A 72,089-nucleotide genomic window follows, 5' to 3' on the forward strand; every position below is an offset into this window, starting at 1 on the left:
ATACCCGATTTTGTGGTAGTTTTTTTGAAACAATACATGGCAAGAATAATTCCAAATGGCAACATTATTACGTTTTATTCATTAGGTAATGTAATAGGTACTGGTTTTGATAGATCTCTCTATTGGTTGTTAGTTTTTAATACTGATATAAAATATTTTAGGTCGTTAAATGCGTTGTGTGAATATTTAACAGTCCTTACTCTGCTGTCAAAACAGACAGACCGTACAAAGTTTTACAGTACATATGGCCCTTAAAATTTTCTACAGACGCATGTATACTAGTGCTAGTTACCGCACTAGGGCGGTAAAGTAGCACCATATGTACTGTAAAAACATTTTACAGATTTTAAGTGTTGCCTGCTATAACCTAGTGGTTGGTAGTTTTATCTCCAGGGATACCATACGAAAACGAAAACTACCAAAATGGTAGAAATAAATACGGAATGCAATACACGTTACACTAAACAGTAAGATTTACATACTCTTAACACCTAATAAATTTACAATTAATAAGCCTACTTTAGCAACAAAATGGCAATAAATATTTTATATATTTTTATTTTACAAAAGAACTTCAGTCACAAACGGATATGAGTACATTTCTAATATTAACTATGACTACTTTATCATGGCTTATTATATCTTAACTTTGTGATACGAATACTTATTTAAAGCCTACGATAGGCCAAATAATGATTTTTAAGTAGAATATAAGAAAATTATGGCAATCTTCAAAGAGAGCTGGCAAGACTTAAGTTTTCGACTTGATATATTTCTGTTTTTAACTGATCCATGAATTAATTAAAGCTAAATATTATTAACTAACTTAAAACTATAGAATACTAATTAAACAACTTTAAAATAATAAATATTAATTATAATTACATTAAATGAACACATAATTAATTTCATTGCTATTTTTATTTACGAACAGTTTTTGCTGTATTAAAAATGGTGGATATACTATTCGTAGTAAAGTTTTAGTCTAGTGTGATAAAATACTGTCATGAATATTTTAAATCTACACGCGATCCTATTAAATATTTTATAAAAAGTGAGGTTATGTTCTTATTACAATATTGGTAATACCATCTATAAATTAGGAGATATCTTCATTCGGTGTATCAAATAAATATTCTGGATAATTTAAATGTTATGTGCCTTTAAATGGAAAACCGTGTAAATAACCAATAATCATCAACTTTTATTGTAAAATGTATTTCTATTTATCACCGCTTTTGCAGAGAAATGTCAGTTTTTTTGTTAAAATCTTTGTCCAAACAAATCAAGATATCAACTAATTTTAAAATGGTACCTCTAAAGATAATTCTAAATGTAATATATTTGAGAAACCTTTACATTTTACGTTTTTAGGCCGCCACTACGTTCGTACATGTACATTTGGTAAATTCGTTATTTCATCAAGTCTACCCGTGACCTATCGCTACAAACAAGTTTCACGCTCGAAATTTATTGTCAGTTGGCGCGTTGCTTCAGTCCTGTCAAGAATGTTGCCAGTTCAGAAAAAAACTACTATTCTGGGAGTTTTGGTTTTCTAATGAGATTTAAAAAGTCAATTTTATCATTAAAAGGGCAGTGTTGACAGTTAAAAATTAAAACGGAGTAATAACTTCAAATTTGTTAGTTTATACAAAAACTATTCAGTCATTATGTAAACTAACAAGTCTAAAATCAATTTTTGTTAGGCCCAATGTATATTATATTAACAGACAAATGGCATTTAATTTACTTTAGAAACGGAATAAAATAGTTTTTTTTTAGAGATATTCAATGGAAAAGTTGACGTTTTTATAGGTTAGGACAATTATTTCCAAAGTATTAGTATAAAGTGTCTGGTTTTGGTTTTCGAGGACCGTAATGACATTTAAATTTTCCTAAAAATAGGACATTGTGCCTAGTGAGGATAAAGTAGACGGACTAGCTAGCCTATTTAAATGCCATTGTCTGTGACATGCCCTGGGCCTAAGGTACAGTCTTTAGTGGAAAGGGGTGGTGCGCACGCACTTCTTCCCGCACGCGCACTTGCGCACGATCTCGATGTCCTTGCTCATGCGCGTGCCGTCGGGGCAGACCAGTCGGATCTGTGGAGGTAAGTTTGTTACGGTAAGGATATTCGAATAAATAAGGTGATGATGTTTGTTTACTTTTGATAAAAAAAAATAGCTGACAAATACTTTAAATAACCCTCGATGCTTAAAGCATAAATCTTTTACAAAAAAAACTATGACAGGAAACTGATGGTCCTTCGAACCGAATAGACCTGACTAGACTCATCACTGGAATAGTCGAATTTAAACTGTTGTGAGATATACTAACATTGAATCATTTTACGGTTTAGACTCACTTGTTTTAAGTCACTCGCGCGACATGTGTGTGTGTGTGTGTAACAAGTGAGTCTAAACCGTAAAATTATTCAAAACTGGAATAGTCTCTTGAATCAGATAGGTTAAGCACTAACCCGGGGTTAAGCGGTTAAACCGTTAAACCAGTGTCAAATTGTACTGGTATATATAACTCCAGGTTAAACCGATTAACCCTGGGTTAGTAGAATGGTGCAAGTGGCTCAAAAGTGATCTTTCCAGCCGAATTGGTTTAAGTGTAAGCGGTCCTTCGAACCGGATACGAACGCACACATATGAGACAGTGCGAAAAAGACAGACAGACACATACCTTCCTCTTCTTGGTCTTGCGCGGCGCGCAGCAGTGCTGCTTGCCGCAACCGTTCCTGATGTAGTACCGGCGCAGCTGTGACAGTTGGTTGCCCTCCACTATGTATTAGTGCGAGAGAGACAGCACACGCTAGAGCGAGACACATACCTTCCTCTTCTTGGTCTTGCGCGGCGCGCAGCAGTGCTGCTTGCCGCAACCGTTCCTGATGTAGTACCGGCGCAGCTGTGACAGTTGGTTGCCCTCCACTATGTATTAGTGCGAGAGAGACAGCACACGCTAGAGCGAGACACATACCTTCCTCTTCTTGGTCTTGCGCGGCGCGCAGCAGTGCTGCTTGCCGCAACCGTTCCTGATGTAGTACCGGCGCAGCTGTGACAGTTGGTTGCCCTCCACTATGTATTAGTGCGAGAGAGACAGCACACGCTAGAGCGAGACACATACCTTCCTCTTCTTGGTCTTGCGCGGCGCGCAGCAGTGCTGCTTGCCGCAACCGTTCCTGATGTAGTACCGGCGCAGCTGTGACAGTTGGTTGCCCTCCACTATGTATTAGTGCGAGAGAGACAGCACACGCTAGAGCGAGACACATACCTTCCTCTTCTTGGTCTTGCGCGGCGCGCAGCAGTGCTGCTTGCCGCAACCGTTCCTGATGTAGTACCGGCGCAGCTGTGACAGTTGGTTGCCCTCCACTATGTATTAGTGCGAGAGAGACAGCACACGCTAGAGCGAGACACATACCTTCCTCTTCTTGGTCTTGCGCGGCGCGCAGCAGTGCTGCTTGCCGCAACCGTTCCTGATGTAGTACCGGCGCAGCTGTGACAGTTGGTTGCCCTCCACTATGTATTAGTGCGAGAGAGACAGCACACGCTAGAGCGAGACACATACCTTCCTCTTCTTGGTCTTGCGCGGCGCGCAGCAGTGCTGCTTGCCGCAACCGTTCCTGATGTAGTACCGGCGCAGCTGTGACAGTTGGTTGCCCTCCACTATGTATTAGTGCGAGAGAGACAGCACACGCTAGAGCGAGACACATACCTTCCTCTTCTTGGTCTTGCGCGGCGCGCAGCAGTGCTGCTTGCCGCAACCGTTCCTGATGTAGTACCGGCGCAGCTGTGACAGTTGGTTGCCCTCCACTATGTATTAGTGCGAGAGAGACAGCACACGCTAGAGCGAGACACATACCTTCCTCTTCTTGGTCTTGCGCGGCGCGCAGCAGTGCTGCTTGCCGCAACCGTTCCTGATGTAGTACCGGCGCAGCTGTGACAGTTGGTTGCCCTCCACTATGTATTAGTGCGAGAGAGACAGCACACGCTAGAGCGAGACACATACCTTCCTCTTCTTGGTCTTGCGCGGCGCGCAGCAGTGCTGCTTGCCGCAACCGTTCCTGATGTAGTACCGGCGCAGCTGTGACAGTTGGTTGCCCTCCACTATGTATTAGTGCGAGAGAGACAGCACACGCTAGAGCGAGACACATACCTTCCTCTTCTTGGTCTTGCGCGGCGCGCAGCAGTGCTGCTTGCCGCAACCGTTCCTGATGTAGTACCGGCGCAGCTGTGACAGTTGGTTGCCCTCCACTATGTATTAGTGCGAGAGAGACAGCACACGCTAGAGCGAGACACATACCTTCCTCTTCTTGGTCTTGCGCGGCGCGCAGCAGTGCTGCTTGCCGCAACCGTTCCTGATGTAGTACCGGCGCAGCTGTGACAGTTGGTTGCCCTCCACTATGTATTAGTGCGAGAGAGACAGCACACGCTAGAGCGAGACACATACCTTCCTCTTCTTGGTCTTGCGCGGCGCGCAGCAGTGCTGCTTGCCGCAACCGTTCCTGATGTAGTACCGGCGCAGCTGTGACAGTTGGTTGCCCTCCACTATGTATTAGTGCGAGAGAGACAGCACACGCTAGAGCGAGACACATACCTTCCTCTTCTTGGTCTTGCGCGGCGCGCAGCAGTGCTGCTTGCCGCAACCGTTCCTGATGTAGTACCGGCGCAGCTGTGACAGTTGGTTGCCCTCCACTATGTATTAGTGCGAGAGAGACAGCACACGCTAGAGCGAGACACATACCTTCCTCTTCTTGGTCTTGCGCGGCGCGCAGCAGTGCTGCTTGCCGCAACCGCTGCGGGCGCCGGCGCAGCGCGCGGAGCGGACAGCGCGGCGGCTGCGGCAGCTGCCCTCCACTATGTATTCGCGGGTCGCTTCCTAGACAAGGAACATATAGTTTTTCAAAAGACTGTGTCATTTCAATCATAGACAGAGAATCATACTATCTTTGTCTTACACTAGTACTAGCACCCAAAAGAAAAGGATGAGTATAGTTTTCCTGGTTCTTACTGACTGACAAATTGGTTTCACTAACTATAATAATTATAATATTATTTTGCTAGAAGCTGTATGCGGATTCCTTATAAGTGTGTCCCTTGCCCCAGTGTTTATCTTACCTGATCTAACCTTAAATATCTAACCGCCTGGATCTGTCACTGAACGACCTGACTTTAACCCATGGTCTAATAAAACATGGTCTTCCATTCCCAGAGTGACACGCGATTACGTCACAATAACATTGCCACTTTATTTCAACATAACATGTTACATGGGTACATTATACCTATGGTTAATAAGTTAAAATATTTCTTTATAATTTTATAATTTTCATTTATATGTATTTTAGCTTAAATTTTACAATAACACGTCATTTTTAATTACTCGTTAGCAATATCTTCCGATTCACGAAAGAAATTTCAGACTTTCGGGTAATTCTGTTTATACTACTGGCAACACAGGATAGCGCTGTGGACATTTGACAATTCGGATCTAGATAACTTCATGCCCTGACCGTCATCCTTGTCGAACGCGTGTTAATTGTTATTTCCTTCTCGCTCAGTGTCAGCAGTCGCAGTGTTTTCCAAACTTTTCACGTCGTAAGCTTGGTAATTAATGTGTAACTGTGAATTAGTTTTTTAAACGTTTGTCTTGTATAGATAAATAAAGTTTAATTTAATACATTAGATTTGTTTTATTTTACTATGTTTCTACATGAATAACTTAAAATTAATGCCGTTAAAATAATTTTCACCGTTGGTTAAAATTCTCCCACATTTCAAAGTTTGAGAACCTGTAAACAGCATGATGACGTAGGCGCGTGTCAGTTAGGTCATACGCGAATCTCGGAATGGAGTACCAGGCGGAGTATATTATTATACCATGACTTTAACCTACATTATTTGATCATGTAATGTTTTCATCTACCCTCAACTAGCGTAAGGAGCAATTTGAGGGTAAATTTTGTTTACTTTTATTTAAATACCTAAAGATACAGAGTATAGTTACATATTATAATTTGTAAACTGGCAACATTGATGCGATTGACACTTGTTTAACCAATGATGAACAGTATTTTGGTCGGTGTTGCCGGTTTAGACTTGTATAATTTTAATTTGTAGATTCATAATATCGAGTTCTTTCAGAAGTTATTATTTTGACGACCGGTCTGGCCTAGTGGGTAGTGACCCTGCCTATGAAGCCGATGGTCCCGGGTTCGAATCCTGGTAAGGGCATTTATTTGTATGATGATACAGATATTTGTTCCTGAGTCATGGTTGTTTTCTATGTATTTAAGTATTTATATATTATATATATCGTTGTCTGAGTACCCACAACACAAGCCTTCTTGAGCTTACCGTGGGGCTTAGTCAATTTGTGTAAGAATGTCTATAATATTTATTTATTATTATTTATTTTCATAAGACACAGTACATAGGTGTTACATTGAAATAGGACTGCCAAACTGCGAAACAGTTTGATGGCAGTTGATATGTACATAGACTGTTTTACTATATAGATAAACGGAAGGTTCCGACAATTAGATTCTATAGCTATGGCATTGCCGAATAATGACCGGTCAAACTCCATATATTATAAAAGCTACCATTGTCGAAAGCGCCATCTATGTTTAGTTTTTACCGGCTTGCCATTATTTTTATTGGTTTTTGGCCTTGCATTTAGTGTAAGTATGTACTTTGGACAAGTTATACGTTAATGAGTTTCAATTCTACCTTTCGACATGCTCCATTGGGTGCGGCGGCGGGCGCGTGCTCGGCCTGCTGTTTGTGAGACGGGGCGGCTGGAACAGACGAACATACAAATGTTATCACTACAATAATGTCACATGTGCATTGTTCATGTGCAACATATTTATGTATACCTACTATATATATTAGGCTACCTAAATATGGCAAACGGTTATCTTCTTCTTCCTCGCGTTGTCCCGGCATTTTTGCCACGGCTCATGGGAGCCTGGGGTCCGCTTGACAACTAATCCCAAGAATTGACGTAGGCACTAGTTTTTACAAAAGTGACCGCCATCTGACCTTCCAACCCAGAGGGGAAACTAGGCCTTATTGGGATTAGTCCGGTTTCCTCACGATGTTTTCCTTCACCGAAAAGCGACTGGCAAATATCAAATGATATTTCCTACATAAGTTCAGAAACACTCATTGGTACGAGCCGGGGTTTGAACCCGCGACCTCCGGAATGAAAGTCGCACGCTCTTACCGCTAGGCCACCAGCGCTTTTATGACGAAAGGTTATATAAAACAATATTTAAGTAATAACATACCTGGTGAAGCTTGGACGTTGTTGATGGCCATCTTACGTTGCGGCATCTTCTGAGTGATCACAGGCGCGCCCCCTGGGGAGTAAAAAGTTAAAATAGAGCGCGCAATATACAGAGCCACAGAATAAATAATATTACTCTGTATCTTTAGGTATTTAAAATAGAGTAAACAAAATCTACCCTCAAATGGCTTCTTAAGCCAGTTGAGGTAGATGAAAACATTACACGATCAAGTAATGTAGGTTAAAGTCAGGTCGTTCAGTGGCAGATCCAGGTGGTTTTGTATTTGGTTGGTTAATCAATAAATTTTATAAATACCCGAAAATGTGTAAATTGTTTGTTTACTTTTATTTAATTACCTAAGATACAGAGTATAGGTACAGAAGATTCACTCTCTAACAAAACGCGTCTATTACGACAGATATGACCGCCAGGTGGCGCAAGCGCGAGCAGGCATCCGTTCCGTAGCGGTGCGCGGCAACTAGTACGGCTAGACACCAAAATTGGTGTGGGCCGCATGTACTTGTAGCGACGCGACGAAATCGCGGAGTGATCCACGCCTGACAGAGCGCAGTGTACAACTGTACAGTGTACACATATACATTGTGTATAAGGTGCTACGTGCTACCTTATTAGTTGCAGATATATATTTAAACAGAAGATACTTTACATTAAAACAATTAACTTTAAATAGAATAAAACAAAAAAGAACATTTAATTACTTTTTTGTTTTAATTTACCTAACAAAAAATTATATTTCATTATGGTTCGGCGGGAAAACTGCAAAAGGTTATTAGGATGAAGTGGCCAGACAGTTAGGTGTTAGCCTAACACTGTTAGGTAAGCCCCCATTCACACGACAGCTTTTTCAACGCGCGTTAAAAAAGCGTTTGAATGACACAAATGGATACGTGTGTATTTATTCACACGACAGCGGTGGCGCTTTTTATCAAGCGTTGTTGGATTTTCGACTTTAAGCCTTGGACGTTAAGTCGAAATTAGAGTGCGGACAGATTCAAGCGCTTTTTTAACGCGCGTTGAAAAAGCTGTCGTGCGAATGGGGGCTTAAAGAGGTACTAGAATCTGTTCAATGAGTTCACATTTTATAATCACATTAACAGGGTGTTTTTACGTAGCAAATTAGTTTTTCATTTTTCTCCAAAAAAACATCGTATAAGCTTAATGTTTCATACTTAAATATACTCCAGGAACCGAGTACTATCAGCTCTATAAATAGCTGCAACTAATAAGGTAAGGTTTACTCGGGTAATTCCGAATGTCGAAAACTGTCGGATAATTCCGAAAGAGACTTTTATTATGATGGAATTAAGGGTGATTTTCATCTGAATTTCGGAATTATCCGACATTCGGTAATACCCGAATACACCTTACCTTATATAAAGTAACTACTTAACTACCTGTAATATCTGTGGTATCAGTATCCGAAACAAATGTAACAGTATAGGACGTTTCCGAACGTAGTTTTAAAAAATTGATATGTAATGTCAAATGGGTGACCACACCCTCTTTGCCGGAAGCTTCCCTAACGATAAGTACTACTTGCTGTAAAATAACTCAATAACTAAAATAAAACATAAGTGTACCTACCAATAGATGTGCGCAGCTCGCACTGCGCACCGGCGGTGCCTGCGCGACAACGGCAAGAATAGTCTGAAGGCCCGTCCTCGCGCACGCAGCGCCCGCCGCGCGCGCAAGGATTCGGGACGCAAGGATCCTGTAACGAGATACCATATGTAATTTAAAACTAACTTTTTAAATAGTGATGCACCGACTATTGATTTGGCCGACTAACCGACCAATCGGCGCTCGGATGGCCGACCAGTCGGCTAGTCGGCCGAATCATTAATTTCGTCGAAGTTCGGTTAAGATGCACTTAAAAAATAATCGTTTCGCTCGTCCGTGCTATATTCCGTGCCGTGTATTCATCCTAATTAGGTATAAACTTGAAAACGTTACCAACTCTGAAAAATAAAATAGCCCTAAGGCTATATTTACACCACAACCGGACAATCAGACAAGAAAGCGATCACACGGCCAATAATTCGAAAAAAGTTTTTACGCACCCTAAATAGGAATTTGGGTAAAATGTGTGAAAACCGTATGGTAAATATTTGCTGTTTATGTCTTTTTGCCCTTGTTTTTATTATTTACCATAGACTAGGAATCCTCTAGACCGAGTTTAGAGCAATTATTTCATGCAACCGCTGATGCCAAAAATGCGGGGGTGCGCGGGACGAGGTGAGCGAAATCCCGTGCCGTGATTGGTCCGTTCAAAGACACGGACGTCACACAAAGACACTTTCGACTCGAACATGGAGTAAAATTACCGTATGCGTGGCAGAGGGGGTAGCGCGACTATGCTCAGTCTGGAGGATGTTTTGTCTATGTTATTTACTAACCGGGGAGTGGTGGGGGTCCTGCAGCACGGAGGGCGGGGCCGGCGGCGCGGGCTCGTCCTCGCCGCAGCCCGCCGCCGTGCGCGCCATGCGCGCCGCGTTCACGAAGTCCACCCGCTTGTGGTTGATCCATGCTTCTTTCACGCAACCTGGGGGGAAGATTGAGCGTTTATTTTATTTTTTGCCATTATTATATATTGCCACCTTTTTTGCCACTTTTGTTTTATTTCTAGTCAGGATCGCGAGCCCTTTTCATCTTTATAGGAGAAAAAAAAGTATTTTTTCAAACTTTCCTTTTTGTTACCGCCATACAAAGTATATGGGAAAACGGTAACACAATAGGAAAACTATTACGATCGAAAGAGTTCGTGATTCTGAGTAGAAATAACACAAAAGTGGCAAAAAAGGACACAATATATAAAAATGGCAAAAAATAAAAGAAACTCAATTTCTACGTCAATAACTTAGATTACATATTGGGCTAGGTCACCCCTGTTATGTTTTATTCATTTTTAGGTATTAGTTTTAGTTTTGTAGGTAGTTTAAATTTTAGGTTACTTTTTATTGTAAGTTTGATATTATTTATGTTTATGGTTTTGAATAAAAACCAGAACTTATATTACGTACTATTAATTAATATACTTACAGGGTGTTGGATAGGTAAATGCAAAGCATAGGTTTTTGAACATTTTAGCCATATACACCGTGTTTTTATTGAATTCCGTTAAATTCGGGGTATGGTTAAGTACGTTTAAGAGTACCAGTCTTCGGACCAGTGTACGGATACTGTGAGTGTTGCGTGTCGTGCCGTGGACAATAAACATTAAACTTTAACGGGTAGCTGCAATTTCTCTGTCTACCCCAAACATTTTTATAAACTAATTTCGGGTAGTTTAGTGGTGTTTTATTAATATCCCTGTTGACATTTGTTGGGACGTCAGTCTTTCCGTGACCACAGCTGGTGCAACTCAGCTGAAACGTCGGAATTAAAGGTAAAAACAATGAAATTATATCGCGGTAGACCCGTTTGTGTAATTAAATATGTGTACAAAACGCGAGAGTTTAAAGTGTTATACGTTTTAAAGAACTAAATGGCATAGTTTAATTAAAAAAAAAAATTTTTTTTGCTTTTGTTAATTATTTTTAAGTTTAAAAAGTAATTAATTGTAGCATATAGCGTTGTTGTATTACTGAATCGCGATTAGAAAGGGATTGAGATAGCTGTCAATCCATATTGATTTTGACGTAAGTGTATGGAAATCTGTTATTTCTAATCCCTTTCTGATCGCGGCATGATAATAACACGGGCATTACATTTAACTCAATCAAATAATTGAAATCTGTGACATATCAATGTCATTTCGAACATCGATCGACCGAGATTGTACTTAAGTTTAGTAGCAAATGTATGACCTCATTCTAAACACAATAATCAATATGTAAACCGGCCCTAAGGCAAGTGTACACGCTTGTAGAGGCCTTATAGGAAAATAATAAATTATTGATTATCTCCGAAATGGAGTTAATAGGGAATATTAGGCAAAGCTCTACGTAGGTGGCGTAACTAGTACACATACAGTAAACAAACATCAATGACACATCATACGTCACATGGCCTACCGTGAAACACGACAATCGAAAGTTCGGTTTCTGCCTCTCTATCACTCTTGCATATTCGAGCGATAAAGAGGCAGATAACTAAATTTCGGATTTCGCGTTTACCGGTAGGCCCTTGTTAACAAACCGCCTTGATGCATCATTGTCATATTTTATTGTCTATGAAAACTTGTCAAAAAAACAGTTTAAGGCACAGTATGTATAAGTTAGTCTATGAATTTACTAGAGTACTACTGCTGCACTCTGGCGGCAGAACATTGCAGTAATATCCCCTATTAGAATATCGGTGTCTTCGAGAAAGTTACTTGATTTAAGCTCAGGAATGCACCCTTGAAATTAACAGAAAAAAAAACACGGTGTATATCTAAGACAAATTTTGATATTATTTTAATTAATTTTTGTTAAGAAAAATGCATATACCTAGTTGAATAAATGTAACTAGTGTTAATATTCGTAGTAACCCCAGTAGGTTCGTATTATTTTGTATAAAAATCTTTGATTTCGGATAGGTTGATGTGTATTGGACCAATTGGAACCTATTTTCAGTATTCTTTGTTGTCACAGAAACCAAAAGGACTTGATTAAAGATATCTTGGGTTTCACACATCTTACAAATTTATTAAATTGTACAACGGGACTTAATCGCATAATTAAGTTTTAAGATTAACCTCCGACGTTTCGAGGACGGCGTTGTCCCCGTGGTCTCGGAGAAGACTGGCTCAAGTTGACATCAACATCTTCTAGCCGCGCGAATTTTTCGAACTACCCGCACTTGGTCTTGTTTATCAGTTTGAACGTTTTGCGCACTAGGGATGTTACTCTGTCGACACACAATACCCAACACAACACAACGTCGGAGGTAAATCTTAAAACTTAAATACGCAATTATGTCCCGTTGTACAATTAAATAATGTGTAAAAATCGTGAAAGATTAAATCAGTATCTTACAAAATCAATGAAACTTTAGATTACCTTTAAAGCTGGTGATGTTCCGGAGATGCCACTTGCTAAAGGCGTCCCTAGCGACATCTTCTGGCACACCGCCGATGTACATGGGCCGTTCAAGCCGGAGGTATTCCTTGTTGCCTGAAATATTAAACTAGTTAAACGATTAAAAAGTAAGGAAGACCGAGCATTTAATAACATTATAGAGTTATAGACATATATTAGGAATCCTCTAGACGGAGCTTAGAGCAATTATTTCATGAAACCGATGCTGCCAAAAATACAGGGGTGCGAGGGACGAGGTGAGCGAGTCCCGTGCCGTGATTGGTCCGTTCAAAGACACGGGCGTCACACAAAGACACTTGGACCCGAAAATGGAGTAAAACTACCGTATATTTGTGGCAGAGGGGGTAGCGCTATGCTCAGTCTGGAGGATGTCTTGTCTGTGGTTATAGACTACCCGCACTAACCCATACCCCACAGACCCCGCTTTAGATAAGATAAGATAAGATACATTTATTGATAAAATTGTAAAAATTTTACACGTCAGTTAATACGTATATAAATAATAATAAATAAATACTGTTTTTTATATAATATTATTCATTCGGGCTCATTCACATTTTATGGAGCGTTTAAGAATAGTGCGAGATTGCCAAACACTTGTATTGTGACTTACTGCAACTCATACCTAAACACACAACTTATAGGTATGACTTGCATACATCAAAATAGCAAGCAAATAGCAAAATCGTGTGTAGTGTTCTAAAGAACACTACACACGATTTTTATACTACAACAGTCCATGTTGTGAAAGGACACATAAGTACTTAGTGCCATTGTGTGTGGTACACACGATCACACACATAGTGTGGTAATATACAGTAGCGGTTCGGTTTTGCGAGGGTCGCAGTTCTAACCTAACCTACTTTTATGGCAGCAGTTCGTTTTGCGAGGGTCGCAGTTCTAACCTAACCAAACCTACTTTTCTGGTAGCGGTTTGTTTTTGCGAGGGTCGCAGTTCTAACCTAACCTAATCTACTTTTTTGGCAGATGCTACTTTGTACTTATGAACAATTAAACAAGTACATCGATCATTAAGAGTAGAAGTTCGAGTCGGGAGCGTTGTGTTTCAATTCGGAGTTTGCAGTAAAGTAAAGCTGATAAATGGGCATTCATCTCTCTCTAACACACTAGATAGAAAGAGACGCGTTACCTTCATTGATGATGGAGCGTGCCGGTCCGTCGTCGACCCGCAAAGTGAAGTTCTTCTTGACTGCGACTAGTTCCGCCTTGTGATACGCGCCGTCTGACACCATTATATCCCTCTCTAACACACTAGATAGAAAGAGACGCGTCACCTTCATTGATGATGGAGCGTGCCGGTCCGTCGTCGACCCGCAAAGTGAAGTTTTTCTTGACTGCGACTAATTCCGCCTTGTGATACGCGCCGTCTGACACCATTATATCCCTCTCTAACACACTAGATAGAAAGAGACGCGTCACCTTCATTGATGATGGAGCGTGCCGGTCCGTCGTCGACCCGCAAAGTGAAGTTTTTCTTGACTGCGACTAATTCCGCCTTGTGATACGCGCCGTCTGACACCATTATATCCCTCTCTAACACACTAGATAGAAAGAGACGCGTCACCTTCATTGATGATGGAGCGTGCCGGTCCGTCGTCGACCCGCAAAGTGAAGTTTTTCTTGACTGCGACTAATTCCGCCTTGTGATACGCGCCGTCTGACACCATTATATCCCTCTCTAACACACTAGATAGAAAGAGACGCGTCACCTTCATTGATGATGGAGCGTGCCGGTCCGTCGTCGACCCGCAAAGTGAAGTTTTTCTTGACTGCGACTAATTCCGCCTTGTGATACGCGCCGTCTGACACCATTATATCCCTCTCTAACACACTAGATAGAAAGAGACGCGTCACCTTCATTGATGATGGAGCGTGCCGGTCCGTCGTCGACCCGCAAAGTGAAGTTTTTCTTGACTGCGACTAATTCCGCCTTGTGATACGCGCCGTCTGACACCATTATATCCCTCTCTAACACACTAGATAGAAAGAGACGCGTCACCTTCATTGATGATGGAGCGTGCCGGTCCGTCGTCGACCCGCAAAGTGAAGTTTTTCTTGACTGCGACTAATTCCGCCTTGTGATACGCGCCGTCTGACACCATTATATCCCTCTCTAACACACTAGATAGAAAGAGACGCGTCACCTTCATTGATGATGGAGCGTGCCGGTCCGTCGTCGACCCGCAAAGTGAAGTTTTTCTTGACTGCGACTAATTCCGCCTTGTGATACGCGCCGTCTGACACCATTATATCCCTCTCTAACACACTAGATAGAAAGAGACGCGTCACCTTCATTGATGATGGAGCGTGCCGGTCCGTCGTCGACCCGCAAAGTGAAGTTTTTCTTGACTGCGACTAATTCCGCCTTGTGATACGCGCCGTCTGACACCATTATATCCCTCTCTAACACACTAGATAGAAAGAGACGCGTCACCTTCATTGATGATGGAGCGTGCCGGTCCGTCGTCGACCCGCAAAGTGAAGTTTTTCTTGACTGCGACTAATTCCGCCTTGTGATACGCGCCGTCTGACACCATTATATCCCTCTCTAACACACTAGATAGAAAGAGACGCGTCACCTTCATTGATGATGGAGCGTGCCGGTCCGTCGTCGACCCGCAAAGTGAAGTTTTTCTTGACTGCGACTAATTCCGCCTTGTGATACGCGCCGTCTGACACCATTATATCCCTCTCTAACACACTAGATAGAAAGAGACGCGTCACCTTCATTGATGATGGAGCGTGCCGGTCCGTCGTCGACCCGCAAAGTGAAGTTTTTCTTGACTGCGACTAATTCCGCCTTGTGATACGCGCCGTCTGACACCATTATATCCCTCTCTAACACACTAGATAGAAAGAGACGCGTCACCTTCATTGATGATGGAGCGTGCCGGTCCGTCGTCGACCCGCAAAGTGAAGTTTTTCTTGACTGCGACTAATTCCGCCTTGTGATACGCGCCGTCTGACACCATCTCAAAACTAAGAACAAAATGTTAAGGTAGGTAACTAAGCGCCACTTGCACCAACCCACTAACCCGGGGCTAACCGGTGAAACCGTTAACCCAGTGTCAAATTGTACTGGTAACCATGGTAACACCAGGTTTAACCGGTTAAGCCCGGGTTAATGAATGGTGCAAGTGGCCCTAACGTGAATAAAATCCGTGGCTGACTACTAAGGTCTATGTCAACTAAGGTGTATATAAAAGGCTTTTCAATTTCCAGAGATAAATTCGGAGGTAAATTTAAAACCGTAAAACGGGGTCAACAGAAATCGCGGGGTGAATAAAGAAATTTTGAACTTTTTCTTTCAAGTTGTTATATTTATAAACGTACATCTCTTAAATTAGATTTTTTAGAATGCGTATAATAGTAGACTATTTATTCTCTACATTCATTGATACCAAAAGAACTTAATCAAACTGCCTAAAACTTAGATTTTTTTGACTCTAAAGAAAGGTCTCGCCGAGGTAAGAAATGAAGCCTGTCTGAACTTTGTTCTAGCGGTAAATGTTTTGACATTAACTAAGTAAAAGTTAGCTAACCTGGTAATATAGTTAGTATCTGTAGTACCTAAATAATAAATAATATCACTAATTTTCTCTATAATAAAGCATTTTTTTGCAAAAAACCAATAACAAGCAATTTTACGTGTTAAAGGGGTCAGTGGACACGCATATGGGGTGAACAGTTACGCCATAGAGGGTGATTAGATACAACAAAGGGGTGTAAAGACACGCCTTGGGGGTTAAAAGACACGAAAAAATAATTTTGTGACAAATAGCTGTTTAACAGATATAAAATACCATTTGCCAATAGAGTATCAACATAATAATGACCAAATTCGATGCCTATGACAACTAAAACTTAATATTTCTATTCACCCCTTTCTTGTGTCTATCGACCCCGTTTTAAGGATATGGAGAAAACAGGTAATTTTCTTTGATTTTCTCTGAATTGGGTAGGTAAAAAATTTTTTCACAAATGCAAAATTGAAGAACTAACCAAGACTCAAAAAATGATATCAAAATTTTTACTTTTATCATTTGGATTATTGGCGAAAATCGTCCTTGAAGTTGAAAATCGTGTCTTTTCACCCCGTTTTACGGAACTTAATTTTACGCGATTAAGTAAAATTAAGTAAAAATCGTGAAAGTTTAAATCAGTGTTGTCCAGAGATAAGATACTCTCAGAACATGGTTGGCAACTGTCAAAGGTTTTCATAGATGGCGCCACCATAGGTTTATCCTGTCTCTAGTTTTGTTAAAGGGCTAGTATCCAGGTCATAAAAAAAAAATGCTAACCCCATTCCTTTTTTTTACGGAATACCAACAGTCTTGGAGTTATATTGTGTATCTTTAGGTATTTAAATAAAAGTAAACAAAATCTACCCTCAAATGGCTCCTTAAGCCAGATGAGGGTAGATGAAAACATTACATGATCAAATAATGTAGGTTAAAGTTAGGTCGTTCAGTGACAAATCCAGGTGGTTTTGTATTTGGTTGGTTAACCAATAAATATTATATCTACCCGAAAATGTACAAATGATTTGTTTACTTTTATTTAAATACTTACCTAAAGATACAGAGTATAGTACCTCTAAAGTGGGTTATAAACATAATGTTCGAATTCCTATAGGAAAGTAATACTTACCTATACATGGTAGAAGTGGGATGGTTGCCGACGTCGTAGCTGATGCGTATGCGACCGTTGAACAGCTCAACAGCGAGATGTTCATTGTCGCCGAAGTACATCAGCACGCCGTGGTGCTGAGTTGTGCTGAATACTGAAATAAATAGGTTTCTTACAATGTGACAGTCGACGCTAGATTCCATTTTACGCATTATTATATAATTACATGGTTTTATTTTAAGCATATTATATTTATAAAAAAACCTAATTGTTTAGAAGGAATTAAAAGAGGCAAGGGCGAAGAAACAACAAATTGTTTTTAATAGGAATACTTTTGTTACGGTGGTTTTTGTAAAGAGAATTTAGACTAGAGGAATATTGTCAAAGTCATTTATATGTAGGTAGTCAGTAATTTTACCATCAAATGATTAATACTTTTAGAACGCCATTTTACTTTGATCCTTATTTTACACTGTTATATGTTAAATGTCAAAAAGTATCGCCATCTACTCGAGAGTCGGCCAAAGGTATGGTGTCATATTTTCAAGAGATTTTGTTAATACACTAGATGGCGCTTGTACTAGTTAAGTGGCACTTACCGAGAGTGACATTAGCTTGGGGTGCCGTGCGCAGTGGCTCCAGTTCAACCAATGAGTCATTGTGGTTAAACGTGAGCGATGTGAGGTACTCGCAGAGGCGGCCTGTAAATAATACGTTAGTTATATAACACTTTAAACTTTCGCGTGTTGTACACATATTTAATTACACAAACGGGTCTACCGCGATATAATTTCATTGTTTTTACCTTTAATTCCGACGTTACAACAATGAAATTATATCGCGGTAGACCCGTTTGTGTAATTAATAAGTTAGTTGTTGAATTGTTGGCAGGAGAGCTTGGTAATTTTCTGTTTACTTATTTAATTGTAAGAGCGTTTTCACATTGTCCGATCCGATATCGGATGTCGGAAGGAAGTAAAATGTAAGATCTATGGGATTCTTTGTATTTATTTATGCATTTAATAAATCATCATTACTAAAAAACTATTTAAACGCAAAAAAGGCGGACTACATGCCAATGGCACTCTCCTGCAGATGTTTTTGTCATAGGCGCCTTCCAACATCCGATATCGGTGCGGTGCTTCTGATAAATTCAGCCATGTCGGAGCCCCCGTCAGCTCTCGGACCGATAATATTTGTTTGTGTGCGTATGTGTAGGCATAATGTTTATTGTAGTGTGCGTGACCGCTAAAGATGGCGCCCGGGTGCGCCCCCGCGACCTGACTACGCAGATGTAGGATCCTAGATCCGATATCGGTGAGGACAATATGAAAACTTTAGTTTTTTCGTAAAAAAGTGTACAAATTTAAACAAAATGTCTTTGGTACGTACCAGAGTAGCCGGGCGCGCACTTGCAGAGGTAGTCGCCCGGCGCGTTGTGCATGCGCTCCATCATAATGTCGTCCTGTAGAACAGCCACTGCGGTTTAATTATACTACCGTGTACACAGTTATCAATACACATAACAATATAAATACAAAGGGCCTCTACGTGTTGGATCTATATCCAAACGCAAGCCTATCAAAAGACTGGGATTTATAGGCCCGTTGTGTGGCTACACTACCTACAACACCAGCTTGGCTGTGGGCAGATAGCACACTCCATGTACACAATCATGATGGCCACAATTAGAAGTCCCTAGAGCTGTGGGGACCACGATGGTTGCAAACAAGCATACGGCCCATCTGATGTTAAGCAGTCACCGTAGCCTATGGACGCCTGCAACTCAACATCACTTTTCTTCTTTTTTCTTGCACTTACAACTTTTAACAATAAAATTTATAATTGACTACAGCGCCCTCTATCGTTGTGTGGCTACACTACCTGCAGCGCCAGCGCGGCAGTGGGCAGATAGCACACTCCGTGTACACAGTCATGATGGGCACAGGGAGAAGTTCCAAGTGCAGCGTGAGGCGCGGCTTCGCAGTAACGGCCGGCGTATCCAGCGGAGCAGACGCATTTGTACTCGTCGAGACCGTCCACGCAAGTGGCGCCATTCTGCAAAAATAAATTTCTCACTTTATAACAAATTCTGGATAAATAACATTTAAAAAAAGAAACCGGCTAAGTGCGAGTCGGACTCGCGCACGAATGGTTCCGTACCATTACGCAAAAAACAAAAAAAAATCACGTTTGTTGTATGGGAGCTCCACTTAAATATTTATTTTATTTTGTTTTCAGTATTTGTTGTTATAGCAGCAACAGAAATACATCATCTGTGAAACTTTCAACTGTCTAGCTATCACGGTTCTCGAGTTACAGCCTGGTGACAGACAGACGGACAGCGGAGTCCCTTTTTACCCTTTGGGTACGGAACCCTAAAAATGGTACAGACATGACGAGAACCTTGAAAAATAACACTGTGCCTCGCTCCAACCTATGGTTGCCGCCGCCGCCGTCGCCAGTCGCGCAATGTCGTGGCCGCGCCGCTAAGGCAAGAGTGACCAATGGTCATGCAATTATGGCTACTGCTGGTTATAGTACAGAAGCTACACTTAACCCCTTATTCATAAACGCACTACAAACCACAATTAGCTAATAATGGTTTGTCCGTATCTGTCATTTTGACTTATGTATGTGTAAGAAAGCGATAAAACATAATTTAACTAAATCAGGGCCGTAAGTTTTATTCATAAGGGGGTTAATATTTACCTGGCACATATGGTTGACGCAGTCGTCAGCGTTAGTGGTGCAGTTCTGTCCGGAGTACCCCCGAGGGCAGGTGCACGAATAATGGCTGCCGTGGTCGGTGCAGGTCGCCCCGTTGGCGCAAGGGTTGAACTCTGATGTGCAGAAGGGGATTTTCTTCTCGCAGAAGTCGCCTGAGAACGACAGAGCAATTGTAAAAATACATGCTATTTGTTTAAAATTAAATAAATGGGAGACTGAGTTTTGCTCGGAAAACATAATAATTTAAAAATACTCGTTCTCCAAAGATAAGACTTAGCTAGATGGATTTTTCGCCCTCGAAAACCCCCATATAGCAAATTTCATCGAAATCGTTAGAGCTGTTTCCGAGATCCCCGAAATATACAAGAATTTCTCGTTTAAAGGTATAAGATAACAATTTCGAGTCCATTCCAGTCCGTTCTATCTATAAATCGAGAATATATATGGCTGAAGCGATCGACATCAAAATCGAAGTGATTTGTTAAGATTTAGTTAGTGGAAACCATTTTCTCCCGAAATGGAGCTTCATAGAAAAAGTACCGTTATTTCGTTAGGATCGCAAAGCTATTCTTCCCTCTTAAAAAGCAATATTTAAGAATTTCTCACCCATATATCCGGGCGCACATTGGCAAGAGTATCCCTCCAATTGATCGATACAAGTGGCATTGTTCTGGCAGCGGTGCGCTGCGCAGTCGTCGATGTTAACTTCACAACGCACACCGGTGTAGCCGGGCTGGCAGGAGCAGCTGAAAAAAAGAAGGTGAAAGCTGATAGAAAAATACTCATTATGGGACATACCATTCCGTTTGGTCTAGTAGCACAGAATAAATAAAATTACTAGGTACAGAAGATTCACTCTCTAACAAAACGCGTCTGTTACGATTAGGACAGATATGACCGCTAGGTGGCGCAAGCGCCACGCGCGGCCTATGGCTAGCCACCAAAATTGGTGTGGGACGGATTGTACTTGTAGCTACTTGTTGCGACGCGACGAAATCGCGGAGTGAGCCACGCCTGGTAGTAGGTAATTACGAGCGATATTATACACACATTGAAAGTTCAATACAGCGTCATCTAGCGGAAAGCTCGTATTCACTGTAACTACCCAACTTCAAGCAATTAACACACGCTATTTGCACACGACTCGCCATAACAAGCATTTATAGCCTACTGACTTAATACTACTCTACTGCTGCATTTGAAGCCACACGGACGCCGCCAACAAGTAAGATTGCTATTACACAAAGTTGAGTACAACGCCATCTAGCGGGTAAATAGTCATAACTTTTAAAATAAGCTACTCAAATAAGCTACTCACTGGAACCGTCCTTCTTCAAGCAGTTGACACACTCCATTCGCACACGGCTCGCCATAACACGCATCTATCTGCGCATCACACGTCGCTCCGTGGAAGCCTCTTGCGCACAAGCACTTGAAGCCCCCGGACGCGGTGGCGGAGCAGGCGCCGCCGTTGCGGCACGGGTTGTTGTAGCAGCGGTCGCATTTTGACACGATGTCGGATGGGGGCTTGCCTGGAACGAATGATGATTTTTTACAGACTGATAAAAGAATATCACAATTCACATAAATAAATCATATTAGTCTATATATTTGACATACCCTGCAGTTCAAGTGGCATAAAATTTTTCAAAGTGAGGTGTATCGATCTATCGATATATTCGTTGCAGGTTTGAGAGAGACGTACTGCCATGCAATACGACGATGTAACTTAGGTAGACACAAGTCATCAGCTTTACATTAAAAGCAACGCAAGTCTCTCGCAAAGTTAAAGTTCAGACTTCACACTATAAAAATGAACATAGTAGAATGCGCATGTTTCATAGCTGGAAGGTCAGTGCAACGCGCAACACATTATTTCTATTATAAGCAGACATAGAACGCCATCTAGTGACTAATAGAAGTAAAAACCCACCTCTAATACCATAGAATAAATAATAGTACTACCGTACAGAAAGGACACTTCCTACAAACCCGAAGTTTGACAGCGGTTCAGGGTCGAATCATGTTATCCCTTTCTAATATACACGCTGAAATTTTTATCGTTTTGTTCCCGAAGCATAGAGGTTAGGTATCGATTATACAGTCAAATAAAATTGTCAAAAAAAATCTAGCTCTTCAAATGAAAAAAATAAGCAAGTGAAAAATCAGTTTCACGAAATGAGTAAAACACGTAGTAACACCGCTGACGTCACGTCGAAAAAGTCATAACCACAAGTCATAAGTCACAAGTCATAACCGCGGGACGTGCGGGGTGCGGGAGGGATAGCTCCTTAGAAAATCAGCACGAATGAAATCGCGGCGGCGGCGACGGTTTGAGGCGGCATTTTTCTGTGTTACTATTTATTCTCACGGCTTCGAGTTCTGTATTATTTTTTATTTATTTGGCAATTTTGAAACTAAGAGCTAGATTTTTTTTGACAATTTTATTTGGCTGTGTAATCGATACCTAACCACTACGCTTCGGGAACAAAACGATAAAAATTTCAGCGTGTATAGCACTATCCCTTTCGGCTATTTAGGGTTGTCAAAATTCAAGTGATTATCTTATCTGTGGTTGTGCACGCAAAAGGAAGTCAAGTGGTGCCAACCCTAATAATTGCTCGGAGCAATGCTGATCCGAATGGAGCCGAGTTCGACCGAAGTGAGGAGTGTCTCCCCACTGCCTACTTTACCTTTGTAAATGAACGCTAAAGACTGTGCCAATAAGATTATGCCAAGAATTAAAATCAGATCCATCTACCGGCTAGTTGAAGCAACAACTACGCCTAAACCAACCTCACATACCTTTGCAAATGAACGCTGAAGATTGCGTGCTAAGTATGAGCTTGTCTCTCATGGCGGGCGGGTCGGCGCAGCGAGCTATGCCGGGCTCGACGTACTCGCCCGCGTTCTTGGCCCATTCGGAGAGCCAGCGGGTCGAGCAGTCGCAGTAGAGGGGGTTGGAGCCGAGAGCGCTGTAAGAGAACATAAAATAAATAGGTAGGTACGTAGAATTGTAGGTAGATATCTTCACAGTATCATCATCATACCTACGTAAGACAAATTCTCACTAAAGAGTTTTTTTTCTTTCGAAAGTGAGAGTAAACGTTGCCCAACCGGTAATTTTAAGGGGTTCTTATTAACCTGGAACGGGCCTTAGCGCCAAATGGCAAAATCAGGAAAATTCAATTTGAACAGTGCCTTGTTTGGTTAATTTAAGATTTATATAAAACTTAAATATTATATAATAAGCATTAAGAAAAACCAATCTCAAACGTTAATGTTACAAAATGTAGCCTACAATCAACGCCACCTAGTGTCACGGGTTAAAATCAAAGATATGTTAGTATACACAAATGTAACGAAATTGGTGTACTTTCGTTTGGGACAAATACCTTTCGCCAAATTTCACTTCCCAACAAACTTATCGCAATAGTTTCATTTCCCAAACGAATCTTTAGCAAATTTTGTTGAAACGTTTTTGGCCCATTCGTTAGTAAACCAACTGCATACAGATCAGTTGAGTGTCTTTATAGACAGGAATAAATTCTACATATATAAGGTAAGGTAAGACTATCATCGGGGTAAGACTATCACTTGTACGAAATCCTCATACTATTTGTCTTGCCCCGAGCAAAATAAACTATGTTAGTCTTACCCCATCTTAGCTTAGGGCCATTATGTTTTGAATTAAAAACAGCGTCAAATAGTATATTTTGAATAATTACATTTTCATGGAAATTCAAACTCAAAGTAGTCAAAGTAGAAATCTATGGTTACTGGCATAGTAAAAGAATAAGTATTCTTACACATGCGAGATGGACTCCAAGTCTCTGAAGACTCCGTCGGCGAGCATCGAGATGTTGTTCCCATGGAGAGACAAGACGCGGAGCTGTGTCAGGCCTTTGAGGGCGTCGCGCTGCAAATTAAGAAATAATTTATTTAATTTCTGATGGTCGACTGGTACAAATTGCCTTTAGGCTTTGGGTTTATTGCTTTTTGCCTTTGCCTTTACCATTTGTACTTTATCCTTAAAATGTGTAAACGTTTAAATAATTAAACAAATACATAACCGCTCATACTAAATTATGCCATCAACCTACACACGCCCTCAACAATTAAAGTGTGGTCAGAAAAGAGGTATTCCAACAGAATAGAGTTCTTATGCTACATGTGCAATGGAAAGCCATTAGAAAAGGGTGGACCCTGGTAGCACATGGATGAGCATAAGAACCCTTTTCTGTTCTTTGGACCATTATCTGATGGAAAGCCACATGTGGTTGGATTTACTAAGCACACTAGGTACACTTACCTGAACACATCGCAGTTTGTTGTAACTGACGATGAGCGTGGACAGTTTCGTGAGTCCCTGGAAGGTGTTGTTCGCGAGCACACCAATCTTGTTGTTGGACACGTCCAAGCGAGTGAGTTGCGTTAGATGCTGGATCTGATCCACTGAGAAGCTGGTTATATGTGGCTTTCCAACAGAATAGGGTTCTTATGCTACATGTGCAATGGAAAGCCATTAGAAAAGGGTGGACCCTGGTAGCACATGGATGAGCATAAGAACCCTTTTCTGTTCTTTGGACCATTCTCTGATGGAAAGACACATGTCGTTGTATTCACTAAGCACACTAGATACACTTACTTGCACACATCGCAGCTTGTTGTAACTGACGATGAGCGTGGACAGTTTCGTGAGTCCCTGGAAGGTGTTGTTCACGAGCACACCAATCTTGTTGTTTGACAAGTCCAGGCGAGTGAGTTGCGTTAGATGCTGGATTTGTCCCGCTGAGATGCTGGTTATATGTGGCTTTCCAACAGAATAGGGTTCTGTGCACAAGGACTTTTCCATTAGAAAAGGGTGGACCCTGGTGGCACATGGATGAGCATAAGAACCCTTTTCTGTTCTTTGAACCATTCTCTGATGGAAAGACACATGTCGTTGTATTCACTAAGCACACTAGATACACTTACTTGCACACATCGCAGCTTGTTGTAACTGACGATGAGCGTGGACAGTTTCGTGAGTCCCTGGAAGGTGTTGTTCGCGAGCACACCAATCTTGTTGTTGAACACGTCCAGGCGAGTGAGTTGAGTTAGATGCTGGATTTGTTCTGGTGAGATGCTGGTTATATGATGTGGCTTTCCAACAGAATAGGGTTCTTATGCTCCATGTGCATGGACATTTCCATTAGAAAAGGGTGGACCCTGGTGGCACATGGATGAGCATAAGAACCCTTTTCTGTTCTTTGGACCATTCACTAATGGAAAGACACATGTTGTTAGATTTACCAAGTACACTAGATACACTTACTTGGACACATCGCAGCTTGTTGTAACTGACGATGAGCGTGGACAGTTTCGTGAGTCCCTGGAAGGTGTTGTTCGCGAGCACACCAATCTTGTTGTTGGACACGTCCAGGCGAGTGAGTTGAGTTAGATGCTGGATTTGTTCCGGTGAGATGCTGGTTATATCGTTGGATTCTAGGTATCTGGAATATTAAATAAATTAATTATTATATGTACAAATAGAAAGAGTTATTGTTAGGTACAGAGCTGTTGACATACAGCCGTATTCGAACAATGAGATACGTCAAATACTAGATATTGAAACGATATGGATTGGATATGTCAGTGTCAAACAAGTGTCAAAAGTGACGTTTTTGTTTGAAGAAACGTCAATTCTGACACTTGTTTGACACTGACATATCCAATCCATATCGTTTCAATATCTAGTATTTGACGTATCTCATTTTTCGAATACGGCTGTTATTGTGAACCTTCTCTTTTAAGGGTTCCGTACCCAAAGGGTAAAAACGGGACCCTATCACTAACACTCTGCTGTCCGTCTGTCCGTCCGTCTGTCTGCCACCAGGTTGTAACTCATGAACCGTGATAGTATATTTGTACGTGTATTTCTGTTGCCGCTATAACAACAAAAAATAAAAACAAAATAAAATAAATATCTAATTGGGGTTCCCATCAAACGTGATTTTTGCCGTTTTTTGCGTAATAGTACGGAACCCTTCGTGCGCGAGTCCGAATCGCACTTGGCCGGTTTTTAGGTAATTAAGTCGGCTTTTGAAAGGATTGTTTATTTATAAATCGGCCAGGAAATAAACATAAATATAAAGTTAGTTGTTTATTAAGAAAAGCCCACATACACTTGTCAGGACAAGTTTAGCGGCAACACTGGTCAAAAGGGCACTCGCGATTGGTCAAAAGTCAAAATTATTTATTGCGAACATATAGTGTATAGTGGAGATGGGCCGCATATGGACTTTTTAATATTCGGCCGAACATTCGGTGCAGCTTATACCGAACCGAATATTCGATTGGGCTAAAACTGGCTAAAAGGCTGAAAACAAGTTTATTATATAGACACGCGTAGCGTAGCACGGTAGCGTGTCCAGCCAAGTTCAAATAAAAAGGAACTGGCGACGCAACAAACGTTACACTCTACATTAACTCACATTTATAGACGGGTCTAATGCGAATTTTATTCAATTACCTTGATTTACCGACGTTTCGACACAGGTTTCAGGTTAGACCCGTCTATAAATGTGAGTTAATATGTGTTCAAAATGCGAAAGTTTAAAATATTACACTCTACATTGTTATGGCGACGAACCCTTTAACCATTTGACATGCCTGTCTAGTCATTCGATTTCGAACCGTAATTCTTATAGTAGAGATGCGTTTTCGTTTAAGTATGATGACAAGTATTAAGTATTAAGTATTGGGCGTCAGACCGTCAACATCTCCTGAGGATGCCTCGTAGAGAGGCGAAACACGTGTCGAGTACCTATTGTTCTTTTGGTGGCAATTTGTTATATTTGTGTATTTATTCTTACGGTGGGAGGATGGGAACATTAAAATGGAATGGAATGGGATTGTAAAAAATACACAAGTAAGTATAACGGGTTAGCACTGATTGACTAGCATGTTATCTTTTCGCGGATTAGCAAAGTAATATTTTTGGTTTTAATTTGATGGCATCAAGTATGTTGCCGCTACGGACTTAAGAGTTAATATTAGGTTCTGTATTGCGACTTACAATTCAGTGGTCTGCCGCGGTATGTTACTGGGTAGGGCCGTCAGTTGTGCGCGTGAGCATCGCACAACAGTACCGGTGCAAGAGCACTGAGCGGGGCAGTAATCTGCCGCTAAACAGCCCTTGTCTTCAGCTGAAACAAATAAAAACAAATAAACAAGTTGTAGCTTGTAGGCGAACTGTAGGGGGCAGCACAGGAGCCTCTTGTTTATTGGCACGAATCAGGATATTAACCAACTTATAATTTCGGCCACAACGATTTCAATATAGCTTTTTAGCCCATTTATAGTTCGTTTTTAGCATTAGAAAAAGGCTACGCGATCTTGAAGTGTCTTTTAATTAAAAAACGCTTTTTAAAAATCAGTAACTATTACTTATGAAAGCAAAATAATGTAAATAATCGTATATGATTCACAAATAAATGCCCGTACCAGGATTCGAACCCGGGACCTCCTGCTTCGTAGGCAGGGTCACTACCAACTAGGCTAGGGGCCGTAAATATAATGTTATAATGCAGAATAGGGAGCGTGTTTTAGCTGTAAAGGTCATAAGAGCCCCTATTTAGTGTGGTATTAGTGTGGTCAGTTATTTTTGTTTATACTCGTCCCTAAACCCACATTTCATACATACATACATACATACATACATATAATCACGCCTATTTCCCGGAGGGGTAAGCAGACACGCTCACCGGTTTAGGGTGCTCTTGACCTGGCCTTTCTTCAATATTTCCCCGATCTGGGGGCCGATTTTTGAAATTCGTGCGCTCGATTTCGTCACTCAAAAATCGGCGGAAAACAGTGAAATGCAAATTTTTGATATACGAGCGATAGAAATTGGGAATCGAGTGGTATTGACCACTCGTTTTCAATTCTATTAGTAGAATTTAAATGCCGGGTACTGGAGATATTAGGGGTCATCCATTAATTACGTCACACGAATTTCTAGGTTTTTTGACCCCCCCCCCCCCCTTGTCACATTTGGTCACATTTGGCAAACCCCTCCCCCCTACTGTGACGTCACATTTTTTCTACGAAATCGCCAAATCGAATTAAGTAAGTACCTAAGTATTATTAATATTTTATCAGAATATTTTTGACGATATAAATATTAGTAATTTTATAACCCAAAACTGCTTAGGAAAGAAAATTAAAAGAATAAAAACGATTATCGTTTTTAAAACTTGTTATTTAAATGTACAGCGAATAAAATAATTAAAAAAAAAATTTCGATTACTGATGAAGTTAAAGTGACGTCACAAAGTTTGTGTCTCCCCCCCTCCCCCATGTCACAATATGTCACATTTTCTTGACCGCCCCCCCCCCCCCCCCCTAAACGTGTGACGTAATTAATGGATGACCCCTTATTGAACAAAATACACGAATTCGAGCGGTCGAAATTCAAAAGTCGGCCTCCAGATTAGAGAAAGTCCGCCGAGGTCTACCCCTTCCAACTCCCACCTCTCCCTTATACACTCTCTTTCTTAGCCTTCTTTCACTCATTGTTTCCACGTGTCCAAACCATCTCAACATACCTTTCTCAATTATTGTCACTACATCTTCGTCCAGTCCACACTTTCCATTATCGCCTTATACACCTACGCCTTGTATACACACATTTCTATTATACAAACTTTAGATTATCACACTTATCCGAACCGAGTACTGATAATCGAGGTTCTACTGTAGTACAAGGTTAAGTATGTGTACTCACGTTCGCACTTGAAGTCCGCCTGGTCGAGCGCGTGCAGTTGCGCTTGTCGTAACTGCGGCGGCGACGCGCATGTGGCCCCCGGGGCGAGCCGTCGCACGCGCAGCCAGCCCGCCAACCAGGCAGTATGGCAGTTGCATTCCAGGGGATTGCTCTCCAGGTTTCTGTGATACAGAAATTATATTCAGGCACAGAATAAATAATAGTACTAGGTACAGAAGACTCACTCTCTAACAAAACGCGTCTGTTACGATCAGGACAGATATGGCCGCTAGGTGGCGACAGCGCCACGCGCGGCTTATGGCTAGCCACCAAAATTGGTGTGGAACGGATGTACTTGTAGCTACCTGTTGCAAAGCGATGAAATCGCGGAGTGAGCCACGCCTGATTCAGGTTTGTGTCATACAAAAAGTCAACTTTTGACACTGACTTTCAGGGAACCATTAGTAGATTAATTAAAGTTAGACCAAGATAAGTCTGCAGCGATTTTGATAGCCCAGACTGTGCAGATGTTATTTTAAACGTCAAACTTCTATGAAATTATGACGTGTAAAATAACACTGTGCGTGTCGTTACCTGGATGCTGCTTAAAACATCTGACACAGATGAAAAGGCCTATTATTATTATTAAATAACACTTGCACAGTCTGTGCTCGTGTGCTGTCATAACCGTTGTCGAGTTATCTTGGTCTAATTCGAATCAATTTGGACTTAGCAAATTTATAAAATATTAAAAGTACAATAGTCTACCTATGTATAACCACCTTTATTATTGAAATTTAGTTATGAAATGTAAACACTATTTTCCATAATGTTAATAGTTATTTGTTTTACAAGGGGGCAAAGTTGTTGTTTAACCGCTCGTGCTAATATTGATACCCAAGCAAGCGAAAGATTCCAAAATTGAACCACGAGCGTAGCAAGTGGTTCGAAAAATGGAATCTTAAGCGTTGCGAGGGTTTCAAAGCACGAGGGTTAAACAAAATTTGCCCCCGAGTGAAACACAAAATTTTTCACCACACCAACCCGAAGCAAATATTAAATGTAAAATATCAAACAAAATCAAACCAAATCTAATCCAAATGAATGTTATTCAATATTTATCATCCAAAATCATCATTTAAAAGTCAATTCTACCAGCAAACATAAGAAAACAACTCAAAATTTGCATTTGATTACTTTGCCTCACATGTGAATAAAATGCAACTTTGCTATCAGTTTTTGAAGTGCAAAGTAAGCGTTTCCGAGCTGGTGTGGTGAAAAGTTACTTACAGTGTAGCAAGCATAGTCAGGTGATCGAAGGCGGCTGGAGTGATGCATCTAATCTTATTATCTGTTAGAGATCTGTGAACAATTCAAAGTTACCTTTATCAAAGTAGGTACTTATTTTAGTGACAACTAGTAGCGCCATCTCTAGTGTAGGAGGTAGGAGGGAGACTAAAATAGTTTCTCATGTTAGACGTATGCGTATAACTCTTTTCTACATTAATTCAATGAAGTGTGAAGTAAAACGTTTGAGGGTTTTTAGTTTCCCAACTCAACTATTATATTCATTTCGAAACGGTTTAGCCAACTATAATGACTTTGACCAATCACGTGGTGCCGCGGTCCAGTGGAAAAGACACCAATGCGCGACTATTATAATACCTATTCATATATTATGCACGCGTTTATGTATTTTGTACTACTGGATACTTAACCTAATTTTCTTTCATTATTTAGGTTTTATAGTAAATAGAAAAAGTATTATTTTTGTTGACTTGTAGAAAAAGTAGGTATTGTATACAATAGTGATATAATCAAGCTTTTCAATCTCGTACCACAGTTTAATAAAGAGTACTCTCGTACCTGCATTAAACACGGTATTCGACTGAAAAGCTCTCTATTATATCATGATTGTATAAAATACTATTGTAATATTGTTTGTAATATGTATGCTAGTTTTAAGGTAAGTATTAATTAACACTTACAGAGTGCCCAAACTGTGCAGTCCAAAGAACATCTTGTCGGTGACCGTCTGCAGGAGATTACCGTCCAGCAGCAACTCCTGAATGTTGGCAGCGCCGTCGAACGCGTTGTCTTCTATCACTGTTATACCTGCACAAGAAATATTATATAATAAGGTGCAGCGGGACAATTTCGACTGCGGGGTAATTTCAACTATCTTCGAAATAATAATCGAAATATCTTCCATGTTTTACATTATTAACTAGAGTCACACACAACACATCTTTTTCACTATCTGGACATATATGGCACTCTAGTTAATAATAAAAACATGGAAGATATTTCGATTCGTTGAAATTATCCCGCAGTCGAAATTGCACCTTATATTAGTTGTTATGCATAGGAAACTGTACCGTGGGCCGAGTGTGATACACGGGTGAGGGAAGCGAGGACGTTTAGTAACACAAGTCTGGCAATTCTTATTCCAGCCGTGGTAGTTATTTACATACATATAATGTTCTGCTTTTTTATTTGCAATAGTCGAGTATCAGAGTAATCGGACTATCTTCTTTTACAAGTATTGAATAAACGGAGGTCGCGGTACTTGTGTAACAAACTACAACAAATAAATTAGTTATTAGCACAAAAAAAGACGCAAGTAAACAACTTACCGTTGTTTCTGAAGTCCAGTTTGATCAGGTCTGGAAGCCGACCAAACAGTCCGTCCGACTTGATCTGTCCTAGACTGTTGTCTGGCATCAGCCTGAAATGGATATAAAGTTATATAAAAAATGTTAGACAGTGTGTGTGTAAAAATAAATGTACCTACACTATAAAAGTTTGAGCATTCGTAAGTTATCGTAACATTATAGAAATAGAAATAATTTTATTCGTGAGCACAAACACAAAATAAAAACTTAAAACTGAACAGAGAAAACATAAAAAAAAGAGAGAGTGCCACGAAATGGTCTCACCTCAGCATGTTGCTGGCGACTTCCAGCGCTGATCTTCCGATAAGACCATCCATTATAACCATTATAACAATATTACGGTTTTACTCTTGAGCCAATCCAAGCAATCCAGCAAGAATTATTACATAGGTTCTCCAAAATAGGCTACTTTCCTACTAGTTAAATCAGCTTCTTTTTTAGAACTGTCATAACGATTTGCTAATATGGAATTTATATGAAAATGAGTATAGTGACGTCACGGTCACTCACCTACTTTTTATATTTCGATCTGATTTATTAAATAGTAATTGTGTTTAAAAATAACGTATGTTTTTCTAATAATTATCTGGTGCTTTATTTCGTGCACGGGAATAATAGTCTATTCCAGAAATTAGCTTCGTTATGTCATTTTCTATGACGGCTTATCGGTGATCACGTGGATCTATATAAATCGAACCACCGGAAGCTCCGGCCCGGCCGGGCCCGGTCTAGCGTGAGTCATCCTTAAAACTCTACAAGTGGCAGATCCCTCGGCACTTCAACAAGTCCCTGGCGTGCACACGCCACAAACGTCTCACTCTAGAGCTGTACTATTGTGATACTTACAAAGCGTCAGTGTTAAGCGGCAGATCCCTGGGCACTTCAACAAGTCCTTGGCGTGCACACGCCACAAACGTCTCACTCTAAAGCTGTACTATTGTGATACTTACAAAGCATCAGTGTTGAGTGGCAGATCCCTCGGCACTTCAACAAGTCCCTGGCGTGCACACGCCATGCTGACGGCGCGCGCGGCGTACTCGCACGAACACGCCGTGACGTCACACGCGTCTCACTCTAGAGCTGTACTACTGTGATACTTACAGAGCATCAGTGTTAAGTGGCAGATCCCTGGGCACTTCAACAAGTGCCTGGCGTGCACACGCCACGCTGACGCCACACACGTCTCACTCTAGAGCTGTACTACTGTGATACTTACAAAGCATCAGTGTTGAGTGGCAGATCCCTCGGCACTTCAACAAGTCCCTGGCGTGCACACGCCACGCTGACGGCGCGCGCGGCGTACTCGCACGTACACGCCGTGACGTCACACGCGTCTCACTCTAGAGCTGTACTACTGTGATACTTACAAAGCATCAGTGTTAAGTGGCAGATCCCTCGGCACTTCAACAAGTCCCTGGCGTGCGCACGCCACGCTGACGGCGCGCGCCGCGTACTCGCACGAGCACGCGGCCGGGCACGCCGCGGCGTCGGCGCACGCGTTGGCTGACTCTTCACCGGCTGAAAAACACGGGTTGAATAACTGCCGTATTCGAACTTTAAGATACGTCAATTAATAGATCTAGAAACGATATGGATTGGATGTGTCAGTGTCAAAAGTGACGTTTTTGTTTGAAGAAATGTCACATTTGACACTGACATATCTAATCCATATCGTTTCTAGATCTATTAACTGACGTCTGACGTATCTTAAAGTTCGAATCGGGTCGTAAGTTTATCACAGCGAGGTAACAAGGTAACAAACAAATATCAACCAAATTTCCAACACCATACCCTCCTAAGGCCCAAGGTCCTACCTGTAGGACCTCCCTATTTCGATGAAATTTTAATCCTATTCAATTGGAACAGAGTCGCTTTTGCTTTGTTGCATTAAATTTTCCAACGCAAAATCAACTCTATTTTCTACACTATAGGTTCAAATTTCAGTGGCAAATTTTAGATTTTTCATTTGTATGGCTGGGCCCTAGGAGGGTAGAGTTAAATTAGCTTGTCCACTCACGTTTGCATTTAAAGTTGTCCTCCCTCAAAGCATCTATTCGTTTTCGAGCCATCCTCTTCGGAGAGTCGCATTTGGCCCCCGAAGTCTCAAGGCTGGGGTTTTTGCGGAGGTATGCGGCGAGCCAGCGTAGGGAACAGTCGCAGGCGAACGGATTGCGACCTAAGTGCCTGTGGAATAGAGTGCAATTTCAATTAATGGCATGTAAGAAACATAATGTTTCAATTCTAGTTGGGTAATATTATTGCTCTTATCGGTGTTGAATCCTGAAGGATTTTGCAGTTCCTAAGTCCGCCATTTGTAATTATTTTTATCGTGCAATAAAGTTTAAATAACAATTATAATTAAATAGAACACACAGCCCAGAGAGAAGTAATGAAATCCGAAAAATATTCTCACATTATTTACACAATAACTTTTCATTTCCAAAATGGGAACGTTTCACAACTTGAACACCTGTTGTATAAATACTTGATAAGGGGCCCACTGATTAACAGTCCGCCGGACGGTATCGGCCTGTCAGTAGTTCGGAACTGTTAATATTTTGTTCTAACTGACAGGCCGTTACCGTCCGGCGGACTGTTAATCAGTGGGCCCCTTTAGCTACGCCTACATAATTATTATAAGTATACTCAGTAAAATATTTACTTACAAAGTCTGTATGCCGGTTAACGCGGCGAAAGTGCCGTTTGGAAGTGACCTGATGTTATTATCGTAAAGGGATCTGAAATAAAAATAACATACATAATTTAATAGCAATATTTTTCGGAAAATAATTAAAGTTAATATTCCATTTCTCGACACTGCCCCAGGAAAACATATAAAAACTCAAAAATGCGCATTTTCCCAGAGATAAGACCTACCTAGATCGATTTTTCGCTCCCGAAAACTACAGCAAATTTCATCGGAATCGTTAGAGCTGTTTCCGAGATCACCGAAATAGATATATACAAGAATTGCTCGTTAAAAGTATAAGGAAAGAGATGAGAGATGACAAACTGTCAGTTGATTGAAAGTTGCAGAAGTAGCTAGGCGGAGGAGCTATTTAAAATGATCTGAACAAAGTTTTTTTTTTTTACTAGCCTTTACCCCTTAATTTCCGCGACTCCCGATTTGGTGCTTCCTCCGGCCAGTTGTTCAGGAAGCTGTCCAGGTCATCTCGCTATCTCCGTTTGGGCCTACCGCGGCCACGTCCCTCTACCGGCATCCACTTGGTGGCTAAGCTAGCCCACCTCTCCGGATGCATGCGGTAGACGTGACCGGCCCAGTCCCATTTGAGCCTAGCGGTTTTTTCGCCTACGTCAGCAATGCGGGTTTTAGAGCGCAGCGTGGTGTTTCTTATGCGATCAGTTACTTTGACACCTAGAATACCGCGCTCCATGGCGCGTTGGCAAACCTTCAGTTTGAACAAAGTTTAAATAGTGAAAAAAAATAAGATCGTTGGCAGATAAATTTGAACATCTCACCCGCTTAACAATTACTGCTGCAGACCGTTAAAGTACCTACCTTAATTAACCAACATTTATAAAATACAAAATACTTACAATAATTTCAAGTTCTGCAAATCTCGGAAGGTGTCTTTTCGTACGCAGGTTATTTCGTTCGAGTTCAATAATCTGTGAGCAAAATATATTTTTCTTAAAATTTCTGATAAATAACACATAACCTAAATCTTCCTCAAGAATTTGATAGGTGAAAACCGCATGAAAATCCGTTCAGTAGTTTATCGCGAACATACAAACAGACAGACGCCGCGGGGGACTTTGTTTTACCTCTATAAGATGTATAGATAGGGCGTTTACTTACAACAACTGTAATGAAGAAAGTCCATGGAAAATTCCTGTAGGCAACTCTTTGATTTTATTTCCATATAAAACCCTGAAAAAAAAAATGGTTCAGTTAAATACAATAAAATGTTAAGAGCCAACGGGAGTGGTCATTTCTCCATACAAACGTACTCCTCGTTTTCCTCCGTGGTTTTTGAAGCTAGAGCAATGATTTTTTTCAACACAGATTAATATTGTCAATATCTGTGTCGGACCGTTTTGCTTTTTTTGATATTTTTGTTTTTTAAGGCGCTAGAGCCCTTCAAAAATGGCCAAAATAGCCTAATTGACTATGCCGCAATGAGAGGCGTGGCATTCAAAACTGATATCAATTAGCCAAAAAAGCCAAACCGGTCCGACACAGATAATTTTATAATCACGGATTTTTCGCCTTGTCCTTATCGCACTACTTTTAGGTGCCGCTTCCGTTAGCGAGACGGGTATATTTACCTAAAATATTTAAAACTCAGCTCCTGTTTCGTCTTAATACAATTATTCTACTTTAAATAGTCTACTCTCAAATAGGTAGTACCACCGCCCACACTGCTAACTGTTCGTAAACCTTATTAAAAAAGGCATAAGGTCCACTGATGGACAATTAAGACGAAACAGGAGCTGAGTTTTAAATATTTTAGGTAAATATACCCGTCTCGCTAACGGAAGCGGCACCTAAAAGTAGTGCGATAAGGACAAGGCGAAAAATCCTGCGTAAAAATCTCAAAAATCGAGGTTTCGTACTCCTCTGTTTCCTCCTCCAAAACTTAACCAATCGTAACCAAATTTGGAAATCTAAATGATTATGAAATTATCTGTGTCGGACCGTTTTGCTTTTTTGGCTAATTGATATCAGTTTTGAATGCCACGCCTCTCATTGCGGCATAGTCAATTAGGCCATTTTGGCCATTTTTGAAGGGCTCTAGCGCCTTAAAAAACAAAAATATCAAAAAAAGCAAAACGGTCCGACACAGATATTGACAATATTAATTAATCAATATTAGCTTCAAAAACCACGGAGGAAAACGGGGAGTACGTTTGTATGGAGAAATGACCACTCCCGTTGGCCCTTAAGAGTGTTGCCGTTTGTACGTGGGTACATACAAAAATGAGGGATACTGTTAAAAAAGAAAATAAGTAACATCTACATCAAGTTCTTCTTCTTCCTCGCGTTATCCCGGCATTTTGCCACGGCTCATGGGAGCCTGGGGTCCGCTTGACAACTAATCCCATGATTTGACGTAGGCACTAGTTTTTACGAAAGCGACTGCCATCTGACCTTCCAACCCAGAGGGGAAACTAGGCCTTATTGGGATTAGTCCGGTTTCCTCACGATGTTTTCCTTCACCGAAAAGCGACTGGCAAATATCAAATGACATTTCGTACATAAGTTCCGAAAAACTCATTGGTACGAGCCGGGGTTCGAACCCGCGACCTCCGGATTGAAAGTCGCACGCTCTTACCGCTAGGCCACCAGCGCTTCTACATCAAGTAGTCTGGATTAATCTGCGTTTCCACCAAAGGGATGTATTTGTTAAAAACCGATAGAACTTCATTTGCCTGTCCTGATTTCATTGTTTCTTATCACCCCGTGCTATGCATCCTCACACATCTCTGGTGGAAACGCAGCTTTAGATTTAGAAACAAGTTAACGTGTAATATAGGTGTTACCTTCTAGTTATGCATTTTTAACAAGCTTTTATTAGGTCGACCTGTATGTAACTAACTATTTATGTAATGGAATCTAAGGTAACTAATTTAACCATCTTCCAAGGATCGTAGCGTCATGAATATTGGCAGCTGTATGTAGTTCTGATGACAATACAATAATATGGTACTGTCGAACTGATCTGATGATGGAGACAGGAGGTGGCCATAGGAACTCTCGACCTGTTTGTAACTAACTGTAATGGAATCTAAGGTAACTAATTTAACCATCTTCCAAGGATCGTAGCGTCATGAAAATTGGCAGCTGTATGTAGTTCTGATGACAATACAATAATATGGTACTGTCGAACTGATCTGATGATGGAGACAGGAGGTGGCCATAGGAACTCTGTGATGAAACAGCGCATCCTAATTGTGTTAGGGGTTTTTAGAATTGACTCGATGAGTATTAGTTGTCTGTCGTAAGAAAAGTACAGTCAACTTGTACCAAAAATGAAATTTTTGCCAAAAACTTATTAGATATGAGACGATCAAAGCAGGACAAACAATTTTAAGAATACTTACAATGAAGTTAGATGAGTTAGTCCAGTGAACGCATCCGCAGCTAACTTCGTGATCTTGTTGTTGCTCAGGTCGATGCGCGCGATTCGCTTCACTGCCGAAAACGCGCCGGCGCCGACCTCGGTTATCTCGTTCTGTTCTAGGCGGCTGGAAAGAGAGAGACGCGTTAGTCGTTCTTTATTTAATTTATACTCAGTATAGTCAGAGTGTTGATCCTACCGACTGCGCCAAGACAAGTGAATTGAGTGACCCTATATTTTATAGAAATTTTGCACTAATCTTAAACCTAAGTATACAATACTAGACTTATATCGACCGGGATATGAACCGTGATTACCTTTTGTATTGTTTTCGAGTTCCCGATATTTCGACGCAGTTACATACATCTTGTTCACGGGTGACTGAGACTAACGAGTGTGAACGCATCCGGTGGTAACGTTGAAAGCGAACGTAGCCGACGTGCACGAATGAGGGTAGACCGAGCGCGGTCTACACAACTTTGACACCCACCCTATCATCAGTTACCCGTGAACAAGATGCATGTAACTGCGTCGAAATATCGGGAGCTCGAAAACAATACAAAAGGTAATCACAGTTCATATCCCGGTCGATATACGAGTAAGTCTAGTGAAACTAACCGTGAATCATTCAAAACTGTTAAGTATACCTACATTAATTATCTTGTGCCAATACATAAGAATCCTTGCCCATGTTTAAAGGTTCTTTTAGCCAATTCAAGTGCCCAACTCTATGAAGAATATCAGGTGGAACAGAACGAAAGACTTTTATGCAAACGGGGAATTATTTAGGCTACGCATTTAATTTTTCACTTATTAATCACATTAATATTTTTAACCATTTTTGTTTTGTTAAACATTAGTGCAAAAATCTGTATGTTTCAACCCTAGCAAGTAGATCCTATGAATAACATGACACGTGTCAATTTAAAATGTAAATAACTTTGTAGGGTCACTGATATAAAAGCAGCAAGGTGGGGGGCAGCGAGACTGGGCAAACCATTCACCTGCAAACACTGCTGTCATAAGTAGCCTTAAAGGGCAACTACCAGTACGTACATCTCAGTAGCTCTATGCGGGATGGTGGAAGTTAACTCCGAAAGATCTTTCTCTATGCAGTCACCTGTACCCTCGGGTGTGCACCGGCAAAGTGGGGGACAGCGAAACTCGGCAAACCATTCACCTGCAAACACTGTTGTCAAAAGAAACCTCAAAGGGCAACTAGTAGTACTTACATCTCAGTAGCCCTATGCGGGATGGTCGAAGGTAACTCCGACAGAAGTTTCTCTCTGCAGTCGACTGTACCCTCAGGTGTGCAGCGGCAGGGTGGGGGGCAGCGGGGCTCCGCGGAGCACTCGCCGGGGATTGCTGTTGTTGGTCCTGTTCAAAGAAAAATACGATTAAGTTTCAACTGCTGGAAAGCATTGAAATCATTTATTTAGTAACTTTGAGAACTGACCTTTTGCTACAGATGAAGAAGGTCTCGAAAATTAGAAAAAATTGAATAGTTATAATAGCTCTTTACCATTTGTCGGCAGTTAGGGTGTTTTCTCAAGACACTTAACGAGGTGAATTTATAGGTTATACTGAGTAACTTTTACTATGGGACCATCCCTAAATATGTGGAAAAAAAATGCGGTTTCATACATTTTGGCTAGTCAGAGGTCGATTTTTTCAATGGGAAAACCAATTTTTTTCGATTTCTGGGACGGTCCCTTAGTAAAAGTTGCTCATTATGACCTGTATACTAACCTCGCCATATTTGGCCAAAGGTTAAAAAAATCCTGTATTAAAAAAAATATTTATTTATTCTACACATGAAATAATACAAGCTTACCACTGCATATTAACTCGTGCGTCTCCAGGTCCGTCAGAAGAGCTCCTCTCAGTGTGGCGGGGGCTTGGCATCTGCAAGAGATTTACACTTGACATTTACTAGGCATATTGGTAAAAATTTGGGCTGTATATATATTTCCCCCTAAGCGCCACTTGCACCATCCCACTAACCCTGGGTTAACCGGTTAAACCGTTAACACAGTGTCAAATTGTACTGATAACCATGGTAACTCCAGGTTTAACCGGTTAACCCCGGATTAGTGGAATGGTGCAAGTGGTGCTAATTGACACAAACTTTGTTATCAGTCACGGACCTAGTATAATAAAGATATAAACTCTGCGCTAATTTGTTTCGTAACACGATAATAGTACACAACTGTTGTCAGACGCAGTATATTGCGCAGTCGACAGATACAGTTACTTATCTAACGATGTAAAAGATTCTGGTTGACCAAAAAGTTTTTTGATCCGTGCGACACGACAGTCACATACAACCGGGTTGTCGGTCAGTCGCAGCGTGTGTAGTCGCGCGACGGCTGCCTAAAGACATGTAACGTACCTTGCTCCAATCTCCAAAATGCCAGTACTTTTGACAGCGCTAGCCAACCGTGCGACGCGGCAATCGCACTCGACCGGGCTGTCAGTCAGTCGCAGCGTGTGAAGTCGCGCGACTGCTGCCTAAAGACAAGTAACGTACCTTGCTCCAACTCCCAAAATGCCCTTACTCTTCACAGCCCTAGCCAATCATGCGACGCTACAATCGCACACTACCTGGGTTGTCAGTCAGTCGCAGCGTGTGTAGTCGCAGTTTTTTAAAACAATATGTGAACATTACCTTGCTCCAACTCCCAAAATGCCCGTACTCTTCACAGCGCTAGCCAACCGTGCGACGCGACAATCGCACACGACTGGATTGTCGGTCAGTCGCAGCGTGTGTAGTCTCGCGACTGCCGCCGGCTCCAGCGAGAGATATGTTAGGTTGTTGTTGTTTAGGGTTCTGGAATTTAAAATAAAACAATTGATTAAAATAAGCTAACTAGGTTTGTGATTTCTGAAATTGGGTAGAGTTAGACCAAGATAAGTCTGCAGCGGTTTGATAGCCCAGACTATGCAAGTGTTATTTTAAACGTCAATCTTCTATGAAATTATGACGTATAAATAATTTGACGTATAAAAATTTTCGCTTTTTGTATTTTTTTTAACTTTATGGTGCAATAAAGGATATTTGCTTACTTACTTCAGGTACTTACTACTTATAGAGAAACATCTCGGCCGCAGAAGAAAAAATGTTAATTCCAAGACGGACCTTTCATATTATCTTTGAAGGATCAGCAAAATTGCAAGCACTCTGTCACGCTACGGACATTAGCCACGTTTCTGCAAGTCAGGATGAAAATCTCGCTTTCATCTCCCTTAGACGGATGCTGAGGCTATTTTAAGATTTAGATTATCTTTAATATGGTTCCGGTGCCGTAAATAGACATAAAAGAGGAGATAATAAATTAAGATTATTGTTTTGAATTGCATATTATCCTTAGAGCATTTAGTAACTGGAAACGTCATGGCTGTCATTTTCTGTACAAAACAGTATGCCGATTTTTGCGGGGGAGGGGACGTGAAATGTATTGCTATTTCGCTATTGCTACATGCTTTCTACGTAACGTATAAATAGCCATGTCAGTCCATACAAAAGTTTACACAATTGTGCAAGGTTTTCGGCAGAGCAGTAAGCTCTTAAAGGCGACTCCAGTTATTAAATGCTCTGAGATATTATCATTTGTAAAAACAAAATATTATAAAAGCTATTTCATTCGACACTTAAGCAAGAGACAATTAACTTTATATTAAACTCAATGCTTATTTAATAACTAGTATTATTTTTCGGCTATTATATTCGATCGCGATAGTAAAACAACACGCAAGATTTTCATTTACAGTTTATATTATTACATTTATTACACACGTTAACAAAAAGAGGTACCTATTTGCATCATTAAAACTTTTTTGAAGCATAAAAAAACACAGATTCAAACACTGTTTGTCATAATCTTTCAATAAAGTGTTTTTTTTTAAACAAATAACACGCGCTGAGGTGCCGCAATGCCCAAGCTGCCAGCACGCACGTACCACAGAACTTGATATTGGTGAGCAGATAGAGTTAGACCAAGAAAAGTCTGCAAGCGATTTTGATAGCCCACGCAGTGCAAGTGTTATTTTAAACGTCAAACTTCTATGAAATTATGACTTGCACTGCGTGGGCTATCAAAATCGCTGCAGACTTTTCTTGGTTTAGACCAAGAATATCTATTAAGATGTGGACTTAAGATACTTTAAGGTAGCTCTTCAAGTTCTCAAGGGACTTTTCATCGATGTATTTGAGCTGGTGTATTAAATACTAATAAATGAGGTTACAGAGCTTACGGAAAGTGCTGATGATCTTAATAACCACCAAAAGTCTGAGCATTTAATAACCGGAGTCGCCTTTAAGAGCTTACCCCTCTGCCGAAAACCTTGCACAATTATGCAAACTTTTGTATGGACTAACTTACTTACTACGTTTATCTAACATGGATATTTGTACGTTACGTACAAATCATGTACAAATAGCCATACATTTGACGTGCCCCTCCCCCGCAAAAATCTGCGGACTGTTTTGTACCAAAAATGACAGCTATGGCGTCTCCAGTTACTAAATACACAAAGATCAAAAAGTAAGAAAAACTTCAACTTACAGTACTTCGAGGCTTTTCAAATTCTCCAGCGCCTTTTCGTCGATGCATTTGAGCTGGTTTCCGTCCAGATGTAGACTTTTTAGGGCCGAGAGACCGCGGAAGGTTCGTCGGCTGACCGCCGTCAGCTCATTGCGGCTTAGGTCTCTGGAATTGTAGAAGAAGTTTAGAAAAAGTAATGGATCGTGCTACTTTAGAGCTCTTGGGGAGGGGACGAAGAGTTTAGCATAGAATAAGTAATAGTACTACCGTACAGAAAAGAAACTTCCTACAAAACCGAGGTTTGACGGCGAGTCAGGGTCGAACCATACTCTTCCTTTCTTATATTATATCCCTTTCGGCTATTTAGGGTTGTCAAAATTCAAGTCATTATCTTATCTGTGGTTGTGAACGCAAAGGGACGTCAAGTTGTGCCAAGTGTGACAACCCTAATAATTGCTCGGAGCAATGCTGAGCCGAACGGAGCCGAGAATGCTCGAAAGGATCAGTTTCGCACACCTGGCGGCCTAGCCAAGGTGACCATCGCTTGCGCTTCGCCATCGAATCGCTTTGTGTCTCTCTATCACTTCCATATTAGTGTGACAGTGACAGTTGCGTTTCGTTCGCTACGGAGCGTTAGCGATTGGCATGTTGTCTACGGGGCCCTTAGAGGATATAACCAACGGAGACGCCATGTCTAAAATTGTCGGTACAAAATGGTCTGCCGTTTTTTGCGGGGGAGGGGCACATCAAATGTATAGGTACGTCATGTCAGATACGTCAGTTCATACATATGGTTGACATGTGGTTGACCATTGGCCGCCTATTTTCGACAGAGGGGAACGCCTGTTAATGGCGGCTCAATTGTTAATTACTCCGAGACGGGGCCTGGTTTTAGCTAAGTCTCCGGTCTGCTTGACCATTTCGATTTTCATTTTTCTCGTAACGTCACGGCACGCTGTCGATAACGGGTGGCGTTGTAAGCAGACCGCAACCTAAAAAAACCTTTTCGTGGGGGTTTGTGACCCCTGGGACTATTTTAAACTTTTGCAATCATTTTGGGTTGAAATGACTAATGACTGTACTCAGAACTTTAGGGGTCTTAAAAAGTTTAGCTAAAGGAGTTTTATTGGGCTAAGGTCTTTAGAATAAAAAGTTTAGTAAAAGTCTTCAATTTCAATAAATTTCAATAACGACGGTATAGTTGGCTAATAATGCGAATCTGGGCTATATCCGCGAAAATCGAAGTTCGCAAATTGCGGGCATCTTTCTCTGTCACTCTAATTACGCCTTCATTGGAGTAAAAGAGAAAGATCCCCGCAATTTGCGAATTTCGGTTTTCGCGGTAGCCCCTCTGCACGCCGTTCAAATGTGTGAGCGATACTGCGCTATACACGTATGGCGATATCATTCTCGCACACCGGCGCGGCATTCAATGTGAATTGCATGCATAAATTAATTACATGTACGTGTTATTGACATTTGGAGAGGGAATTTTTTCAAATCATTTATTTACAAACAAGATAATATATATACAGTGGTATTACTAAAAGAAATTAATAACTAGCTTAAATCTAAAATAGGCCCTTGAGGCATTGTACCAAGGATGCTGGCGGCATTTCCTCGCTGTATCGCAATGCTGATAGGACAGATATAATCTGTTTTTTTTTTTATCTATTTAGTTTATCTGTTAAATAGCTGTTAAACCAACATTTTGCAAAACAACAGTGAAGTAAGTTTATGTTTCAAAGTAGTAGTAGTTAAGTGATTTACAAGGGATTTGGAATAGGTATTTAAGGATGACACGCTAGACCGGACCGGGGCCGAGAACTTCCGGCGCTTCGTTTACTATGGAAAGCACCACGCGATCACCGATCAGCCGTCATAGAAAATAAGGTGTCGGACGATTCGGCCCGGGCACGGCTCGGTCTAGCGTGAGTTATCATTAGTGACAAAAAACGTCTCTATTTTATTTTGAGCAGTATATATTTATTACGTTTAATTACACAAAATAAACAACTTGACAAGGGGCCTATCGCGGATGTCAAATTAGATTTCGTGACATTCGATATTATTTTTTTCTGTTTCGCCAAGAATCCTCAAAAAACGAAACACGGAAGTAGATACCGATCGATTGATGAATCGCTAATTCCTTTGTAATAGCTTCTTCGAAATTTCTTCCAATTTGATATTTGCCGAGACAAAAGAATTTCACACTTATTTTTAATTGAATAAGGCTTAATATTTCAGTTGTTGAGTGAAATTGATACTAGGAAAGGTAGAGAGGTAGGTATACTAGGAGTATAAAATACTTGAGATACAAAATACGGATAGGTAGGAGACACGAGTATCATTTTAAGTAGTACCTACTAAGTAGGTTATCGTAGTAGCTTAATTGACTAAAGCCTGCAGATCCGTGTAATCAGGGCCGTCTTACACTATGCTGGGGCCCTTGGGCACAAGAATTTGGGGCCCTTTTGGAAAGTAAAGAAAGCGAATTAAACTAAAAAAATTCTACTATGATCTACTTTTTATAGGTAATCAAATATGATGTTACTGTCTGTCCTTCGGGGCCCCCTGAGGATGGGGGCCCTGGATGCCCCGTGTGCCCTTATGGTAAAGACGGTACTGCGTGTAATATGTATCGTCAGCTGCTTTAACATTGCCTATCAGGCACCATGCCAAACATTGCCTAGGTTGAAAATACTCTATAAAATAGCTGTGTACGTCGTATTCCTTTTCACGTCGGTCACACTCTTCCCATTTTGACGTGATAACGTCTTATTAATCGATGAACACCGGTAGCATGCACGAATAAGTGTCACGTTGTGGACAGATCTCCATGGTAAAATTGTGGACAGATCTCCATGGTAACGTTAATTACATTAAATTAACTCCTTCTTTATGTTATACAAAATAATGATAATTCAGTGATAATATTTTCAATTCAATTCATAAATAAAATTATGCAATTTTTCATAAACTTTTCTTATGACTTTATCACGCAAAATCATCGTCCGTAAACCGACTTTACAGACAACCATATTTTTTTAAAGAATTAAATATAGATAGCGAGGTGGTAGAGTACGTACAGTCACCTGCAATAATATGTTACTCTTCGAAGGCCGCAAATATATGTGACAGGCTCTTATGGCTATACAAATAAAATCGCGTCTGATATTTTTGCGTCCTTCGTTGTGTAACATATTATTGCAGGTGACTGTACCACTGTTTTCCAAGCCAGGCAATGTGTGTCATGGTTAGGCAATGTTGAAGCGGTTGATGTTAAGCCCCCTCCAGACTTTCCTTCGCTGTCTGCGAAAATCGACTCCACACTTGCGTTCGCCCGCGATTCACGCGCATAGTCTGGAGGGGGCTTTACGTATAATTCAAAAAGTATTTATTTCGTTTTTTTTTTATAAATTGTAATGCAATTATACAGTATTTTATTTTTTAGGGTTATTAACGTTTCTCGGTAACCTATTCATAATTCCAAACAGGTATCCTAGGGGCACCAAAAAGGGGGCCAGGTATATTGATTAAAATTAACAATTTATTTACACGCGCTATGTCATGATTATTTTAAATTACAATATCCAGTAAAAGGGCCACTTGCAACATCCTACTAACCCAGGGTTAACCCGTTAAATCATTAACCCATTGTCAAATTGTACTGGTAACAATGGCAACTACTGGCCTAACTGGTTAACCCCGGCAAAGACATATGTAACTTCGTATAAGATGAATACAGTCTAAGGAAAAAACGTGCCTCGGAAATCAAGAAAAAGTCATTCTCGGATAGATGGCGCACACACCTTTAGCCTATGCTCGGCTAGATGGCGTGACGACACCGTTTCATATTTAACAATTTTAACACATAGATATCAGTGAATGAACATGGGTCAAAATGATATAAAAATAATAAAATCATTTATCCATATATATACATTTTTATGATAATTTTATACGTTTTCATTTTGAGTTTTATTCGTGTGTCGATAGATGGCAGTAAATCTACTGTGACTACAAAATTTACTATGACAGGACCCCTCTATACTATCTATTCTCTTTGACCCCGGGTTAGTCGGATGGTGCAAGTGGCGCTAAGAATCAGATTTACAAACACCTCTACTAAAACCTAGTATCTATCAAGTATTTATACCGAGTACAAAATACTCGTTCCTCCACAAGTATTCGTACAGTACGCATATCACATTCAGCACGCGAACGGGTAATTAAATATTAATTTTTAACGCAGCCCCCCGGCGCCGCGGGAATATTGTGGACTTCTTTTAAAGCCGGGTTCACACGTGCGTGAGTAAACGAGTGGAAAATTTGCGAGTTTAAAAACGCCCTTTATATTTAAAAAGTAGTACTACAGATATTCATTTATTAACTCCATGTTTTGGAAATCTTTTCAGCATTTTGAGTACTGTGCTACTGTACATTTTTAATAATTAATTTTGATTTATTTCTGTTTTACGTATGAAAAACTGCAGAGTGTGTTTCATGCCTTTAGCCTTTAGCTACATGTAATACTGCGATGAAATTTCAAGATAACACCCAAACAATACGAGTATTACATGACTAACGGCTGACGGCTCGGCCACGATATTACGCGACTGGCGACGGCGGCAGCGACAACCATAGGTGGGAATGAAAGGTCCGATCGCTCTGTCTCGCTCCAATCTATGGTTATCGCTGCCGCCGCCGCAAGTCGCTCAATGTCGTGGCCGAGCCGATAGGCCTCCCTCATAGACTGCCACCGGAAGTGATCCCTAGCACACTGCAGCGACCGGCTCCCAGCGACGCGTAGGAGATCATCCGTCCATCTAGCTTGTGTAGGCAGCGTTGTACAGAGCCATCTAATTCAGCTGTCATATTTGGGGTCTCAATATTTTTCCCTAGGTAAGTACACTAAAAGCCCCAACTTAAGTACCCACGTGACGTCGTCATACCATAGAGTAATATAAGTAAAGAAAGAGTGGTAACTCCATACATCAGTTTATCAAAACGCGCGTTATTTCGTCTAGCGTCATGTAGCGGAATTTATTAGTACTGCTTGTTGACAATAGATGTCTCGGCGAACGAAAACTCTAATGCTCAACAATTTTCAGCTAATATTATGAGTATTATGACCGGGTTAACTGGAAGTCTATTTTCAACCCCTTCTGCTTATAATATTAGTTGTAAATTGTTTTAGTAGTACATTTTTCGTCAGTAGCTACGCTTGTGACATCTGGTGTCAAGTAGGGGTACTGATAGTTCCACTACTTGACGTTAGATGTCGACTACGAAATAACGCGCGTTTTGGTAAACTGATGTATGGAGTTACCACTCTTTCTTTACTTATTATTACTCTATGGTCATACTAGCTGTATGTATAAGCGGGTACTTTAAGGGCGGGTTGCACCAAACCACCTGCTAACGTAAGCACGGTTCGTTAAATTTTAACGCTGACGTGGGGGTCTTAACGATTGCTAAATAAAATGCGTTGCACCAACTATAAAATAACAGGACGTTAAAATTACTAATCGGTAATCGTATTGCCGTATTATGAACGCATTCCTACCAAAAATTTTATGGTAGAATTTTTATTTTATATAGCAACCCAGTCATAAATGCCAAACTGAGTTGTCAAAATTCTCAAAGAGAAAAGTTTTGTAGGCGCGAACTACACTTTCTTTGCAGATTTAAAATCTAAATATTCAACAATATAAGCCATTCCTGAATATATTTATGGTTATATATTAAAAACACTCTAAAGTGAAATGTCTGACTACGATTGTTGAATGGCCTAGCTAAAGTCGGAATCAAACAAGGAGCGACATTGCCCGGTAAGTTATCTTATTAGTTTAATGCTTATAGCTGCTTCCTACTTCCAGTCCTTTCAGAGCCCTAAGCACAAGCATGCACAAGTGATTACTTGCGCTAACTACGCTATCTACAACTATGAAGCAAAGACGATAGTTAGGGAAAAAATTCCAATTATATTGTTGACAAAATAATGCATAACTGTTAGTAGCAGGCATTTGAGTTACTTTTGTACTTTAATTTAAAACTGCTTGGTCTAAGCATTAGTTGCCAAGCGGACCCCAGGCTCCCATGAGCCGTGGAAAATGCCGGGACAAACGCGAGGAATATGATGACTTATAATAATATCATGTTGCTTTCTTTTCAGGTTAGATTGACACCATATGATATGGAATACAAGATAAAAGTTACACACAAGTGAATGAATTCAAGAAATCAACAAATTATACAATTAAATTAACCGGAAGAAACTTGTTACAAAAAATAAAGTACAATTAGAAATATTATCTGAATTTCAATTTTGACAAGAAAATATATTGCTAGTTACCTTATCTACTTTATTTTCCATTTCATACTACTATCCTTTTTAGGTACTTAAGCAGTTTAGTGACCAATGGAGGTAAAGGGTTACCCGGAGAGTAGATAAAGAACATATTTATTTTACAATTATATTTAAGGAGGTACCTACCTATCAGTTATTATATTTTCAGTCATACAGGTAACTTGGTTATTAACTATTTTATTTTCTTCGGGTGTAGATAAATAATTAAAAAGCCAGTATGGAGGGAAAACAAATAAAATAAAATAATTCAGACCGAGGGCCTTTTCTTGTGACAAATTCAGGGCTATTTAGGTACCTATGTTAGGTTTAAATGTTATGTATATAGGGACTTGAGGTAGGTTAATCAGTAGGTACTGTACTGGAACATTATTTCCAATACATGGCTAGGGTTAAATATATTTCAATGTATGACTGGTTGAACACAAATAAAATTCAGGTGACAAGAAAACAAGCCATATTATATTTTATTTGACCCAGGTATTGGTAGTTGTATTAAAGTTGTATAAATGTTGCTTTGTATTTTTAAAGTCACTGCAAATGTTTTTTGACTATAGTGGAAGAGCCCTACTTACAGAATACCTTGAATTTTGTCAATAGATATGCTTGTCAGATGCAGATAGGGGTATTGTTCCTTTCTGCATCTGACAAGCATATTATAAGTTCCTTTAAAACAACTCAGTTGTTCTCATGTATGTTCCATATTTCCAGAATAATTACTCTACTAAGCTTGACAGCCAGTATCGCCTTGGCACGGTAATATATATTTTAGCTTTTTTTATTACTTAGGAAAGCGGCATCCCTCGGGCATTTATTTTTATTTTATGCTAAAGCAGCAGTCGGCAACTTGCGGCCCACGAGCCTCCATGGCTATTTTGTAATTTTTGTATGTAATATTGACAAACGTCAATGTCTGATAAAGACATAAATATTAACAAAGTGCGGCCCGCGACTACTTTGTTAACAAATACAATATAAAAGTTAAACTTAGTTAGTTAGTTAACTACTATGTGGCCCTTGGCTGCTAAAAGGTTGCCGACCGCTGTGCTAAAGGATGCTTTGCCATACTATGTTGATAATGGGTGCGGGATCCTATTAGAAGCAACACAAATTGCACTTGTAGTTGTAATTGCAATTCAAATATAGATAGCTCCAAAAATAATATTATTTTAGTTTAATGCCTACTTGGAAAGTTGTTGTTAGGGTTATGAATAAGATTATGTTGTAAAAGCAAATAAAACCCAAGTAAGTAGGAGTTGAAGTATTATAATCACTTTTGCATTACACATTTTTGTCACTTTATTAGTTATGCCAACTAGTCTGGAATTGTCCCAATACATTCCACACTTCACAAAACTTCACTTGCCATACTTCACAAAATACTTGATTTTATATTTCGCAATTTGTTTTATGTACGTTTATAGTTCTAAACATAGTTCACTTCTATAGCGGGTTACGATTTTCAGAGGCAGACTTGTAGATGGCTATAGGTGCCATCTCGCTGTTTTCGAATATCATAGTTCGTCCGTGGTGGATTTGTCCAAATTTATCATTTTTATCTTGATTCCAATAATCAGAAGCCTTTAATTGGTTTTAATGACCATCCTGGCGACAAGTAGTAGTGCCGACATTATATGCCGTCGAGTTTCATCTGATGGGACGTATTTGTTAACCTGTGATAACGTCAATCTGGTCTTAACTCCAACTTTGAGTCATTTTGCACGCAATTTAAACTTAAAACACGCACATTTCTTTTAAACTATAAATAAATTAATGTATTTATGAAAGACGGATCGTCTCCCAATTATAATGACTTTTAGAGCCATTCATGTCAACTGTCACACGTTTTTGCGTTTACAAACTCCACATTTTATTGTTATTAACATTTTTTAATAATTAAAATAACATATTTCCTAAAATTATTGAAAAATCAAATATAAATTCATGAAATACGGACAAATTCAATAAAGTGCCGCCATTTTTATCAGGCGGTAAAATCGTTAACCAGTGGTCTACGACCGGTTAAGGGCAGCGTAACTTTTTAACAGACGTTAGGCGTGGTGCAACCCAAATATGCAGTTAGCGTTCGTTAGCGCCATCTTTAGCCATGATCAGCACATCAAATGGGCACGGTGCAACCCGCCCTAAATATGTTTCAGCCTAACAACGGAATTGACAATTTAATCAAAACGTCAGCGAGTTATAACCGAACCGGTGTTGATGAGGATTTATGTAACTGCCCTAACTTATATTCCATTGTCTATACTCTATGGTATGACTCATGGATAGGAATTCCTACTAGCAATCTAGTCATATAACCATAAACTAATAGTTTGTCTGTCCTACTTTCCCGCGTATCCGTACGATTTGACATTGACATTTGAAAGTTATGGCGGCGGAACGTTGACGAATAAGACAATATTTGTGTGCGACAGTGGCGCCCGTCTGGCGGCTGTGTCACAGAATAAATAATAGTACTAGGTACAGAAGACTCACTCTCTAACAAAACGCGTCTGTTACGATCAGGACAGATATGGCCGCTAGGTGGCGACAGCGCCACGCGCGGCTTATGGCTAGCCACCAAAATTGGTGTGGAACGGATGTACTTTTAGCTAGGTACCTGTAACAAAGCGACGAAATCGCGGAGTGAGCCACGCCTGGCTGTGTGCCTGGGTGTACATCAATTATTGATGAAATACAGTTTGTCAAAGGACTGTCTCATTTCTATCATAGACAGAGAGAATCATACTATTTTTATCTTACACTAGTACTATGTAGCACCCATGAGTATAGTTTTCCTGGTTCTTACAGACTGACAAATTGGTTTGACCAACTATATTGATAAAATAGTTAGTATTTTGGTATAATTTATTTATTGTAAATTTCTACGGTTACAAGAGAAAAATATCCGTGTGATAAGAGATATCGTCGCTTAGCTAGTTAAACCAGGATAAGTCTGCAACGATTTTGATAGCACATGTACGCAGTGTTATTTCAAACGTCAAACTTCTATGAAATTATGATGTATAAATAACACTTGCACTGCGTATGCTATCAAACCCGTTGCAGACTTTTCTTGGTCTAACTATCTAAAACTTAGAGCATTTAATAACTGGAGACGTCATGGCTGTCATTTTCTGTACGAAACAGTCTGCCGATTTTTGCGGGGGAGCGGACATCAAATGTATTGCTATTAAGTCTACATGATTTGTACGTAACGTACAAATAACCATGTCAGTCCATACAAAAGTTTGCCCAATTGTGCAAGTTTTCCGCAGGGGGGTAAGCTCTTAAAGGCGACTCCACTTATTAAAAGCTCTAAGATCTAAAATCGCATGCAAATTGTAATTGTAACACCGTCTGTAGAAGCCTTTAGAGAGACTACAAAATCAATAGAATAAAACACCTACAGCCGCATCCACACTATCCCCCGTTAGCCGAAACGGTATCCGTAACCGTGAATAATTGATCGCGGCGAATTGGCGCGGAGTCGGATCGTGTGGATGAGGCGTTTATATCATCGCTGCATGTTTCATGAACGTCTTAGGGTTGTGAAATGAGAATATAATGGTGTGAAAGAATGAGAAAACGCCATTAAGTTTTTATAAAAGTCTAGTTGAATTATATATGTATTTATAAAAATAGGGTAAAATACCCATTTTTTGGTAGATGTATGTAACTAGGCCGTCAGGCCCCGTAGAGAATAGAAAATATAGAGAATAATTTACTAAGAAAACCTTATTGCTAATGTTACATTATGCGTGCACTTTTATATATTACGTACATAGTTACATGCGCCTGAACTAGGAATATAATCCTGTATCTCGGGCAAAGAGATAATATACTAATTTAAAGAACAATAAAACAAATTAAAATCATGAACATATACACATAAATAGGTATTTAATTATCTTATAATCGTACACAACATGCCAATCGGTAACGCTGCGTAGCGAATGAAACGCAACTCTCACTGTCACACTAATATGGAAGAGAGATAGAGAGAGACAAAGCGTTTCATTGTCGTAGCGATACTGCTGCGATAGACATTGTCACCTTGGCTAAGCCCCCAGAAATGATTATCCAAATATTCCACCCTTTAGCAGGCGTGGCTCACTCCGAGATTTCTACGCTTTGCAACAGGTAGCTACAAGTACATCCGTCCCACACCAATTTTGGTGGCTAGCCATAAGCCGCGCGTGGCGCCGTCGCCACCTAGCGGCCATATCTGTCCTGATCGTAACAGACGCGTTTTGTTAGAGAGTGAGTCTTCTGTACCTAGTACTATTATTTATTCTGTGCCTTTAGTAGCTCCGCGTCCCTTTGTCCGCTCCATTACAATATCCAAAGGTCTTTAATACTTGATGCGGGCAATTGTTTCAGCCACGGAAATTGATAACCAATTGGGATGTTGATTCTCGTCCCATTTTGTAATTTCGGTGGAAAGTTAATTGAATTACAAATATGCTGAGTGCTTTGACTTGTTTTAAGGGCTACCGACCGTTAAATTGTAGTATAGTTCGTTTATTTAGCATTAGAAAAAGACTACGCGATCTTGACGTGTCTTTTACTTGAAAAACGCTTTTTAAAAATCAGTAACTATTACTTATGAAAGCAAAAGAATGTAAATAATAGTATAAGATTCATAATTGTTACATATTTGCCGTGACTTATTTTACAAAAGTGTTTTTCAATAAAAATACATGTCACGTTTGTTTACCTTTTTTCTAATGCAATAAAATGAACTATAGGTATTTTATATTGAATTTGACACGTTTTAGTCGTCGCAAAATGACATGAAAAATTTAATAGACGCGAGCTGGTGGTCGTAAGAGCGTGCGACTTTCAATCCGAAGGTCGCGGGTTCAAGCCCCGGCTCGTAAAAATGAGTTTTTGCGGAACTAATGTACGAAATATCATTTTTGATATTAACCAGTCGCTTTTCGCTGAAGGAAAACATCGTGAGGAAACCGGACTAATCCCGATAAGGCCCTCTGGGTTGGAAGGTGAGATGGCAGTCGTCTCCGTAAAAACTAGTGCCTACGCCAATTATTGGGATTAGTTGTCAAGCGGACCCCAGGCTTCCACGAGCCGTGGCAAAAACGCCGGGATAATGTGAGGAAGAAGAAGAAATAAGTAGTTATAGACTGGCCAGACCGAGACCCGAGACCACTCAATAACTCAAATTACTTAATACAATGCTGTTCGATATTCTAATTTCTACCGTCGCTGTTAGCCGACCTAAAAAGGTTAAAATCGATTTTTCTAAAAATAGTTTATTGTAACTATGAAGAATTTGTTTCTTCAAACGCTAATATATTAAGTAGGACAGCTCATAAAATATATGAAACAAGATGCAACACTTTTAGCATTTAGGTAGCTACAGCTTAGATCTAAGCTAAAAAACCGGGCAAGTGCGAGTCGGACTCGCGCACAAAGGGTTCCGTACCATAATGCAAAAAAAAAAAAAACAAAAAAAAAGCAAAAAAAAAAACGGTCACCCATCCAAATACTGACCACTCCCGACGTTGCTTAACTTTGGTCAAAAATCACGTTTGTTGTATGGGAGCCCCATTTAAATCTTTATTTTATTCTGTTTTTAGTATTTGTTGTTATAGCGGCAACAGAAATACATCATCTGTGAAAATTTCAACTGTCTAGCTATCACGGTTCGTGAGATACAGCCTGGTGACAGACGGACGGACGGACGGACGGACGGACGGACGGACAGCGAAGTCTTAGTAATAGGGTCCCGTTTTACCCTTTGGGTACGGAACCCTAAAAAAAACGCATTTAAAGATTTTTACTCCAGACAGAAAATAGTCTAAGAGTCCTCACCGCCGTTAAAAATCGTTAATGTCGTTACTATAGTGTAGGAAATTAAGGTAGTGGAACCCACAGTAATCCCTCAGCCAGAAAAATCTTTACAGTATGATAAAGTATCAATAAATAAAAAGTATTGGATAAATTTCCAAAGAATAATAATACGATTTAAGTAAATACCTAAAGTCTTAAATCGTTAATATCTTTCTACGGAAAAATGCTCCGTTCAAACTTTCTTCACCGGACATATTCATGTAACGTAATGCAAAAAAAATATCCCAGCAGAAATACCAATATTAATAAATGAAAATATAATTTTTTGGCGTGTAATAGTACATTACTACAGAGGCCGGGACGAAAGGGGTTGCCGGCCGAAGACATATAGGATAGGTCTGAGCGCGGGCAACCCCATTTCCCGCCGAGGTATGTATAGTGCTTTTCTCAAACATGTAATGAAATAAATAAAATAAAAAATCCACGAAACCCAAGTTTTATTTATAGAAAAAACTAAAAGTAAACTACACCCAAAATAGGGTAAGTAATCGAACGTATACAAACCTATAATATATTGCTCAGAATATATAAATTCAATTAGTATAATTTTGAATGGCATAACGTGCAATAAGTATAACGTGCGATACGTATAACAATGAATTCTATAATTTTATAATGTATATTGAACTTTACATATAATATCGTTTATGATAAGTATAAAAAGGTATAACGTTGAAATAATATAATATACAAAACAAATACCACGCAATAAACCTAACCTTGTATTTTTCTGTGGGGTAACAGTTCTAACCTAACCTAACCTATTTTTATGGTAATAGTTTCTTTTTCTGTGGGGTAACAGTTCTAACCTAACCTAACTTAACCTACTTTTCTGGTAGCAGTTTCTGAGGGGTCACAGTTCTAACCTAACCTAACCTACTTTTCTGGTAGCAGTTTATTTCTCTGAGAGGTCAAAGTTCTAATCTAACCTAACCTACTTTTCTGGTAGCAGGTTCTTTCTCTGAGGGGTCACAGTTCTAACCTAACCTAACCTACTTTTCTGGTAGCAGTTTCTTTTTCTGGGGAGTTACATTTCTAACCTAACGAAACCTACTTTTCTGGTAGCAGTTTCTTTCTCTGAGAGGTCACAGTTCTAACCTAACCTAACCTACTTTTCTGGTAGCAGTTTCTTTTTCTGGGGAGTCACAGTTCTAACCTAACCTAACCTACTTTTCTGGTAGCAGTTTCTTTTTCTAGGGAGTCACAGTTCTAACCTAACGAAACCTACTTTTCTGACAGTAATTAGTTTCGATGACCTATGAAATACTGAGCTATCCAAATCATTTTACTGATGTTTTGTTCAGATACTTATATAAGGTGTTATTCATTATTTTAATTTATATGCATAATGAATGTTATATTAAATGTAATTAGTTTATTTGTATGTTATACCAAACAGCGGTATATATATTGTATGTTATATTATTTTTATGTTATACTTATTGAAAATATAGATTTAGTGCATTATACATAAGATTAGTATACGTTTTGAACGTTTGTAAGCTGAAATTATACCAAAAGTTCGTATTCATTATGATACGCACCCCCCAAAATATAACCAACACGTACCTATATCATTATCACGCGTATGTTTTACACGAGTCGTGTATTTTTACTACCCGTATATTTTCATGTATCTTTGATTTTTTCGCCTTGTATCCGTCTGACTGTCGTTTTCGTCACATAAGTTTACATAGTCTTTCATGTTGATATCATGTTTCACATACATCGTTGCTTTATGCATGGAGTAAATAAGTATAATTTCCACAGTGTTGACGAGTTTGTAGTTACATTCATTTAAAATATGCCACAAAACTGTTTCTAATAAACTGTAGGCCATTTTTCTTAGTTTCTCAAATAATAAAATTGCCATAAAGCAACCATATACATACTTCGTCTTTGACTTGGCGGCAGAGGCAGCAAGTTGTTAAAATCAATTCTGCTTACGCTGCCAATTCCAACAATTAATATTAATTTCATTATTTCGTCGGAAATCATATTAAAGACAAAAAATCAACAACGCACCATAAATCCAATAAAACAGAATGAATATTTTTCAACTTTACCTCCATTATATATAACAATTTAAAAAATATAACTACGCGTGTTTGAGTAGACCTTTTTACCGCTAACGTTTAGATGAAATATTTTAAATGTTTTTATTTGTGTAGTTAAATTTAAAATTATAAAATTATTGAATGTATTATTTATTAGCATTATTAAGTTCATGTTGATTTTATACAAATAAAACTGCAAATTATAGCAAACATTGTTTTTTATTTTTTTTTATAGGCGTAGTGGGAGAGTGTCATTACGAACCATAAAGCAAATACTGCCTCTAGTTTTTTTTAATGGATGAATGCCACGATGCTGTGTCACAAATATCTGTGAAATGAAAATTAAAAAAGAGGATTTTGCCGGCCTAGGCCTGCAAGATGTGTATGAAATTCCATTAACGACCTTTTGTCCTAGCCGCACCTGAAACGTCATACTTCGCAGCCTATTATAAGGAACATAACATCAATATTTCATTGCATGTTTGAGAAAAGTATAATTTATTAGCTGTATCTGGATGATACTTTCTTTAGTGTAGGTACGAACTGAAACTGTTTGTTCATCAGTTTCATCACAATCAACTATAGTCTGTATATCTTTAGGTATTTAAAGAAAAGTAAACAAAATCTACCCTCAAATGGCTCCTTAAACCAGTTGAGGGTAGATGAAAACATTACATGATCAAATAATGTAGGTTAAAGTCAAGTCATCAGTGACTAATCCAGTTTTGTATTTGGTCGGTTAACCAATAAATGTTATAATTATCTACCCGAAAATGTACAGATTGTTTGTTTACTTTTATTTAAAATCCTAAAGATACAGACTATAGGTATGTGTATTTCTTTCGTAGGTTAAAAATATTTAAGATTGTCCCCAACAGTCTCTACAATGACCAAAATGATGTCCACATATCTTTTTAAAAGAAGTATAACGCAAAAATATGATATACTACCTACCAATTATTATAACGGTTCTGTAGTGTACACGTTTTGGTCAGTACAGAAATAAAACTAAGTATAATAAACTTACACAAAATTTCAACTCTTACAAAAATCTTTAAATCACGGAGCACACTAACAACAGAAAATATTCACAAGCCGCAATTAATAAAGAGCCGCCATTAATATCCGGTCCATTTATTTCCGGTCTCCATTTCGCGGCTTCACAAGATGGCGGCACTTGAGCTTGTAATTAGTTAAATTAATTATCGCGCCTAATTACCTTCGCGACGGAGTGCTGTTTTGAGAATGTGATGGGATTTTCTTATTAAATTAAGTAGTGGTTTTGGCTTTTTGCGTGAGTATAAAGTTGTTCACACACGTTGTGAAATGATTTAGTTTACGTAATTAAACATTTTTTTTATCCTATAATGAGGTACCGTAAACTGGGGTTACTTTGATTCGTGGGGTAATCTTGAGCATGGATTTTTGAGGAATAAGCAGTTGCTTTTTGAAAGCGATTTTAAGAAATTTATGATGTGAAAAAAAAATCTGTTAAGGTTGCCAACCACATCATAAAAATCAACTGCTTATTCCTCTAGAATCGATGATTAAGGTTACGCCTCGAATCAAAGTAACCCCAGTTTACGGTACTGAAAAAGTAATGGCCTCTGCGTTTTGTTTAAAAAATCAGACTATATTCAAAACCCTTCGATTTTTTTACGCACAGAGATACCTATTTTTAATTTCAGATCGTATGGGCAAAGAAAATAGACCGCCATAACTTTGGCCTATTCTTGAGTAGATGGCGACACTTTTTGATATTTAACAAATTTAACACATATCGGTGAAAGAATAAGGATCAAACTCAAATGGCGTTCTAAAAGTTTAATTATCTGTCGAAAGATGGCAGTAAATTAACTGTGACTACAAAATTTACTTTGACAACACGCCTCTATTTAAATTCTCTTTGGTACGGGATAAGCCTAATTGCAGTAATTGCATCTTGCATCTTAAAACACCATTTAGTTCAATCAAGTTCAATAATGTTGACTTAAGTCCGAGCTAAAACGCCAAAATAGACGTCTTAAGTAAAAAACCTGTAAAAATACAGTCTCAGAAACCTTTCCTTTCGAAAACGCTCTCCGGCGCCATTAGCCATTGTCGCCATGTTGTTTCGTTGGAGGACAAAATGGCGGGTGCCCGGATCACCTCAACTAGAAGAATCAAATAAGACTTGCGGTCACCACACACGTGATCTCGTAGTAATTTAATTTGAGAGCCCCACCACTTATGTCAGTTTCGTATACTTAAATAACAAATTATATACAAAAATGAGTTTGGTTAACCAATTTCCATCTCCACCATCTAGATTATATACATATCTCACATACGAGATTATGTACCTACCTACATATTATCTCTATTATTAAAGTGTATTTACGATAAGAACTATGTTTTCATTTACCTCTAATCAGCAGGTCACAGCCGTTGTCAGGCTATAAAATAAATACTGAAAATAAATAAATGAATATTTCGACCCATGTCCACCCATGAATATTTTGGGGACAATCTTACACAGATCGACCTAAGCAAAGCTTGTACATACTATGGGTACAAGCGATGATATACATACTTACTTAAATATGCATAACGTCCATAACTCGGAAACAAATAATTATTCGTGATGAAATGCCCTTACCAAGATTCGAACCCGGGACCTCCTGCTTAGTAGGCATTTTAAAAGTAAACCTGCACAAATGTTTCAAATCACGCTGTCAACCTTTTTAATGCGGTGTCTACGTAATCTGTGGAATCAGAGTCAGACCAAGGCGCGCCTTTCAGCCGGTAGGGTTTTGTTTTTGAACTGCAGCTTAGTAGGGTTTTTGTAAAGTAGTTTAATGGTTACAAATAGGCAGCAAAAACATGGATTGTATATTGATGTAGGTACAGATGTTTTTTGGTAAAAGGGTCAAAATTCTTTACATTTCTCATGCACTGAAAGAGGGTCATTTTTGTTCTAAAAGGTGTGCAGAAAATGATACGTTTCTGCACTACAGCATTTTAGGTTCCGAGTACGATTTTATTAATTTAATTACGATAAGCAATTGAAATTTGGGTATAAATGGATTTGTTATACGATTTCCATTCTGATATTTGACACCCCATTCCATAAATAACGATACTTTTGCCTAAATTGATAATTGAAAGTACCCTCAAAAATACTGTAAAAATGTATACTTAGTCCTGTTTAAAAAAACACATGCATTTTCTTTCCTCGTATTTGAAATGAAAAGTAGAGCGTTTAACTCGAGTGAAAGGCATCATTTCAGCCTCGGACTATTGGCGCTCTCACTGTGGCGTTCGAGCGCCAAACTACCTCCGCAGAAATTAGTGCCTTTCATTTCATCCCTTGGTTAATAATCTACTATTTCAGTGTCTTGTTTTTTGTCTCGGAGTGGAGCTTTTTGTATCGGGTGAAATTACGTTTTTAATTTTTCTCATGAGAATTATAATCTACCTAGAAATACGTGCAATAACACTCAACTTTTTTTATTTATTCTTCCCTTCAGACTCTTCCCGGTGTTGCTCGAAGTCGACCCCGAAATGATATTTAGGTACTTACCTACATATATAAAAGTATCGATAATTGAGTTTATCGATATAGGAAATGTCAATAAATTTTGCCCTCAAAATTCCAATATCTGTTGATATGTACAAGAAGCTTTTAAAAACTGTCTTTTACACAAAAAATACATTTAAACAACTACCACAGAAAATCCAATACTCCATTCTTGATTGATTTCAGTACAAAGAACAAAGTATCCCAGACTGTGCCGGAAGTGCCGCCATCTCCCGGAAGTCGGCCGCGTAATGAGCTCTCGGGGCTTTGAGCGAGCTTTTTGAACTGGTGATATTGGTGAATTGGAGTAACTTTACTGTTGGTACCTACTTTTACATTTAACCTTTTAACCGCCGTAGACTAATATATAAGACATACAAAATCGGGCTCATTTCGCCGCGGTCTGATAAATAAGACAAAACTTCGTGTAACTACGTACCACCGGCGACTCGAGCACGCTCGATGAAAAATTCTATAGAGGTTAAAAGGTTATGGCTAGCGAAGGTTAGCATGAAGCCCCCTCCACACTCATGCGCGAATCGCGGCGCGAAGCCGCGATTCACACCTAGTCTGGAGCGGGCTTTAAAAAAATATTATAAAAAAATATATTATAGGACATTATTACACAAGTTGACTAAGACTCACAGTAAGCTCAATAAGGCTTGTGTTGTGGGTACTCAGACAACGATATATATAATATACAAATACTTAAATACATAGAAAACATCCATGACTCAGGAACAAATATTTGTGCTCATCACACAAATAAATGCCCTTACCGACAAAAAGATAAAGAAAAAGATCCCCGCAACTTACGAATTTCGGTTTTCGCGGTAGGCCCTGGGATCCATAAATTTCCAATCACCCCACCAGAAAGAAAGCAAAGAATTAGATAATAGAACTCAACCTATACTCTGGCGATAATAATCCTCAAAGAAAAGAAAAATTCCACCTAATCTAATCACTTTTGCCGCCATTACGCCCCAAACGTATTTATTATTGTGCCATTTCGCGCCGCACGGAGTGGTTTCCCCTGTTCCGTGGCTAAACGACTGCATTCGAGGGATTTGAAGACAAAAGGGAAAATGAGACTGGGAAAAGGCCATTTGTAAGCGTTAAGGAAGTGTCTATTGGTTTCGTGATTCTAAGGTAAAATCAGCAAAACTATTGGCGTAGCACCGCTGCATACATTTTTATATCCCCTACTAAGCCTCTAGTTTTTCTAACAATTCATGACGTGTCATATTGTACAAAAAATAAATTATTTCCACAAGTAGTTCGAGCAATGACGTGCTAGTTTGTGCAGAAATGTGCAGAAAAAAAAACCGAACAAAGATGATGGGAACTTTGCATTTTTTGATAATTCTTTTTGGCACTTTCATTCATGGTGCTCCCTCATATTATTTCGTTATAAACTACCACATTTCATACAAATCATTACACCTTATAAAACAATGTCCCCCGCCGCGTCTGTCTGTTTGTGTGTATGTATGTTCGCGAACCGATTTTGATGCGGTTTTCACCTATCAATAGTGATTCTTGAGGGAGGTTTTAAGTGTCTAATTTGTTAAGGTTCTACCCGTGCGAAGCCGAGGCGGGTCGCTAGTATCCTATAAAATAGAGATCCATCGTTTCAGCTTTCAACTTCAAGAACTCTCGGCACGCGGAACATTCTCGGCGCATCAAACTTAAATCGCAATTTATTTGACTGCTGAAAGTGCTGAAGCTGCGCCAATGGCGATAAAAATAAATTGGAAACAGAACTGCGAATAATAGACGCTTCGACGGTAAGAGGATAGAAGGATAGAGTGTACTAGAGGGCAAAAAAACCGGACAAGTGCGAGTCGGACTCGCCCACCGAGGGATCCGTACTTTTCAGTATTTGTTGCTATAGCGGCAACAGAAATACATCATCTGTGAAAATTTCAACTGTCTAGCTCTCACGGTTTATGAGATACAGCCTGGCGACAGACAGACGGACGGACAGTGGAGTCTTAGTAATAGGGCCCCGTTTTTACCCTTTGGGTACGGAACGGAACCCTAAAAAGTGACGATAATAAGATTATTTTCACCACATCAGCTCTTAAAGCTCTTCTTCAAAAACTGATGAGAAAGTTACATCTTATTCACAAGATTGGCAAAGTTGTTTGATGAAATTTTTAAGTTATTTCCTCATGTTAGTTGGTGGAATTTACGTTTTTTACAGAACTGTAAAATAGTCAATTCCACCATTAGTATTTTCCTCGCGCACTTACGTGAATATTTTTGTGTTCCACTCGGTAGAAAAGCTTGCTTATCGTGCCTCGAAAGCCCCTGCAATGCTCAGGATTCCACTTTTATAAGACCGAATGTAGCGAAAAATGTTATGGCGTGGTCGCTGTATTTATCGTTAGCCACCTGCATTCATTTCTAATGCCAGTTTATCTCTCAACGTGTCCTCAGTGCTATATCCTCTAAGACTTGCATGAAAAGCCAAGCCTTTGCCTCCTTGAAGGCTTTTACTACGGTGCTGTTCCAAATGCTTACTAAACTTAAAACTCTCTCTTAATGCCTGGTAACTAGAGCTACCAAAAACAGGTTAATGGCTACGTTACACTTTCCTAGCCAAAAACACAAACGTCAAACGTAAAAAAATATATATAAAAAAGGAAAAAGTAAATAAATGAAAAAGTTAATACGAGGCAATCGTAAACTCGATCGCAGTCCAGTTTGCTTGTACTGATGTATTGGTGCGATAGAGAGGGAATACGACCGAGTTTACGCAGTCGCTAACGTAAATGTCAAATGCCAATTCGTGGTACGACTACTACTACGACTACGGGCCTTACCATGATGTCCTTATTGCGATTCTGTTTAGGCTTCGAGCAACACGGAAGGGAGGCGGCATTCGCACTATTTCCCCTCTGCCGAGGTACAAGATTAGCGCGTCAATCTAATCTAGCGCAGGTAATAAAACTAGTTGCACTTGGATTTTTCACTAGACTGAGTCCAGACGCGCGCGTGAACACTGCTGCACAAAAATGCCTGATTGCTCGGTTTTTTGTTATAAAAAGAGGTCGGGGACATCAAATTTACAAAAAGAAAGTGTTACATTTCACATGTAATATTTTTTTTTACATATCATACGTTTAATTACATTGAAACACAATTATTATATTTTAGTCTCATGTAATTGTTGGATTTATCGATTTTGCTCGCTCAGTACAAATTGCGGATCGGTCGAGCGACAAATCCGACTTCTCATCTCTCAGAATACAATAACATACTTCAACGAAAATGTGTTAGTGTGCGTGTTGTGACACTTGTCACTCGTCCGTACACAAAAAGAGATCGAGGTTTGCAAGATTTGTCTTTGACGTGTGTCATTTTCTATGTATTTGTGTCGTCATTACAGATTGGATTTTGTATGTAAGTGTGTGAGAAGTGCGACTGTGTGCACCTTTCCTCCCGCGAAAAATGGCAGAAAGATTTGTACGGTGAGATATCGCTTGGGCCCCTCCCTTCCGATGTGTCGGAAGCCGGTGTTGCTCGAAGTGTTTAGGACTTAAACTGGATTACTAAGGGACGGAGTTATGCGACTTATATAGCTCCGTCATTTAGCAATTCAGTTTAGATCCTAAACAGAATTGCAATAAGGACATCATGGTAAGGCCCCTGCGGCCCGATTCGAACTTTAAGATATGTCAGTTAATAGATCTAGAAACGATATGGATTAGATATGCCAGTGTCGTTTGTGTGCCAATGTGACGTTTTTCAAACTAAAACGTCACTTTTGATACTGTCACATCTAATCCATATCGTTTCTAGATCTATTAATTGACGTATCTTAAAGTTCGAATCGGGCAGCTGGTCTTTCTGAGAAATCGACTCACTAATATTGCATTAACAACACGGTGTGCCGTGAACATAACTTTACTGAACTTTACGACGCGCTCATAAACTTGTATACATTTAACAACGCATTAAATTATAATGTTGAGATCTCGTTGTAATGCTTCACACATTTATGTTAGAATTTATAATTCTTAGATTAAACTATTCTAAGTTGTGTTTTCATATAAAAAGTCAAATATAGGGCATAGCTATGGTTAATATACATCAAAATATAAATAAATATTAGGGGAAATCTTACACAGATCAACCTAGCCCCTAACTAAGTAAAGCTTATACTATGGGTGCTAGGCGACGATTTATATACTTTTATAGATAAATACATACTTATATACATAGAAAGCACCAATGAATATTAGTGTTCATCACACAAATAAATGCCCTTACCGGGATTCGAACCCAGGACCATCGGCTTCACACGCATAGTCACTACCCACTAGGCCAGACCGGTCGTCAAACTCAAATGTAACATGTAAAAACATTTTTCTTAACATCATTTACCATTATCTCCTACTACCTCTACTACTACTACCTCTTATCTTATCCTATCAAAGGTTAACTGGAAGAGATCCCTTGAAGGGATAAGTTCGCCTTTGTACTAATGACGAATGTTATTTTTCCTGTTTTGTTTTGATTTTTGTACAATAATAGTTATTTATTTTACAAGGGGGCAAAGTTGTTGTTTAACCGCACGTGCTAATATTGATACCCGAGCAAGCGAAAGATTTCAAAATTGAACCACGAGCGTAGCGAGTGGTTCGAAAAATGGAATCTTGAGCGTTGCGAGGGTTTCAAAGCACGAGGGTTAAACAAAATTTGCCCCCGAGTGAAACACAAAATTTTTCACCACACCAACCCGAAGCAAATATTAAATGTAAAATATCAAACAAAATCAAACCAAAGCAAATCCAAATGATTGTTATCAAATATTTATCATTTAAAAGCCAATTCTACCAGAAAACATAAGAAAACAACTAAAAATATGCATTTGATTACTTTGCCTCACATGTGAATAAAATGCAACTTTGCTATCAGTTTTTGAAGTACAAAGTATGCTTTTCCGAGCTGGTGTGGTGAAAAGTGTTTTACTACTACCACTACTACTACTACTTATAACGTCAGTATCTAGAGAGGAAAATGGGGACTACGTTTGTATAGAAAGGCGGCCTTTTAAAATATAAATGTATTCGTTGCCCTCATAGCGTATGTTCCCGAAGGCTAAGACGTGACCGAACAATGAACCTCCCATTGCCAAGTCGGTAACGAATAGGAAGTGCCGGTAACGCAGGGGACGGGAGCTTTCTTATACATATAATTTAGTACGTTTGTAATAGGGTTGACACAAATTAACAAGAAAGTTTAAATTACGAGTATTTATGAGTTAAATATTTTTCATTTGTGATGCTCTGAAAGAGGGTGATTGTTGTTCTAAAAGGTGTGCAGAATGTGGTACGTTTCTGCACTAGAGCATTTTAGGTTCCAAGTACGATTTTTTTTTACGATAAGCAATTGAAATGTGGGTATATTATAAATGGATTTGGTATACAATTACCATTCTGATACTTTCTTCGGTCGTGTTTTAAAATTCGCCACTCGTTTTGAGTTTCTTATTATTCACATTAGTATCTTAAATAACTAATTTGTAACTACTTTCAAAGCACTAGAAAAATAAATCTTCATAGTGATAGAGTCTGGCTACTGAAATTTTACTTAAATGTTTGGCGGGAAAATCAAAAAATCTTTGGCTGGTCACACTTCGTGTAGTAGGAATTATAGTTGTGATACTCGAAAATATTTTTCATTTTCTATGCACACGCAAGGTGCCTAAGGATATAAGTTAAATATACGTTAACGTGCAGTCAAAGTCAGCTCACATAATTTCTACCACTATGTAGAGTACAGTCAACGATAAACACATATGTTAACACTTTCTCACCATATACCATTGTAACAAGGCGAAAAATGAAATGTAGTGTAAATAAAACCTAGCTCGATAATACCGTAATATTAATCCATCACCAAAAAAAATACTTAAGTATTATGCCAAATATGCTAAATGCTAAGTATCAAAATATTTATAGAGCACCAACCTCCTAATTTGTTTACATTTGTTAAGGAGTTGTAAACATTGCAGTTTTTCGTTATATAACGCTACACGTCGACTTGGCACATTGTCGTAATTATTTACGAGCTTAAATAATAGTTTGCGAACCTCACTCAGTATAGACATTATTAATATTATTTAAAATATATCCCTTATAAACCGAAAACAATTTGAATGATCGACATAAATTGACAACTGACTTTAAGCTTTTTTTGAAATCATAGACAATTGGTGATACAACAACGAAATATGTGTCAACAATTTTTGGCTAGCCAGACTCTATCACAAACGATAAATAAAATAAAAGTAAAAACATACAAGTGACAACCCTACTCCCCACTACAGTATGCGCGGTCCCCAGGGCTGTCAGAAAGAGATAGGGCCGGCCCGATAGCAAATTTGCATTTGTATGAGACAATTTGAAATTTGTACGAATGCCTCCACGTAGGTGCATTTGCAGAAATTTAATTATGCTGAATAAGTGAAAATTGGGCGGAGAAATTTTATATTTTATTGGGTAAGAAAAGTTGGTAGCTAAGTGAATTTTAAGTCTGGTTTTATGAACTTAAATTAATGGGCCGTATGTTTAATGGAGGTATACAATATATTTGAATATACAAAATCGAAATAAAGTGGGGAAATGCTGCCAGCGTCCTCGGCACCTTGACAAAGGGGGCCAAGTTTTTAGATCCATTTTAGTTTTAGTATTACAGTTTTTAGTGTAAATATAGTTTTATGTGGGGTTGTGGCCCGTGGGGTCCTATTGCTCTACAACTTTTTAAAGAGCTTTCTAAAAGGTTTATCGACTTCACTGGTGACCGAAGAGCTGGCAGCTTTCTCGCTCAACGTATTTACTTCGCAATACAGCGGGGAAATGCTGCCAGCGTACTCGGCACCATGCCAAAGGGGCCCAATTTCTTGGACGTATTTTAATTTTATTTTATTTAGTATTAGTTTTTAGTTTTAATTTAGTTTTATTTTATAGATAAGTTAGTTTATTTTCCTTTTTAATGTTTGTTTTATTTTAAAAATAAATTTAGTTTATATATCAACGTTATCTAAGTTATTTAATGTTAATTTTGTACCACCACTACCACACCTGAGACCAAGATTTTACACTTATTATTGGTGCCATTACTATAAGTATCTTGGAGACCGAGCTTTGGTCGGAAAACATATAAAATCGTTTCATTTCATTTCATCGAAATCGTTAGAGCCGTTTCCGTGATCACCGAAATATACCAACCCACTAACCCGGGGTTAACCGGTTAAACCTAGAGTTACCATGGTTACCAGTACAATTTGACACTGGGTTAACGGTTTAACCGATTAATACCTAGGTAGTGGGATGGTGCAAGTGGCGCTTATAAATACAAAATAATTCCGTCTAGAAGAGACGCCATAGAGCTTTCACCGAAACAAGTAAATATTTTAAATTTTTAAAGAAAACCCCGTTGAATATTTAACTAGACTTGTGCATTAATGCAGTCGCACGCGCCGCACGTAAGACGGAAGACGCCATCTTGAGAAGGAAGCGGCCATGTCAAAGAATATCGCAATATCCTAACTACGTAGACGTATAAAGGACTTGTATTTGATTGTATTTAAAATAAATTATTTGTAAAATAAAGCACCAGAAGATTAATAGAGAAACGTAGACAACAGTTAGTTTTAGACACAATGTCTATTTTAAAACCCGTATAAAACTATAAAGAGTAGGTAACTTGATTGTGACGTCACAAGCTTGTGTTTCATATAAATTCCCTAGTAGCAAAACCGTTTTGACAGCTCTAAATAAGAAACTGATGTGACTAGTAGGCAAATACCCTATTCACGTAATAGACAGGGTGATTGAGGAGACCAGGGGATTATACCTGCTCAGGTATAACCCTATAGATTCAGTAAATCACGAGCTGGTGTTTCGTACAACTTTTCGTGAGATCAATATGCTCATTATTTTTCAAACTCAAAAAAAATCCTTAAATTATGTCCAACATCATGAGAATTTGAATACTTCATTACCTAACCTTCCGACCGAAAATGAGGTTACATTCGACCAGACCATTATAGATCATTCCATAGATCATTTGACATATCCTGCGAGTGTTCACATGGGCATATATCAATGCATCAAACTGTCAGTAGGTCCAAGATTCGGCTAAGGGCCGTAGAGATGGGAAAAAGATTATCGATGTTTTGATTTAATTTATTTATAAGTAAAAATAATTTACAATATAAATCAAATACATTAACCTATGTCAAATCTACATAAATTCATATTATGATCATCAATATTTTATATTAACATTAATATATCCTAAAAAGAGCCTGGCTCAATCGCTTTTTAAAAACAATAAGACGCAAGAACTGTAATCTTAATCCTAAATCGTAGACATCATAGTTTATTTAAGGTAAACGTACTAGTGCTCGACATGCTAATGCCCAATAGATGACACCTTGCTGTCACCTCTATTGAAAATGACTTAAGTTTCAAGATGACATGTACAGGGACCGCGTCGAGCACCAGTACGTTTACCTTACGTATGCAAACGCCAATTTGGCTCGCAGATTTCGACCGCCAATTATGACCGATATTCCGATATTATTATTATTATTTGTATCTCCTTGGATATCACGGGCCTATAATCCCGGCTTTTTGATAGGCTTGCGTGGGGACACAGATCCAACACGTAGAGGCCCCTTGGAGAGCTTTTATGTCATGATTACCGATAAAATGGAGATGGGGACGCAAGAATGATGCTAGTATGTTCATTAGGGGGCATTTTTTAACTTAAAGGGCTCAAATAGCACCATAAACCTAAAATTGGTGATTAAATTGGAGATTGACGCCAATTTAATTTCTGATCAAATCGGTCGATTTGAACATTCCGTCTGGAGTCCACTTATTACTCCGTAGCGTAGTTATCTCTCTCTATCGCTCGTCCATATTAGTGCGACAGAGAATTGCGTTTCGTTCGCTACGGAGCGTACACGATTGGCATCTTGTCTACGCGCCCTTGTAGTCGATTGTGCTCAGACCATAGAAAGGTCAACTACTGCGTTACACCCTCGACCAATGGGGAGACACTCCTGACTTCGGGCAAACTCGGCTCCGTTCGGCTCAGCATTGCTCCGAGCAATTAGGTTGACACAACTTGACGTCCTTTTATTGAATATAGAAATTTGATATTGGCTGATTAGACTGCTGTCATAGACAGCGCTTTAGTTTTTATGTTTAGTTCCTAAACTGGCCATGTGTCGCTTGTTGTACGATGGTAGACGTTCGGTCGCTCACGTTTACTTACCGGTGTTGTTCGATATAATATATTAATTATTTACGAAAGTCTTCTTGTTTTTCTTATATCGCCAAGTGGTTATGGGCTGTCTGCTCACGCGAGTGATAGTTAAACAAAGAAATAGTTATACGGTAAAGTAAATTCAGTGAAAAAGTGCCTCGAAGAAAAAACAAAACACGGCGGCGTGTGAACAAAAATGGAGGTTACTGGAAAAGTCGAAAAATTCGATGGAACGAATTTCAAGCAATGGAAGTTTCAAATTATGTGCGCATTACGAGCGAAAGGTTTAGATATAAATGAGGTTAAGCCGGAATCGGATGCCACAAAATGGAACAAAGATGATGGGATGGCGATGTTTATCATGACATCGGCCATGCATCTTAACCAAATTGCGCTTATTGAAAATTGCGGGACCGCACTAGAAATATTGACCAAACTCGAATCTATCTATGAGCAAAAGTCTGAGCTTACGAAAATGATGATTCATGAGAGATTTTATCAATACAAAATGAGCCCTACGGATAGCATAGCTCAGCATATCGCTAAAGTTGAAAGCTTGGCCAAACAACTCAAGGAGAGTGGAGAGACAATCAGTGATACTGCAATTATGACGAAGATTTTGAGTACTCTTCCCCCGAAGTTCAGATCTTTACGTCAAGCATGGATGTCTCTTGATCCGAAGTCACAAAGTATAATAAACTTGACTGCACGTCTACTGGACGAGGAGGCGAGCTTAAATGTGGAAGAAAATGTTGAAACCGCTTTATTTGTTTCAAAACAGATAAAAAAAAAGGTTACCGCTTCTAACTCAACTCCTAGTTCAAGTAAGAAAGATTCAAGTAAGGGACAAGGGCATCGTTACCCTTGTTACAACTGTGGCGTTCGTGGTCACTTTGCAAAAGAATGTCGAGCTCCGAAGAAAAGTCAGGGAAAAGGTGACATGTTAGCCTTCAATGTTACTCACTGTGAGTGGAAAGAACCCGATGTAGATGACAAGTGGCTATTGGACAGTGGCGCTTCTGGCCATATTTCTTTCAAAAAGGAATATTTTACAGAAATACATGAGTACAGAGGTTCCCCATTGAAATTGGGCAATAAGGAAGTTGTAGAAGTTGCTGGACAGGGAGACATCTTGTTGAATAAATGGGTTGATGGTCAGTGGGAGACCAGTATCTTAAAAGGTGTTTTATATGCCCCTAAAATGCATCGAAACTTGATCTCTGAAGGTGTGATAACAAGACAAGGTTATGAAATTGTGAAAAAAGACTCTGATGCGTTTATTTATCTGGACGGTAAAAAAGTTATGTGTGCTTCCTTAAAAGGAAATAACTTATATGAAGTGAAAGTGAAGACTGTATTAAATCAGTGTAACTTAGTGCAAAAATCGGACTTGCGTACGTGGCACGAGCGTTTAGGTCACATGGACATTAAAGAAATACAGAAAATGTGCAAGAATAATGTGATAAACGGTGTGGACCTAACTAATTGTGACAGTTTTGTGTGTGAGGGTTGTGCATACGGAAAACAAGCCCGGAGACCATTCCAGAAGTCCAGCAGAGGTCCACTGCAGCCAGGTGACATGGTTTATAGTGATCTCTGTGGGCCCATGAGCGAGCCCTCAGTACAAGGTATGAAATATTTCATATTATTTAAAGATGCTGCCACTGCTTATAGACATGTGTACTTTCTTAAGAACAAGAGTGATGCTTTAGAATATTTCAAGAAGTACAATGCTATAATAAAGAATAGATTCTTGCACAGTGTGCGTGTGTTGCATACTGACAATGGCGGTGAATTTAAGAATAAAGCTTTTAAAGAATATCTGGATAGTGAAGGCATCGTGCATGAATTGACTGCACCATACACACCAGAAATGAATGGAAGGGCCGAACGCGAGATGAGAACGATTATGCAGAATGCTCGGTCTATGCTATATGCTCGTGACATATCCCTTGATCTTTGGGCAGAAGCAGTTAGTTGTGCTGTATATATATTGAATCGCACATCTTCAAGTCAAACCCCAAAAGTCACACCTTATGAACTATGGACTGATATGAAACCTAGTTTAGATCATGTAAGAGTGTTTGGATGTGTGGGTTATGTTCATGTACCAGATCAATTAAGAACGAAGCTAGAGAGTAAAAGTCGGAAATTGATGTTAGTGGGATATGAACACACAAATTACAGGATGTATAATCCAGAAACGAAAAGAGTGACTGTGTCAAGAAATGTTATATTTGATGAAAATAACACACCAAATTTTCAGAAAAGTGAAGCTGAAGTGTCACTTCGATTTGGTGATGATGCAGAAAGTGAAAATAATTCTGAACAAGTTGAGATAGAAAGGGTGGCACCAGAAGAGGCTGAGGCTGATGATGCTGTGGATACCTCTTATGATGATGCTAATGAACAGGATGAGACTTATGTGCCACCTCATGAAATTGAACAAGAAAGTTTAAGCCATGACATGCCATACAACTTGAGATCCAGGAGAGATTGTAATTTTGAAGTGAATCTGTCAGGTAGTTTAGATGTACCAGTGACTTATAATGATGCTATCAACAGCCCAGAGTGTAAAGAATGGCAGAAAGCTATATCTGAAGAGCTGGAATCCCATCGTGAGAATAACACCTGGAGTTTTGTTGACCGAGAAGATCATAGAACCATAACGTCTAAATGGGTTTTCAACATTAAGAGAAATAAAGATGGTGAAGTAGAGAGATATAAAGCCCGCCTTTGCGCTCGTGGCTTTACACAAATTGAAGGTCTTGATTACTATGAAACTTTTTCACCAACCACCAGATATGAATCTATTAGAATATTGCTAAGCATTGCTGCTCAATTGAATTGGAATATAAGACAATTGGATGTTAAAACAGCATTCTTATATGGAGTCCTAGAAGAGGACATATTCATGGAAGTGCCTGAAGGTGTTAAAGCACCAGCACCTAATAAGATATGCAAATTGGAGAAGTCCCTCTATGGGCTGAAACAAGCGTCCAGATGCTGGAATAAGAAATTTACAGATTTTTTAGTGAAATTTGGTTTCAAACAATCACAGGCAGATAGTTGTGTTTTTGTAGGTAATTTTGAGAAAGTGAAAGCACTGTTAATCTTGTATGTTGATGACGCTCTGGTTATGTCTGAGTCTACTAGAGTTTT

The 72,089-nt window shown here is 39.4% G+C and overlaps 2 protein-coding genes and 1 long non-coding RNA gene across 3 annotated transcripts; all 3 read right to left on the bottom strand.

Moving 5' to 3' along the window:
* Positions 1–1,267: 1,267 nt before the first annotated feature.
* On the bottom strand, positions 1,268–31,472 carry LOC134803543 (protein slit). The gene is made up of 24 exons (XM_063776342.1): positions 31,411–31,472; positions 31,108–31,199; positions 30,460–30,586; positions 29,762–29,833; positions 28,493–28,653; positions 26,783–26,912; positions 25,040–25,217; positions 23,532–23,641; positions 22,528–22,697; positions 21,041–21,254; positions 20,329–20,468; positions 19,705–19,874; positions 18,877–19,050; positions 18,385–18,457; positions 17,592–17,693; positions 17,014–17,146; positions 15,233–15,342; positions 12,304–12,417; positions 9,718–9,863; positions 8,906–9,032; positions 7,301–7,372; positions 6,738–6,805; positions 4,750–4,884; positions 1,268–2,102 (listed from the first exon to the last, which is right to left on the bottom strand). Exons 1-24 carry the CDS (start codon positions 31,470–31,472, stop codon positions 1,998–2,000), a joined length of 2,985 nt encoding a protein of 994 aa, XP_063632412.1. The 3' UTR covers positions 1,268–1,997.
* A 1,033-nt stretch (positions 31,473–32,505) lies between these two features.
* Positions 32,506–38,401, bottom strand: LOC134803415 (protein slit-like; the record flags this gene model as incomplete). Its single annotated transcript, XM_063776234.1, has 7 exons — positions 32,506–32,664; positions 33,164–33,330; positions 33,813–33,884; positions 34,705–34,776; positions 34,967–35,038; positions 37,213–37,356; positions 38,286–38,401. Coding segments are annotated over 7 exons (798 nt in total), but the record flags the coding sequence as incomplete, so codon positions are not given.
* Positions 38,402–38,467: 66 nt separating this feature from the next.
* On the bottom strand, positions 38,468–41,967 carry LOC134803467 (uncharacterized). The gene is made up of 4 exons (XR_010145978.1): positions 41,795–41,967; positions 39,898–40,059; positions 39,064–39,134; positions 38,468–38,606 (listed from the first exon to the last, which is right to left on the bottom strand). It is a non-coding gene; the product is annotated as an uncharacterized LOC134803467 (long non-coding RNA).
* Between the last annotated feature and the right edge of the window lie 30,122 nt (positions 41,968–72,089).

The sequence above is a fragment of the Cydia splendana genome, chromosome 26, assembly GCF_910591565.1.
Source record: "Cydia splendana chromosome 26, ilCydSple1.2, whole genome shotgun sequence".
Taxonomy (NCBI): Eukaryota; Metazoa; Arthropoda; class Insecta; order Lepidoptera; family Tortricidae; genus Cydia; species Cydia splendana.

Excerpts from the sequence above, each read along its gene's own strand:
- LOC134803543 (XM_063776342.1), bottom strand. The coding sequence starts at position 31,472 with ATGGTTATAATGGATGGTCTTATCGGAAGATCAGCGCTGGAAGTCGCC. Across the intron at positions 28,654-29,761 it reads CTGACTATGCTTGCTACACT|AAACCTGGAGAGCAATCCCC; the intron begins GTAAGTAACTTT and ends TCTGTATCACAG. Across the intron at positions 17,147-17,591 it reads CCAAGCTAATGTCACTCTCG|TATTCAGCACAACTCAGCAC; the intron begins GTAAGTGCCACT and ends TATTTATTTCAG.